Source organism: Ammospiza caudacuta, chromosome 18, assembly GCF_027887145.1.
Source record: "Ammospiza caudacuta isolate bAmmCau1 chromosome 18, bAmmCau1.pri, whole genome shotgun sequence".
In the NCBI taxonomy this organism is placed as follows: Eukaryota; Metazoa; Chordata; class Aves; order Passeriformes; family Passerellidae; genus Ammospiza; species Ammospiza caudacuta.
In genome coordinates, this window is record NC_080610.1 from 8,066,592 (window position 1) to 8,129,866 (window position 63,275).

At 41.0% G+C, this 63,275-nt stretch overlaps 5 protein-coding genes across 8 annotated transcripts; 2 read left to right on the top strand and 3 right to left on the bottom strand.

Moving 5' to 3' along the window:
- Positions 1-898: 898 nt before the first annotated feature.
- LOC131565622 (protein HIRA) lies at positions 899-33,046 on the bottom strand. Of its 3 annotated transcripts, none has more exons than XM_058816608.1 (25): positions 32,874-33,046; positions 26,146-26,208; positions 25,257-25,367; positions 24,373-24,463; positions 23,772-23,866; positions 22,847-22,942; positions 21,879-22,039; positions 20,810-20,977; positions 20,174-20,287; positions 18,589-18,659; positions 16,574-16,679; positions 15,802-16,020; positions 15,121-15,206; positions 14,472-14,666; positions 12,935-13,105; positions 10,930-11,134; positions 10,070-10,174; positions 9,116-9,264; positions 8,254-8,415; positions 7,486-7,544; positions 6,378-6,483; positions 5,099-5,221; positions 4,010-4,173; positions 2,248-2,336; positions 899-1,743 (listed from the first exon to the last, which is right to left on the bottom strand). In XM_058816608.1, exons 1-25 carry the CDS (start codon positions 32,908-32,910, stop codon positions 1,627-1,629), a joined length of 3,063 nt encoding a protein of 1,020 aa, XP_058672591.1. In that variant the 5' UTR covers positions 32,911-33,046; the 3' UTR covers positions 899-1,626. The 3 variants fall into 3 exon arrangements, with proteins under 3 accessions (XP_058672591.1, XP_058672590.1, XP_058672588.1); XM_058816607.1 differs by having other exon boundaries at positions 10,930-11,149; XM_058816605.1 differs by having other exon boundaries at positions 10,930-11,149; positions 32,805-32,910.
- A 281-nt stretch (positions 33,047-33,327) lies between these two features.
- Positions 33,328-36,356, top strand: MRPL40 (mitochondrial ribosomal protein L40). Its single transcript, XM_058816996.1, has 4 exons — positions 33,328-33,419; positions 33,968-34,051; positions 35,051-35,206; positions 35,555-36,356. The coding sequence occupies exons 1-4, from the start codon at positions 33,373-33,375 to the stop codon at positions 35,862-35,864; spliced, it is 597 nt and encodes a 198-aa protein (XP_058672979.1). The 5' UTR covers positions 33,328-33,372; the 3' UTR covers positions 35,865-36,356.
- Positions 35,104-38,209, bottom strand: C18H22orf39 (chromosome 18 C22orf39 homolog). Its single transcript, XM_058816995.1, has 3 exons — positions 37,692-38,209; positions 37,424-37,591; positions 35,104-36,839 (listed from the first exon to the last, which is right to left on the bottom strand). The coding sequence occupies exons 1-3, from the start codon at positions 38,202-38,204 to the stop codon at positions 36,714-36,716; spliced, it is 807 nt and encodes a 268-aa protein (XP_058672978.1). The 5' UTR covers positions 38,205-38,209; the 3' UTR covers positions 35,104-36,713.
- Positions 38,210-38,221: 12 nt separating this feature from the next.
- On the bottom strand, positions 38,222-44,166 carry UFD1 (ubiquitin recognition factor in ER associated degradation 1). 2 transcript variants are annotated; one of them, XM_058816993.1, is made up of 12 exons: positions 44,078-44,166; positions 43,821-43,953; positions 43,078-43,110; positions 42,568-42,689; positions 42,133-42,263; positions 41,657-41,729; positions 41,095-41,163; positions 40,501-40,566; positions 40,172-40,219; positions 39,730-39,818; positions 39,296-39,377; positions 38,222-38,888 (listed from the first exon to the last, which is right to left on the bottom strand). In XM_058816993.1, exons 1-12 carry the CDS (start codon positions 44,078-44,080, stop codon positions 38,814-38,816), a joined length of 924 nt encoding a protein of 307 aa, XP_058672976.1. In that variant the 5' UTR covers positions 44,081-44,166; the 3' UTR covers positions 38,222-38,813. The 2 variants fall into 2 exon arrangements, with proteins under 2 accessions (XP_058672976.1, XP_058672977.1); XM_058816994.1 differs by having other exon boundaries at positions 43,847-43,953; positions 44,078-44,165.
- Positions 44,167-44,662: 496 nt separating this feature from the next.
- On the top strand, positions 44,663-57,984 carry CDC45 (cell division cycle 45). Its single transcript, XM_058816686.1, has 19 exons — positions 44,663-44,720; positions 46,240-46,299; positions 46,611-46,703; positions 47,167-47,304; positions 47,891-48,040; positions 48,966-49,021; positions 49,614-49,662; positions 50,275-50,336; positions 50,730-50,780; positions 51,745-51,864; positions 52,197-52,328; positions 52,712-52,810; positions 53,050-53,211; positions 53,415-53,553; positions 53,919-54,002; positions 54,462-54,580; positions 55,013-55,089; positions 56,257-56,323; positions 56,972-57,984. The coding sequence occupies exons 1-18, from the start codon at positions 44,670-44,672 to the stop codon at positions 56,319-56,321; spliced, it is 1,707 nt and encodes a 568-aa protein (XP_058672669.1). The 5' UTR covers positions 44,663-44,669; the 3' UTR covers positions 56,322-56,323; positions 56,972-57,984.
- Positions 57,985-63,275: the final 5,291 nt, after the last annotated feature.

Genomic DNA, 63,275 nt, shown 5'->3' on the forward strand with positions numbered 1-63,275 from the left:
CATCAGCTGGTCCTTGGCTGAAGCCATGAGCACAAGGCGAGCACATCCTGCTCTGTTTGCAGGGGCTTATATAAATGATTTCTGAGAGTCCATGACTCCATGTTGTTATGGCGCTCCTCTGAGGAACAGAGTACTTGCTCCCACCAGTGTAGTCTAACTGGCAACAGCAAATGAATGATTTACAATACTACAACTGGTTCTCACTATCAGACTCTTTGGCCACAGCAGCACAGCTACTCCTTGTCCTGGCTGAGGGGGAAGGATGTTGTTTGTAAGATGTTTAGGGAAGAAACTGCCCTTTTACAAGGGTTTAAATACACTTAATCATTACAATTCTCTTACTCAAAAACATTTCAAAGCAAGGCACTCAGGTGCATCTAAACAGCAGGGCCTGCAAAGAACCAACACCTTCACTTGCTCCTGTCGCAGCACCAAGTACACTCTGGGAAAAGAAAACAACCTGATTTATTTTCAGTGGAATTCCAAAGGCACTCCACAAGGAACACAGCCATAACTGCAGAAAGCTCCCTCCTTGCTGCAGCGCAGGCACTCTGCTCAGTGTGAGGGAGCCTGCTGGCTCTGCCTGAGAGGATGAACATTCCCTGAGAGGATGAGCACTCCCACAGCTCCTGCTCCCTCAGCTGAGATGGGCTCCAGGGGCAAACACTGGAACTGTCCACAGACATCACCAGCACTTGTCTGATCGTGCTTTCTGAGGAAAGATCATCCAGACAAAATTATTTATTTCCAGACACATTACCGTGATTCAGCCTGTGTTGACATTTCTGGAGATGCCTGTGCTCTTTGCAATAATTCAAGACCATGCTTTTGATTTTTGTTTTTTTTTAAACCAATGCAATGTTCTTTTATTTTGTACTTACAAAAAGAGCCACCCCGTTGTATCCCTCCCCCTCCCCCCAAATGCCTTTTACAAACATTGAAAAATTAAAAACCTGATGATGACATGTTAATTTGGTAGAATTACTTTGAAACATAGCCTTTGTAATTAAACTCCTACAAGATGACTTTGTAGTGATAGCCTGATTATTGGCCAAATAAAATTCCATATTACAAGTTAGCAAATTCTAGTACAAAAATAGTCCATGTGTTAGAACAGCCTCTTATTATTATTATATTCACAGGAAAGAGTCTATTGGCTGCATAATACCTTAATATTTATCAAATTTCTTTTTACGTGGCTCATTCATCTAATTTAATATAGTGTTGAGCCTCAATAAATCCTCAGGCAAAAACCCCAAACAGGGTTAAATATGCTGTTCAGTGTACTCTGAAGTACTGTGCTTTTCACAGGACATCCAAGAAACCGCACAAACAGTTCTCAGCTAGTTTTAATATTAAATGAGATCCAGATCCAAAAGGATCCCCCTGAAGTACATATCCATGACTTTCCATAGAAACAGAGGTCACAGCTTCAATGGTCAAGTTTCACTGGGGAAACTGTCGAGCTCCTGCACTCATCATTTCCAGGTATCCTGGGGACCTCTGTGGCACAGCCCTTCTTCAGGAGTGTCCCCGCTGGCCGGGCTCTCGCTCCTCTCTTGTCTCCGTAACGCTGTTCAGCAGTTTCACTGGGACCAGGCCCCGCAGGGAAAATCTGGGGACATGCTACTTGTCTCTCAATATGTCCAGCTGCTCTTGATACTCTGTGAAAAGCCTCTGGAAGCGGAGGTTCTGTCCAATAACAGGAAGAAGCTCTTTCAATAGTTCTCTCTTTCGTAAACCCTGCACAGAAAACACAAAAGCATCCTCAGAATCCATTATTTGTTATTATTAACATGTTCCATGGAGCTCTCTAAGATTCATGCCCTTTTTCCTGCCTAGATAGAGCTGTGCATTTTATGTTCTCACTCTGCTTCCATGACTCCCAGAATAAAAGCTGTCTTTACATTTACACACTCATGAAGCTGGAGGAGCCTCTGCAGCTCCAGACTCCAGGCTGTGTTCTGAGAGGGAAGATGTCTTTGGCATGTGCCTGTTTCAAAGCTGCTGTCTCAACATGTGGAGAGCTGAACATGCAACTCCCCTTCATCTGTGTGATACTCAAGACAGCACCAGAGCTGGCACTGGGGCAACAAGCATTTGCCTGTGGTTTCACATGGAATAAATCTCAGTGCCATGGGAGAAAGCCTGCTTATGTGATCAGAGCAGAGTGTGGAAAGGATAATACTCTGTAATTTTTATGGGAAACTCTTCCTTTTTCTTCATTAAACCATTATCAGGACTTACCATAACTGTTGATTCCCACTGACTTCCAGCTGAGTAATGGACTGGACCCAGTAAATCCTTGCATAATTCTCGCAAACGATATTCAAACCCTGGAGATAGTCAGAAATAAAATCATATTTGACAGTGTTTCACTACATATAACCACTCCACAATGTAGCAGACAACATTCAGAAAAGAATTACAAGTATCTGGGATAAAATAAAGCTCAAAACATTGATTTCAGAAAGTTTACATTATTATTCTTATAGCAATTCTTTGGACATATAATTTTTAGAGCTCTGAAGGGTCTTATTTAAGGTTCTCAAAACCAAACCCACTACTAAAGGTGAATCTACAACAGGGAGAAAAACTGAAGTCTGAAGTAATTATTCCAGCTTGTTTTAAGAGGTGCCCTGATCTGAACCTCTCTCTCCCCTCCCGCACAAACATACCAGCTTTTTAAAAACCAAAACACCTTTAATACAACCACACACAGTTTCTGGGCCTCCTTTATTTACCCAAAAATCAGAGGGGGGAATTCCCTTGCAGGAAACAAAGTCTATTCAAGAGTAACTTGCCAATCAACATATCCTAGACCAAGTATTTTACTGGATTAGAATTCGGTAGATGTTGAAATAATCACAAGAATAAAGGGTCAATAATAGGATGTGCAATTTTCAAAGTTCAGCAGCTCTAGAAAATTAGTGAAGCAGCAATACACATCTGGCAAAGCACAGTTTTTGTGACATCCATCCATCCATCCATGGCAGCAACATCTGGAGGTGCCAGAGGAAGCCAGTGCATGCAGCAGAGATTCTCAGTGAAGGCTCTTAAAAGTACAACCATCTCTTTATTGTATGACCCAAGGTGAATATTTTAATTTCAACTGGGGAAGGACAGAGAGAATCACATGCAGTTCAACAAGCTCTCTTGTTAAATAAGGTAAAGGTGAAAAGGCAAGAATTAATGAGTTTGATTTTAATTCTGCCAACACCTATTAGGTGGCGTAACGTGAACCATTTCATTTCCCTCTGTGCAGAATGATTATGCAAGGTGAGGAGTAAGGCTGAATTAATACAAGGGGAACTACTAAATTATGAATGTAGACAGGCAGAGATGCAGCAGAGATCTTTAGAATCCAAAAAGTATAAAGTCAGTTGGTTAACCTTATTTAACATAATAGCATAGAGATAAAGTATATTCAAATATAAAACAGACACAAGGAACTTTTCTTGTGTATTTCTTTTCTCAGAGAATTTAACATGTGGAACTCACCAGTACAGTCAGTTGAAATTTTAGATTGTAAAAAAAAAAAAATTAAGTGCAAGCAATACAAGCAAATTCTCTGCAATTTTATGTGCCCAGGTACAAAGTGTCAGAGACTGAGCAACCCCTCCACCTCACATCAGGCAGCAATTGTTAGCTGGCTGAGGAGGGTTATGCATTTTACCAAGTGCTCCCTGAAACATCTGTAGCTGCTGCCAGACAATACCTAGGATGTGCCTACCAGACCACTGGGCTGTTTCACAATGCAATTGCCATTCCTGCAGTCTGCAGATGGCACTGCTTCCCCAGACAGTCTGTCCCCAGCCACTGTGTCCAAACAGGACTCCTGAGGACTCAGCACTGCAGCAGCAAATGCAATTTGTTTTGGTTTTAAGCAAACCCGAGTCCAGAAGCCAAGTGCTAAAAGGAAGGTGTTAAGGGCAATCACACACATACATGACATGAACAGAGTGTTTCTCAGAGCTGCAGAGAAGTACCAGAGCCTGGCAGGCCTCACCTTCATTAACTAGGTACCGTGCATAGATAAGGAGCCAGTGGTGATATTCGTGACTGGATTGTAAAATAAGTGCTGCTGCTATCTGGTTCTCCAGGTATGCAAGTGTTGTTTCTTGTTGCACTAAATGAGGCATGGAGAACAATCTTGCAGCTTGCCTTCCTGAACTGCAAAACCAAAAAGATTAATGTGCCATAAAATCAGATACAAGTTTAAGGATTATATCTTTTTGTAGCACTAGCTATACTGCACCAATCTTCCAGAGGCACACAAGACAAAAAAAATTTCTTGCATACAAACAGATTAGCTTTCATTAGAAAGCTAATCTGAAATTCTAATTCTAGTTATTAGATATATAATTCTAGTTATTAGAATTTTTTTCAAAAAGGGAATTTTTCATTCTGTTATTGTCTCTCTCTCTCTCAAAACCAGTATTGATTGTTTATATTTCAAATGCTTTTCACAATGAACTCCCCTTCCCCTCATGAGAACAGCAATAAAATCATACAACACTACACAGTTTCTCTCCAGAAAAAAATTAAACTTGGATGTGAAAGGCAGAAATAGCAAAGAAATCTGCCTGGGAAATCGAATTAAAATCCAAGGGAGGATGGGCTATAAAGCTACCTACAGGAATCTGCTCTGGCTCACACAATTCCTTGGTGATATTTTCACATGTTAAAAATACTCACTAGATGACTAATATCTCAACTTTCTCAAAGACTTCATTAAACAGATTCTTTGAGGCCAACTGAACTAACTCAAAAATTGCAGGCCTATTCCAGAAAGCTGGTAAACTAAAAATTAAAATGTAAAATGTAAAAAAGTGCAGCTTAGCTAATAAAAGTATAACAGAATTGTCCAATACCTTACCCATCCAATAAAGAGGAAACTTAAAATGATTATATTCAGAGCATGTTTTCCTGCCCCCCAAACAATCTCATAACATTAAGATACAGACTATAAGCATGCAAAGGATCACTGTGTGAATGACTGATCATTTCAGAGCCACTGGCATTTCAGAAATAACCCAGTGACCCAGGCAGGTGGATAAGAACCATGACAAAACCCAGCCACGCTGGCACGACGTACTTGGATGTGCGTCCCTGTATCACAGCCAAGGGCCCAGAACACTGCATGGCTTCTTGAGATGGCAAACTAGTCCTGAAGTCTGCACATTGTGCTAGAGAGTCCTGTTTGTCAGAAACAAGATTCCTGGAAAACAGCAAAAAAACAAAAAACAAGTCTGAGGAGTGCAAACAGCAAGGTCAGCAGACCCAGCTCTGTTATGCCTCAAAACTGGATTTGTTTTTTCACAGATAACCAAAAAAAACATCACTGAAGTGGCTCAGGAATTCCAGGGACCCTGATTATTCCCACTACATCTCCAAATTCTGCTTGAAGTGTGTCCCTCCTACTCCCAAAGAAAAAAATACTAATTACATAATATAATTTACCATTAGTTTGGAAGGAATTTTCTCCTTGCCATTTTACAATCTAATAAGAAGCCATGACCCAGATTGATGTGTGGAATGAACACAGGTAATGACTTTCTCATTAAGAAATCGATTTTACCTTAGGTCAGGTCTCCCCCCCACCAGACACACAAACATTGACAATCTTTTCCATAGTTACAGCTATCCCTTCATGAGGAGGGAGCTGACATTACAGCTGCCATTTCCACACCTAATTAAGGATATCATCTTCACTGGCTTGAGATGCCAGGAGAAAGAGTGGCTCAAACCAATGCTAAGTTTAGATTTTATACAGCACAAGGGTTAAATGGTACAAATATTTAAAATACCCTTTGCGGCTTTATCATGTTTAAATTTGTATGATGACTAAACACATTGCTCTTTTATATATTTTCCAAGCTGTGGTACAAACTAAGAAATAGCAGTAAATTCACAATTATGGCTGAGAGTCTGTCCCCTGCTCCTTACTCCCTTAATAAACAAATAGGGTATTTTTCCTTTTCCAGAGGATTCGCTTCGACTAGTTGAATAACAACAATTATTCTAAGGAGGAGTTAAAACAATAAGCCCTTTCATCCAGCAGGCTCATTACACTAATTACAACAATTATATTAGGATTACAACATGGTTTTTTTTTTTCTTCTTAGGAAACAACAAAGAACCTGTTTTGGAAAGATCCTGTAAATAATTTAGCCATGGAAATTTTTCACAGGAACTTTTGCCTTTCCATAGGGAAAGCCCATGTGATCCCCAACAAGACACAGACTCTTGTGTAGCCTTTCCTTGTGTTTAGCAATGACTCTTCCATGACTCTGAGGTGGAATGATTTCTTCCCAGTAAACCAGAACACGTCAGCTCCTGTGAGTTGCAAAATGAGGAAGTAATCCATGACTTACCATGTAGAAAGAGAAGGGTTAAAGCAGTATGCCTTCCCATCAGACATGCTCATGACAGGAATTCCATGCTGAGTCAGCAAGATCTGAGAGACAGTTGCATCACTTCCTGCAAGTCAAATCAGACCAAAGTGTTTCTTTTGGAGTCTTGCCTAAGACTCATAATTAAAAATGGTGAAAAAATGGTATCTAACATTTCTTATCAATTACAGCAACTAACAGAAAAAAGTTCAATGTTGTTCTCAAGCACTGATAGGAAAGTCAAGACACAAGCTAATGATGGCAAGCACCAGGCTCAGTGCAGTAGCATTAACATCAATTTTGCAAAATACATTATCAATCTTGATGCTGCAATTTATAAAGAAAATGGGCTAAATTAGGAACATTCTCCTTACTAGGGAAAATCTTCAGCAATTCTGCCACGTCTTTTGTAACCCAAAAAGCCTTTTGCTTTCTTTTCCCCATTAAGTTAAAATTATAATCCCCAGCATATTTAGAAAAGTGTGCTCTCTAAGAGCACAGAGTAAGTGGGATAGCTGGAGTCTCATTTCCCAGCATATTCCAAGCTCAGGGCTTGTACATGTAACTTCTAATGATGACATCTGCAAACTGCTAATACAACTGGTTTCTAGCTAGTTTGGATTAGTACTGGATGGATTAAAGCTAAAGCAGGAGCTAATGTACTCTGAGACACTGCTTTTCTGATGATTTGTGTTGTGCCAGATATTGAAGTGATTGAAACTCAAGATTTTTAAGTAATGAATCAGAAGATAATCAGTTGTTGTTCAGCACAGAGACAGTAAACATGCAAATTACAGAGAAATTGCTGTAATAGCATATTTACATTAAGTATTTATCTTGTGATCTTCACAACACTGAATTTCTACATTCAGAAGCAAGGCAGACTATAAGCTACAGAATCTCACACAAGTTTGCTACTCACTGATATTGTCATCACTGTTATTTCAAGAACTTCCCTTTACTACACAATAATGAAGGGAAATTATTTGTTTAGGTTTTTTAGGTTTCATAGAATTTCAGCATATTCATAAATGGCACTAAATAGTACAGGTGGGCTCAAAGGTTGGTAATTAAAGGACTTTTTTATTACCTGAAAATATTGTTTGCAAAGACTCGTCTCTGACAATGGCTGTCTGCTTGTGAACATCCCTGAAAAAGACAAAAGGACAAGTCTGCAGTTAACAAACAATTGAAAACTCAAAAATCTTGTAATAAATGCACTTTTTCACTATTCATGACAAAGTGCAGGATTGGGGAATGTGTTTAGTTTTTTTTTTGTTTTGGCATTTTCTTCATTGCTTTGACAAAATTATTTTGGCAAACTTAAACCCATTATGACAAGACAGAAGTTAATAGCAGAGAACAATTTTTATGGCTCTTTATCAGGAAACCTCATTACAACTAAGCAAACAGGATCTAAATAACTCTTTTAGGAGCTCTGACTTGCTGAGACATTAGATTGAATTCAACAACTGCAAACGAGTTACCAGTGTTTTTATCTTGGCATCTTGAAAATGGCTGGAGAACTTTAACTCTGAAACTCATGTGCTTCATTGGTTAAGTGGGATGGAAGATGGAAATATCCATACTTCTCTTCCCCACCCCCACTCTATTCCACATGCATCACAAGCATTTAAACTGATTAAATACAGCTGATTCTTTATCTTCATTCTAGAATGAAGTTCAATATTTTGCACTGTCAGAACAGAAACAGGATTTTGCTGAAACAGAACCAGCCCTGCCCAGTTAACTCTGCAGATTCTATTCAAAAGTGGACTTGTGCTCAGAGCTGATGTGGTTTGAGCTCCTGTCTCAACAACTGAAGGTACCCATGAACATGAGGCACCGTGGCCCTTACCAAACAGAGAGCGTAGCAGCAGTGGTGAGAGCCATGATGCAGGAGCCTGTGCAGTGCAGGGTGGAAATGGGTGTGTTCAATATTATAGGAGGAAGAAGGCGACGACCACAAGCTGAGAATACTGACAGCGTTCGTTTCTCACAGGCCACAGTTACAATCTCACTGGGAAAACAAATAAACAAGAAACATTTGTGTGTTGTCAAATGCAAGAAGCATAAAAACAGGCTGAACTCTTAAGCTATCATGCAACTTGGGTAAATTCCCTAAAAAATAACTATTGCAGCTTTAAGACAAAATTTTCGATACCAAGAGAAGTCATAAACTAAACAGACCAAGGGGCATAGCTGGAAATATCAGTAAAGCTTTTGGTTATACACAAGCTCTCCCTCAAGGCTGTACCTGTATTTAGCTTTAAAATCTCCTGCTTCTTTTTCAGACCTAGATAGGGCTCAGAAATACACTTTCAGTTGAAACTCTGAAGTTGGAACTAGGCAAAATTGAGAAAAATTAAGATAAAAAACAGCAAAATACTCAGGAAAATACTTTGACATGTATTTTCATATGCCATTTCAAATTTTTCATTCTTTAGTAGTTAGCACTTGAAAACCTGTCACTTACCATTTAGTCAACTTTAATGAAGAAATTTAAAGGAGAAATGTAAAAATACAGGAAAATAGTTCTAATGCAAATTAGATGTTTTAGGACTGCATAGAGTTAATTCTTGAAGCAAAACCTGAGACTAAGAGCAGTGCACACGTTTACCCATAAATATTATGAAAAATAACTGTAAACTGTACTTTTGTACACCTAAAAATGTCTTCTGGCCTTCAGGACCTCCTTCCTCCAAAAGATACTCTCTTACCAGCTTCCTGCTGCAGCGAGAATTCGACTGGTCAGGACTGTCTCCCATTCCTTCCCTTCTCTATTACACTTTAACCTGCTCAGCTTTGAGCCCCCCACTGTGGTCATTTCATTCTCCACTTCAAGGTACATTGACGGATCTGAACATATCTGAAATACAAAAAATAAAATAATTTTTGGAAGAGGAAAAAATTACTCAAAAGAGCAGCAACTACTATTAGAACCAAAACAATGCTGTCTTTGAGAACACTTTTAAGTATGGCATTCTCTGTTTAATGTGGGTTCAAAATATACCATGGCACTTCAAAAGAAGCAGACCTCTGAAAATGAGCCTTGCCTAAAACACGAGTAATTTCTTTGTATTTGAAGCACAAACAGAAGGAAAGGCTGTGCTAGTCTGTCTCTGCTTCCTAATTATGGGCACCAGATCAAGTCTGTATGTGCCCAGTCTCCCCACAGTCTTGCAATTGGAACCAGACTACCACAACCTGAACACACCTAAAAACTGCTTCATAAATACCTAAAACATTACTATTTGCCAGCCTGTTCAGATGCAGAGCACCTCCAGAGAGCTCTCAGAAAAGCCCTGGTTTTATTCCTCAGTGGTGTACTCCCAACCCCACTGTAGTAACAGTGCAGCAGCCACTCCTCACAGACTCTTATCTCCACCCCACACTTTGGCTAACCAGGGGGAGGGACTGATGAACCAGAGGTACTCACTCCTCTCTGGAGTTTAGCTGGGTCAGAAGTGACCCATTTTTAGCTGATTTGCCATTTTCTTTGCTCACACAGACATATTCTTAGAAGCTAAAGCTTTACCATCTTGCTTGCTTGAACAAATACATGCATTCAAACATTAACTCATCAAAGGATGTGAATAACCTGAGGATATTTAAAAGAAAGCAGAATTTTTTTTGTTTGTTTTTAAAGTATTTTTTCCTTATAGTCCACTTACTTGCAAAGTAAACGATTTCTGTGGGATTGGGGTTGGCAGTTTAAGTGCTAATGCTGGTGCAGAGATGCAAGCAGCATCCTTCTCAGAGGCCAGTGTAGCTGGGGACTGGAAAAAAATTGCAGAAATAGTTACATTTCTTTATTTAAAAAAGTGAAAACCAAATATATTCTACCAAATAGATTGATTTGAAAAAGAATTTTCTTAAAATTCCAAATAATGACAATTGCAAATGTTAGTCTTGTTCCAATTAGTTGTATGAATACAAGTTTTTTAATATAGCTTCTAAGAATCAAAGAAAAACAAAAAAACTTGAAGTGGTATCTTTTTGTTTTTTGAAAACGCCCCTATTTTCAGCTGCAACTAATTCCTGAAATTCTGCTGTATTACATGGGAAATCGAAGCTCTAGATACTGAAAACAAAGGTATCTATATGCCTGAAAATGATGGAAACTAATGCAACTACTTTAGGGTTCTGAGGAAATTTATAAACATTTAAATCACCATATACAAGTCACTTTCTTGTTCTTGGACCACTCTCCATCATACACCACCAAAAACTGTTGGCATTTCATTTTATTCTAGACAGTCTTTGGCAGGCTAGCATTACTTAGCATGCTGGGACCTTTAGTAAGTAGCTACATAGTTATATAAAAGATAAACACATTTGCCACACTACGTGCACCTGCTTTTTCTAAGCTTAAATTCTAAAACCAGCAAATTTAAAGGTATGGAAGAGGGATGGCTAAAAATTCTGAGGGACTGATACTACTCGTGTTTCCCTGAGTCAATGGAACAAGTCAACAGGGGACTGACTTTATTAAATGAACTTTGAAAGCCACAATGAATTTTATATATTTCACCTGAACAGTTAAAGTTACTGGTACAAGTCTGGAGTCTTTCCTAGGCCTTCCTTTTTTCTTCTTTTCTACTGTTTCTCCCTCAAGTTCCAGTTTCCGTTTGGGTACACTGAGTGGTTTGACAGCTGGAATCTTCTCTTCACTATCACTGCTGCTCTCCAGAATATCCTTGGGCTTATTGTCTTTAATTAAATTCTGATCCTTCAGTCTGTAAAAAAAAAGTCTGTAAAAAAAAGCTGATTCCAAAAGTTGCCATATATCCCACACATTGCCTTCTTGCAGATAAGATGACATTTCTGAGCCCTCTTGGGGTGTATTTCAAAGCACACAAAGGCAGGAGGAGGAAGCTGTAGAGGTATGGCAAACCCTTTCCAAAAGGACAGTGTGCAATATAGCTGTAAACCAAGCAGACATATTCTCCCCTTTAAAAAAAATTAATCAAACCAGCAGTTAGCCATGGGATAAAGCTGAAAATAGCAACTTTACTTAAGCATTCAGTTCCAATTACCATCAGATCTCTTTCCCTGAGCTGATACAAATAATTCAACACTCTAAGATGCAAGAGTAGTTAAAGTTTTCCCCTTCAGTGGACATTTGACTTTCTGCTTATTCATGTAGAACTTTTGTCATTCGGTTGTCTACCCCCAGAAGTTGTTCTGTTCAGTTCTGACTGCTGCAAAATGTGTCTCTGCAAACCACATACATGACTTCACTGCCCCAGCTTCCATTCTAGGAAATATAACTATGGAATCACAGAATGGCTGGAGTGGAAGGGACCCTGAAGACCATTCTGATTCCAACAACATGCCATGGGCAGGGACACCTTCCACCAGGCCAGGTTGCTCCAAGCTCCATCCCATCTGGCCTTGAACACTTCCAGGGATGAGACATCAACATTTTCTCTGGGCAACCTGTTCCAGTGTCTATCACCCTCCCAGTAAGGGATTTTTTACTAATATCTCATCCAAACCTGCTCTCTTTCAGTCTGAAGTCATTCTCCCTTGTCCTGTCACTATGTGTTTCACAACCTGTGAAAAGTCCCTGTCCAGGTCCTTGAGAACTCTCTTGTTAACCATTATATCCTAAAATAGGTAATTTAATCATACTCTTCCTTTCCCTCCAATAGCTGGTTATTAACTCACACTGTTTTGCCATTTATTCCTAAACTACTTGGCTTCAGAGAAATACCTTGCATAATCCAAACCTTTTTTCTCTGGCACCTGAATTATGCCAAACAATACACTTTTATCTATATTTCAATGACACATTAGAAGCATTTCTGAGAGTAATTTAAGACATCTTGCTTATGCATCACATGGTTAAGCTCTTTAACATAAAAATATTGTTATGGGTATGTTTGTAAAATATTGTTGTATAAAACCAAGTTTTACTGATAACTGGGGAACTACATACTTTTTTCTCAAGATTGTTATTTTTTTATCATTTGTTTTGGTGAAACAGGAATATTTATGCCATAACACTATGTCACTAACCAAAATGCTTTCCTTTTTTTTTTTTTAAATCACATGGATCCAGAGATAAAACCTTTTAAACTCAGAGAATCTTCTATGCATGCCTTCAAGGCATAAAGCTGAAATATAACTGTAGCTGTGGTGATGAGAGGTCATCTGCTGACATGTATGGTAATTTACCTTGAAGTAAATCTCTCTTGTACAGAGATGCAGGCTGGCTATTTTTGGCTGGGTTTGTCTTCTAAGGAGTCCAGCTGCACTCAGTGACACAGGCCTGTGCACACACAGCCTCTTACAACAATAATTTTAACTTGGAGTATCTTGGAGATTCTGTGTGATATCAAAATGGCAGGGACAAATGTACAAAGGGTAATAGCAGGACAGAATTCACCTATTTGTAGCTGCCCCCTTCCTTCCAATAGTGGAAGAAATCCAAGACAACTTCTAAAGTGTCAGCAGTGTGACATCTACACCACATAGAATTAATGTTTCAACTCTACCTGATTCCCTTCCTCCCTCCCCAGGCCATGTCCTACCTGTCCACAACAGTCTGGTTTGTGTTTGTTACAACAGCAGTCCCTGAGGTGGCTTTGGATCGTTCTGTGAATCGAGAATCAAATGCTTTCATGGGCTCAATCTTGGATGGAGTTGTCAACACAGAGGAAGACGATGCAGAAGGAGCAGCTGAGGCAGAGGTAGCATTTACACTGTCAAGAAAAAAGACAGCAAAATAAGGATTGAAAAATTTAGTACTGGTAAGCTGCATTGCTCATAACAACTAGCACTCATGATAGTGGCTAGAAACCATGTTGAAAACCTTTCACTCAAGTATATAATCAGTTATAATATTCTTTTTCCACTCTTTCATGCATCAGTGTTTTACAAGCTTTGCTTACTCTCAAAAGCTGTCTGTGGTACACCTCAGAGCTTCATGTGGCCACATATCTGGATTAAAAGACTCTAATTCATTTACTGGGTATTTTAAATTCAGGAAGGAAATTATACTTTCAGCTGGTACTTACTAAGAAAGGATCACTTTTTAAAATGATCACAGGGGTTCCTGCTTTTACCCCTTGTTCAGGTTACCAAATATTTCCATTACAATATTATATTTCACTGTTTATCAAGCAAACAATTGGGATGAAACAATTCCTGCCAGGTTTAGATTTTGTTGTTGAAAAATCCAACCTGATTATTAGGCCTTTCCAAGCATAACTCTAGGGCAAAGGAATGTGTTTTCCCCACACTAAAGCATTCCAGGGATCTACTATTTCAATAGCTGTTTACTTTAGAGATTTTTCAATTCATTCAGAGAATTAATTCAGAGAATGAATGGCTCTAAAATAACTGATGCTTGTACTAAAAAGCTGCTAGAAGTACAATTTACAAAGAAAAGGATACTTAATAGTTTCATCTGTCAATCATTTCTCATAGTCCACTAGCTCATTTTTTAATCTGTGGCCAATTTCAACCAAATTTGGTGGAGAAGTAGAGGTTTCAATGACACTATGCTGCTACAAATGCTATAAAAACACACTGAGAAAAGTCAGGTCAGTGCTACCACTGAGGGAAAAGCAAGTAAAATTCAGTTGTTCTGTAGTTAGTTTGAAAGACACGCTGGCCCATCAGCACATGTGCACTGACAAGCCAATGTCACTGTGCTCTGATGGGGCTGTTGGACAGGAAAAAAGGATCACCATGTCTGAAGAGAGGACTCAGGTCAGAATTGGATGTAAAGTAGGTTTCATTACTTACACTACTGCAACACCTTCTATTGTTTACTAATAGCAACCCACCAACAAGTCATTTTGCTAAAGCACTAACAATCAGCTGTACACTTCATTGCACTGAAGTTCACTGCCAGAACCATGCACATGGATTTATTAATTCCAAATTCATCAACATTTAAAGTAATCAAACACTAATAAAATCTCAATGTTTTCAGCATGATTAGATTCTTGGGGTTTTGCAATAAGGAAACTACTTTAATAATTTCTTCATTATAAAACTATAAATAAGAATTAAAAACTAAACAGATTCATGTCAGTGCAAAACAAAACAGCAAATACTGACCCATCTTTATTGGCTGCATCATCTGTTGGTTTTATACTGGCTGCTGTTGGCTCTACAGAAGGCTTTGAAGTATTAAGGGAATTTGCTGCGTTCGAATCTAGTGACATGAGCTGCTGGTTACTTTGAGAAGACATCATTGAGCCAGACAGAGTTCCAGATATTGGGATGCTATTGAAAAATGCTGTAGAAAAATCCCTAAACAAAAAGACAAACAACAAATACATTTCTCAAAACCACTTTAAAGATAATTCAAAAATAGTAATTTTAGCTAAAACATTTATTCCATTCTTCCTTTTTCCACATGTGGATACTCATATGCATCCTAAATAAATCCCCAGTACCTTTCCAGAATGATTTCTCATATCCAAAGGATATTAAAGCTGGTACTAATACAGATTTACAACAATACATTAGAGCATTGTTCACCTATAACAGTAAATGAGAATTTGCCTGATCTATTAGAAGTGAGATCTCATGGCCAAAGAACACTGGTTGAAACTGTATTTCTTAAGAATACACACTTATTTCCAGTAAGTGCTTTATGATGCCCTAAGATGGAATGCTAAGCCTGGAACAGGGAAACAAACAAACAAAGAAACAAAAAGATAAGAAGGCAAAGAAGGATTTTATGGATTACTTCCAAACATACCCAGTGTCCAGTTGAGCTATGCAGAGAGGTGTGATCCTTCTCCGGCCATCTGCCGTTCGTGTTTCCACTTGTTTTTTTAAGAGGTTCTGTTGGGAAATACATTTTATCATAATTTCTGATAAATGGGAAATGCTATTTTAATTTTTTTCCCCACAAAAATAGGTATATTAGAAGAGGTGCCTCAATTAAAAATCTGTTAGCAAAGACTTTCCCATAAACACAAACAATTTTTCAATTTTCAACCTATCCATCTGTAGAAAAGGCATTTGTGGAGAATGTAATCTGCTCTCCACTTTAGAATCAAGTCTAAAACATTATGCATATCAAATCTTTAATTAAAAATTGTGTTCTGTGTTTAGGACACAACTAAATAATGCTTTCAACCTCTGTAATTAAGAAACTGAAACACAGTTCAACAGCTCCTCTGTCATTAGTTACTCTTGATTTCCTTCCTGCACACCAAGAATTTTGCACCCATCACAGAAATATCCACATAGCCTGCTTTCTGCTTAAAAGCATTTAACTTTTCAACAAGTCCCAATAATGACCCACTAAGTTGATCAGTTGAGCCATACCCAGGCTGAAAGGTGCCATTAACAAAAGTAAGGGCACAGAAACTGTTCTTTACTAGGAGTTTGGTATTTAGTGACTCAGTACTTGACAGTGCCCACGAGCACCTACCTTTCTGATGTCCTCCAGACTCTCCCCATTAACCATGCTTGCCACTTTGGGAGCTGTGGAATTCCCAGAGCCTTCCCGAATTGAGGAATTCTTCTGATCCCCCTGCTGCTGCCTCTGCTGGTACTTGAGCATCTCTGGATTCTCAATAATGGTGGTGGACAACTGAGCTTCAGTCATGATAGCCAGGCTTTTGCCATAGGTGGACTGGTGAATGTTGCTCTGGGGGCATTAAAGATGTGAGTGACCATGACATCACTGATTGTAACACAAGGGAATCACACAAATCTAATAGAATCTATAAAATGCCCCCTGTAGCATTTATACACCAGATTTTTTTTCTTTGTGTTTTCAACTAACACTAAATCAATATGTAAAATAAATGAAATTCAAAGCTCTAGTTGCTAATAGCAATGAGAGGAAAAACAGCCAAGAGCAATCAGTTTAAAAAGACTTGCATATATGCAAGTGAAAGAGTAATTTTATAGTGCTTTGAAGCACTCACTTCTTGTTTCCTTGGCCAAATAATTACTTCAGATGTATAATGATGTGTAAGCAAGTGGATGCTTTCCAAATTCTTTTTTTCCAGAAGAGAAACTAATACCACACATTCACTTGACTACTCTTTTTTAATGATTTGTAAAGCAGACAAGAGCAACATATTTTCTATAATATGGAAATCAGTTACTACATACTTCTATAAACAGGCTAGTATTGTAATTGAATCAATACATCCCTGAAATATGATCAAAGGTTCTCTGAGTGCTTGCTGTACCTTTTCCTCCTCACTGAGTGGATCCCCAAGTTCATCCTGGGAAAAGTCCAAAAATGCCACTGATCCATCCATGGAACACACCAGGATACCAAGTCCATTAAGGGTCCTGAGGGAAATAAAGGTCCAACTTTGTTTTTAATCTGCTTCATTCAAGCAAAGATGATGGACTGCTCAATAAAATCTGATGGATTGTTCAATAAAAATATCAGCTTAAGATTTATTATCACAGCAATAACTCATGGAACCAGAGAAGTGGGACAGTGAGGACACAGGATGACAGGCAGCAGAGTCCCTGTGCCAATGCTCCCTTGCAGACTGCACAAGGATGGTGGCACTGGGACAATAACCTGCCCATGGCATGAGCAGCACCATGGAAACTTTCCTGAAGGGGTAAACCTGAATAGTGTTCACAATGAACAGGGAGAGAAAATTATAAATGTATTTCCTTCAACAGATGAGGAAAATTTTTGTGCTAATGGAAGTAGGTGAAGAGCTGACAAGCAGGCCAAAAAATCTTGGTACTAGGCAAGAACACAGGTTTGATTTTGCTACTGTTCAATTATTTGGGTTTTTAAGCAAACTGCACATGTGTTTATTTGTGGGGACACATAGTAACCCTATTCTGGAGGTCAGGTTTTCTTAGCAAAAAGAGAGAGGAGAAACTATCTATCTTAAGAGAAAGATAATCTTGCATATGTAACCTATTATTGCACATTTGAAAAAATACTTGGATTTTGACTTCTCCCTCAGACACTTTTAAGCACAGAACTCACAGAGACAGTGACACAGTGGCTTACAGATGAATTGTTACACAGAAGGGAAGAGGAAAGGAAAGCTGACCCAACTCCAAAGTCCTAACCAAGTTACTAAAAATCCATTACAAGTACCACAGCTACAGGCATTTGGCAACCCCTGTTTTTGTGGCATGGGTGCCCCGATAGCATCACAGTCAGAGAAATCAGCCTCAGCACCATGAAACAAGGTACACCACCAGTACTCCAAATTAGAAAACAGTAAACTCATGTTGAAGGTTTTCTGTTTGCTTTGCAGAGAAAATTGCTGTGCTCCTATTGACCTCTGGATCCAAGAAATTGTTCTGTGAAAACATAATCCCTCACAGATATTATATTGATGGATCCAAGTCTAAAATTCTAAACCAGAAATTATATAGCTATAACAATATAATAGTACCAGCTTTCTCAGAATTTACTACGTCTGTTTTCAGAATGGAGCACATTTCTGGGAACACTCCATGTTATTGACATTTTATCCATCTGTTTCAATTTGTAAACAGGATATAAAATACCAAGCTGCCTGATGATCCTTTGTCTCTCAAATACCCCACAATACCATTTCCTCACAAAACTACAAAATGTTAACCAGTTATTACTCCCAACGACTTCATGCCATGAAAAATGTGCAAATTGCAGATGGAGAAATAAAAAACACTACAGGAAAACCAAACTATTCAAAGCTATTGTTCTATAACAATAGCAGCATTTCTCATGAAATATTCCACTTTCTGGCTTTCTAGTCTTAATCTCTTAATGAAAGAAAAATGTTTTGGTTTTAAAGCTTTTTTTTTTTGTGGTTCACTGAGCTTCAAGGCAAAATCCACATGGCATATAGAAAGCACGAAGCTTTAAAATTCCCAGTATAAACCCACCAAGAGATTGTTGTAACTATTAAGGGAGAATTTCAGAAGTGAGGAAGTGATAGAATTAAGACAACCTATGTCAGAGAATTGTAACAAGTAGAAACTATTTACACAGATATTTTACTGTGTCTTGCTCTAAATGCATTACTGTTTGTTCAGTTAATAATCTCAAGTGACCATGTGCTATTTGCTCATATTACTATCAAGATGCTGCAGCAGAAAAAAACCTTCAGCAACCAATTACTTGTGTTCCAACAACCACAATCTGTATTGTTTTAAGGCATTTCCAGCTAATAAGTACACCTAAAATTGATAACAATTGTTTGGCTTCCATAACAAACAGGAGAAATCAACTTACCAAGAGATGTCCATGATTGACTTGTCAAACAGCTCATGGATGACAACTAAAGGTCGCTTCAGACACGTGAGCTTAAGAAAACAAGAAACAACACTCAGAAATGTAGAAGTTCCACACGACCACAGATAGTACCATATTAACATTCTCCCAGAGCCTCACAATATGCACCAAACAAGGTCTGCCCAGGAAACAGCTGCATGCCTGGTGCTGCATCTGAAGCACCAAGTCACCTGTTCCACTGCTGGGGCAGAAAATCCCTGCAGAATAACAGCTGACCTTCAATTCTCCTTTCTGAAACACAGACTGAATTTCTTAATCAACTTTACCTTCACACCACAGTCTTAAAAGACTCTCTGCCACCCCAAAAGCAATTCCACAGATGCAAAAGACAGCTTCTATTCTAAGCTGTACTGAGATAAGGATGCTGCAAACTGCCAGCACAAGAAGACAGAAAACAGATTAGGTTTCCATGTCCTCACTCAGCCTACTTGTCTGAGAAAGTGAAACCTACCAAGAGCAAAGGAAATTTGACTCACAATAACTCTTAAAGAGGATTCCTCTGCACTTAAGAATCAGCTTAGTAATAAAGAACTGAATACGAAAACTCCAATAACCTGCTCTAAATTAGACATTCTAAGCTCTTTAATGTCAAATCAATGGACTTATTATCTCTAAGTGTATAGTACAACTGAAATGAAGTAGAGGTTGATAAGGTCAAGGAAGTTTTATGCTCACAGGTTCACAGATGCAGTGTCACTGTCATCTTCAGTAGTTATTTATGCTTCCATAGGTCTGCACTCTATATATGTTTATTAAGCTCCTCAGGGCAAAGACAACCTATAACTGCATCTCTGTGCTACCTTCTGTAATTTCAACAGCCATTCCAAATGAAATCTTCATAATATAAATAGAAAGTAAAATATACCAAGTGATACTTTGACATGGGTAAGCACTGGTAGCATTACCAGAAACAGATTTAGTTATGCATCCAGAGATTGATGGATAAATATCACACTGGAAGCTAAAAATAGTAGATTGCAGTTAGCAATTGGTGGGTTCTGGCAAAGTTCTCATCAGAAAGCTTTACAAATCAGTTAAATTGATTCCCTGTATTTTCCAGTTGCATTTAAAAATGTGAAAATAGTTACTCTTCTCCCAGCCAGAATAAAAATTTTAGTGTAGATTTTAAAGTAAAACCCAAACTAGATATCAAAAACTTGAAAGAATACTTAAAAAGCTCATTCACTTTCACATCCCTTTCCTTTACAAGAACAGAAGACAAGTAAAAGGATGAAAATAAGGCTGCATTTATTAACTGCAGTAAAATGTTTTCTCCCTTAACAGCTGCTCCCCCTGACCAGGGCACACTCTGCCACTGGCTTCTAACTGCTCCTGCCTTTAGAGAAATGAACTAATACAAATCCACCTCCTTACCAATCAGCTAAACCTGCAACAACAGAGACAAAAAAAATCCCTAAACATGACACTAAATGTAAGACTTAATGCTGTACATGTGACTTTTGTGTTAAACCCCCAAGTTATCCAATGACCACATTAGTTCAAAGGCAGCAAAGAAATCACTTACCCAGACAGACAGAGATCGATCTTTGCTACCGACAGCACAACAGCAGTAGGGACAACTTGACTTGGTGGAGCTCCCATTCTTTTGTTTCTTTTTGAAGATTTTTGGATTGAATTTCTGAACAAATAAGATGCCCAAATTTTATCACAGTAATTACATTTCAACAGAAGATCTGCTTTCTAAGCAAATTTTCCACTTAAGAGTGAAAAAACATTTAATAGAAATAAAGTCCTGAACCAGACTCTGTAAGAGCACTGACAAAAGCTGCAGAGGCTTTCTTAAGGGGTTTTCTGAATGCCTTCACAGAAAAGGCAAACAATATTAATTTTACTAGGGATCAGAAATCCACCAGAAACCTAAATCATTTTAATCAAGTCACTGAACAGCCAACAAAGCTGATGTTTGACATTCCTAACGTGCTCCTGTATTCCCCTTTGTCTTGTTCATCTACATCCAGTTCTCCTATCACAACAGCCACCTGATTGCTTCCAACAAGTAAAGCTGACATTTTTTAATCACCACCATGCATTTCCTTTACTAATCTTGACACCCATCTTCACTTCTTGTCCCATTTATACATAAAATTATCAAAAAGCAACAAGTTTTAACTTCACGGATAAATTTCTATCAATCACTCACCACTACTGTAACTGCCTTCCGGTGCCCTACAAAATCCATGTTGGTTTTCCATCCATCCCTCTCAATGATCTGAGCAGTGGGTCCAGAATTATTCATGGCATGAGCAGAAACAAGATAGTGACCATCAGGTGACCAGCTAAGGCGCAGCACATGAGTTGTCCCTCCACACTGACAAAAAAAAAAACATACCAGAGCTTTAAAAGTGTTTGGCAAACAAAGGAGCTGTAATATAAACTATTTAAATTTCAGATTTAGGGAATACGATTACAAAGTAAGTATCCTGAGAGTATAAAAGAGTGACCTCACATATAATTCTCAGCATTTGGTCATGTTTACACAGGTGATGTGGTATAACTTAAGAAACCCTATCAAAAGGGGGGGAAAGGAACTCTGAGAACTTTTCTAAAGGAAAGACAAATGTTACATCTTTTTGGATACTGTTTCCTCAGTATTTATCACAGTCCTGGTTTGTAACAGGGCTGCAACACAGCAACCACTAATGATGAGACTTCAGCTTGCCACAGCAGCTCCCATGTGAGTGGAAGCAGACAAGGTCTACTACAAAGAGCAACTTCACTAATCACAATACCCTCAGATCACTGCAGAACACCAAGCAGCAGCTTCTGTCCCCAGGAACTTGATCTCTTCATAAAAGTCACCATGTAAGAGCTCTGTGATGCCAGGTCAAAGATCCCTCCAAGTACTTACCTCATTTCTGATAGTGGCCAACAGAAGATGCACAGGGAAGAATGTCAGACTATTGTGATCAGTGTGCAAACACTTCCCCAGAATAACCACTGTATTTTCAGAAGTTTACTTAATTGTTTACATAACCCATGTAAACTTTTGATATCCACAATAACAAATGACAATGACAGTCTCTAGTCAATCCTATTTTTATGAGAAAGTAATTCTTTTTTTGCCCTCTGTAGCTGTTATCTGAGAGCTTTATTTGATTCAGCACTGTTCAATTAATTAGTGTTCATACAAAATCCGAGTTATTTTTATTTTCATTCATTCTTTTTGGATACTGGGAATTCACTTGGAACAGTCACACATTGTGAAGTACCTCATCAAAGGGTTTTGTGATGCTGGTTTCCAGCTGCCAGTCCAGGGTCCGCCACACCTTCAAACTTCGATCATCAGCCTGAGAGGCAATGTATTTTCCAACAGGATCCCAGGTCAGCCCTTTCACCAAGCCAGAATGCCCCTTCAAAGTGGCAAGAATTTCTGTGCACACAAAAATTGAGAATAGAGAGTAGTTACTGCTAACTCCTTCCAGGCAGAGTGTTGAGAAAATTTACATATTTTTGAACAGCGTATTAATATAACCTCCTTTAGTGTAGAAACAACATACCAACCAAATTGGAGGCTGTACTTAAGAAAAAACTGATATAAAAGAAGTGGTAAATAGAGTTCTGGCCAGAGTAAGTGGTGCAAAACTCTTTAGAAGACAGGTCAGAGAGCAGAGTCCCAGTGCTTTAGAGTAGCACTTTGAAGCTGTGGAAAGCAGCACTTGAACTGGAATTTCAGTTAAACATTCACCCTTTCCTCCACACCCAAAGATTATCACAACTAATCCAGCTTTGTGCAGCAAGTGTGAACCAAGTCAAAGTTGTGACTCAACAGACACCCAAGGCTGGCAGACCTGGTAACCTACTTTCAGTCACACTCTTGCTTATCAGCCTGTGGGAGGAGAGGCTGAGAGGGTGCACAATTAGCTTCAAAGTCTAAAAACTCTGGTATCAGTATTGGAAGCCAGCTTGAAATAAATGGCATGTAAATAAACACAGGCAATCATGACTTCCATGTAAAATCAGCAGCACACCTGAATGCAGCTGTTGCCTGCAGCAGGGTGGAATCCCCTGCTCATTGCCATCCAAACCTGGAAGGACTGACCTGCCAGACTGCAGGTGTGTCACCCCAAAAGACAGACAACCAATCCCTCCTAGAGATCTGAAGAGTCAGAGAAATACACTGAGGAGGGAAGACTTAGTCACAAAGCTTTACATGCTGGCACCTCTTTAGAGCTCTCACCTGGGAATTTGACAGCGTTCCAGATGACAACAGTGTTATCAACACTACAAGATGCCAGCCAGGCATCGTGTGGAGACCATGCTACATCCATCACATCTGTTTGGGAAAAGGAAGTTTCCATTTAAGAGATTGATGGTAATCAGAAAATCAAAAAGTCTCTGCACAAAGAACTTGTGTTCTCTGTAGCAACATTTTGCTATCACTGAGAAATTATTATCACCTCACTAAAGTGGAAGGTAAGAAAGCAAAACTCACTGGGAGTGAAACTCCCCAACTTCCAATGTTCAGTAGGGGTCAAGAAAAAAAAAGCAAAAGGGAAAGAATGCAATGTTTAGTGATTGTAGGAAGTACTAATACCTGCACAAAGAACTTAGTCTTGTTTTGAATGAAGAAGTAACAGAAGCTATTACAATGTACTCACTTTGCTCCATGTGGAGTGATCAAAGTGCCATCTTGATTTTAATCACAGCTCATGTCAGCAGATGCAAAATGCATTTGAAATTATTTATTTATTCAAATTTTGCATTGCTCTTTAGATATTTTTCTTCTAAATAAACATTGTTATTCTTTGGATTACAAAAACATGGTCTTTTGCCAATCAGATTATTCACTGCTAGTGTGAACATTTAATTAAAGACACAATTTAGCTTACTTTATTCAGATTCCTTTTTAAGCTAGGAAATAGCAAAATGTAAGTTTCTTAGTTGTTAATTTTTCTCCTGCATACCATACTTGCCAGAAGTTACTTGTATGAAAATTGCATTTTATTAAAAATTTTATATTATAAATTTTCCTTGTTGCCCTTGAAATTAATTACTGACTTGCCACCAAATATATATATTTCAAACAAGAAAACGTGATGCTGAAAAGCTATTTTTTTTCCAAATACATGCAAATTATGTTCATTCAACACCTTGAAACTTACCCCCTGAATGGCTTCTTAGAATTGACACACACCTCCATTGCTCAACATTAGTAAGTTTGCTACTAGAACCAAACACAGTGCTAGGTCCAATGTACCTAATTAAAATAGAAACAGTTATAAGAAAAAAACACTTTTTAAAAAGAAAATCAGCTGCACAGTACACTTGTATTTTAGAGTCAGTTACTCCTACAATACAGAAGGGGAAAACCACATTTTTTTAGAGAGAGTAATTCAAGTTATTAAAAAATTAGCTTCAATAAAATGTAGAATTTCTACAGATAGCATAAAATGGTAACATTTAAGGTGACTCTTCAAATCTCACTAGGAAGTTTTCTTCAAGGAGAGAAGAAAATGTCTCAGCTCCTCCAGAGGAGAGAGACTGCCCAGACAGACACCCTCCAGCCCAAAGGAAATCAGGTCACATCCCCAGCACCACTGTGGTGCCCCAGCCTTCAGCTCCTTCCACACCAGGTGGAGCAGTGAGCTTGGCAAAGGGCAGGACAGGGAGGGAGCACTGAGATGTCACAGAGAAACCTCCTTGAAATGAAATAGAGCTGAAGGAAGAAGGATGAAATAGAGCTGAAGGAAGAAGGATGCTTACGCTGCTCGTTTCCACACCATAATCAGCTTGTCATCTCCCCCCGAGGCCAAGTAAACGCCATTGTTTGACCATCGCACACAGTTCACACAAGCTGAAAGGCACAAAAGAAAGTTTGCAAGATGAAATATGAGAATAAGTGGTTCTGGACTGCAGACAGGGTTTATATTACAAATAAGCAAAGGTTGTCAGGAGACATTTAGGATTTAAGTGGGTTTTCCCCACTCAAAGCAGTTACTCTGTATGCTTTAGATAAATGAATTGGTACTTATCTTTCAGTAGCAGTGAGGAATTTCTTACTTAGAAAACTCTATCCCTTATCTAAAAAAGCTTCACCAAAAGAGGCTTGAAGGAAGAAAAATTAATATTCCTCTAATGAAGGAAACTTATTCTAGTAAATAAAGTGGGATTAAGAGGGCAAAGAAGGAGAGGTATATTTTGAAGAAAAGAAAGGACAACTTGTCAGGTGACCCTACTAATTCCAAATGCAATGATTTATAATGTAATAAATGTTATAATTTATAACTACAACCAAAATATTTCATGTGATGTATCTTTTACACTTACTTCTTCTCCTGTCCTTTCCTTCAGAGCTCTACAGTTTCTCAGAATGGGCATTACCAAATACTTTATGGCCACAGCTGATAAAAGCTTATAGGGAGGAGATTTCCAAAGGTATCTATAGTGTCCTGCACATTCCCTCACATTTTAACAGCATTTTCTGCTGAATATCTTGAAAAGTATACAGCCAAAATATGAGACCACTGTGCTGTGTTTTATTGACTCTTCACCACTGGACGGGCATTATTTTTGCAATTACAGACATGTAAGTCTTAAGCTTTGGCAATAGTCAGCAATGAAAAAACCCAACCAACCAACTTTGTTACCTAAGTGATTGTCCATCTGACAAAGCATCTTGGGGATATTTTCATTCTTTTCATCTTCCTCTTTCAGGACAGGAGCCATATTCCAGATCACAACTTTGCCAGAATCCTGACCTGCAAGAGACCAAAAAGCTCCCCCTTCTAAATAAACCCAAAAAAGCTTTTCAAAATCAATCTCAGTTCCAGAACAGATGTGAAAATGTAGGCATTGCTGCAGTGGGGACTTTGGAAACATCTGAATACAGATGTTATTTTGATATAATTAGACCAAATCAGAAGTGCTTTATTTTTCTTGGAGCTATTAAAAATAAATTTATACAGCCTTGTACAAAAATCATACTGTACATAACTGATACCAACTGTAAGGACAACTACTTGTAAAAAAATTGTATTTTAAAAGAGAAAAGATACATATTCAAATACTAAATTGCAATTATTGTAGCCAACATAAAATTACTCACTATTGTGAACCAAATAATATTTTTGCATATATTTCTTAAGCTATTCTATTTATATAATTGGATTTTTCTGTTCCAATAGCTCTACTATTCAGCAACTGAAAAAGCTCAAAAGCACATCCAGTTCCTCTTCAAATTAAAAGGAAATTTGGCCCATATGGCCACGACTCAATCACTGATAGCAGCCACTATCTCAATGACATCCAAGGGGATGAGGACATCAGAACATGTAACCCTGCCTTCTGCAGGAGCAGCAGCACTTCCCAATACTTTGTCATAGCTTACATAATTATCTGTTTCTTAGAGATAAAATTGATGTCTTTTTAAAAGGGTGAAACCAATTCAAGTGCTGTGAAGGCACAAGATTGATGTTGTTGTTGTTGTTGTTGTTACCACCACCCAAAATTCTGCCTTCTACCAGTACACAGACTTACCCTGTCCTCCTGTTGCAAACTTGGTCCCATCTGGGTGAATGTCCACTGAAAATATTGGCTTTCCTGGAATTGGAGAACAGATAGCAACATAGTGAATTGTTTTACATTTAAGGGAATGCAGTAACACCAGAACCACCATAACTCTTCTGGTTGGCAAGTGACTTTCTTCTTCTAAAGGCTTGAGTTGTAAGAATTCCAGCTGACTACAAGAGCTGAGAGCAGCTTGCTGACAGAAATGGCAGCCTATTAAAAGCCTGTTTGGAAGTTATCATGCCACAAAAACCAGAGATAACCAGGGACACTTAATCCAGCAGGATATGCCAAATACCTCAAAGCAAAGTAATACCACAAAGCAAGCGCCAACAAAGCAAAACTGTATTTGAGAATGGAATTTCTTCCAGGTTTCTACAGTTCATTAGCTGATGACCTGAAGCAAGTCTTCTTTTGGTTTCCGTTTTTTTAAAATCCTTCCCAATCTCAGGCTGCATCTGTTGGTCACACAATTACCTGTCTCAAATTTCAATTCTCTTAATGAAACTCTTCTACCCAAAGACCAGTTTTGATTTTATGGCTTCCATATAGAAAGAGGAGGACTAACCAACAATAGTATTACTCTTAAATCCTTCAATTCTCCATATGCTACATCTTTCAGAAGCAAGCTAATAATTTTACTAGAATGTAAACTCTGTAATAGCACAGCTGGGGAACAGCTTTGGAAACCAGAAAGGCCTCACTTCCAACCTGCTCTGCTCCAACCATGGCTTATATTCACCCTCTGTACGTTCACAGTTGTCTCAACCTTTGCAGAGGAAAAGGGGAGCAGCAGCTTCCTGCCTTCCAGTGATGCTCAAAGAGCTGCCACTAAGGGTTATGTGAAAGAACACACAGGCAATTTCCACGTCCAAAGAATTTCTAGCAGCACTTCCAACCTGTTCAAACTGGAAAGCCTCTGCAAGCAAGGTCACATATATGCCACTGCAAAATAAGGCAATTTTTCAAACAGCCAAAAGTACCAGTACCCACACACCAAGATTACTTGATAAATTTCCCATGAGTGTCACTTGATAAATTTCCCATGAGTGTCAATCTTGTGCTGTATCTTCATGAGATGATTAGACATAAATGATAAAACCTGGAGATCTTATTCAACAGCAATGGTAGCAACTGAAACCTTGACACTAAACTCCTAATAAAATCCAAATACCCACTATTTCTTACTTTTTGGGGGATACCCATTTGGCTTCATTTTGAATTTTGTGTCCTTTATGTTGACTTGTTTTAAGGTTTGTTTTATTTGGATTTATTACTTGGATACATTGCAACTCTGACATGTGACTTCCCTTAAAATTTTCACAGGCAGCCAAGCAAAGACCTTAAGCACAGAAAGATGGCACTCAACTTACATTCCTTCCAAGTCCTCCAGACCACATAGCACACATGAGCTGAGACACACATGAGCTGTGGGTTTTCTTTAGCTTGATTCTTGTTTTTATTCTATTAACTCAAATGCAACATTCAGGGCTAAGCTGAATACTTAGAGGAGCACAAACTAGAAACAAACATTTATTTTACCTTTTCCAAAATGTGGAATTTTCCTTCTATTAAATCAGTGCATCATTTGAAATAGTTGAGCCCACTGAAAAGGCCAGTCTGGAGACCTTAGAGTTAAAAGAGGTGGCATTTTCAATTTGGATCAAATCTTGGGCAAGAAGAGCTCATCTACTCCGGTATTTGCCATTAGCTGTGTAGAGGAGAGTAGGAAGCCAGCCATCAAAGATCTTTGAATTCTAATAACCTGGCTCATTTTGCCTCTGTATCATTAGCACCAAGAGAAAACTTTCCCAGAAAATCAGAACAGCAACCTAGCCACCTCCACCACTACTATTCAGGCATATTCAGATATGCTACACATTCCAAAAAATTGCCATTGCACCCATTGCCTTGCAAAAATTACTGACATGATATAATTTTCCTTTCCTTTACTGTAAGTCTAAAACTACCATAGCCTCTCCAATTTCTGCCTTAAGAGCTCGACTCTACAGGAGCAGTAACATCAGCTCTCTCCCCTCTCTTGGGCAAAGATTTTTCACAGATCCACAAATGGGGTTGAAGAAACCCAGCAAATTACTTTGCTTAGAGAGCCCGAGGTAACTTAGCTACAAATTCTCCATAAATGCTTAAAATTAGCCACACCAGGGAAAATGTCCACCAAGCCCAGCACTGTGTTCAGAAGCCAGCACTAGCAAGTCCCTAAGGATCTGTGCAATGGTGAGCACACAATGCTTCTTCCTAAGATAATCTTCCAACTCAAAGAAATTACAGTTCTGACTTCTTGAATCAGGGGCCCTCAATGGACTTTCTTCCATAAATCCAATGAGCCATTTCTGAAATTCATTATTCAATAACCCCTACACAGAGATCCACTGCTCAGCCATGCACTCTGTGAGGAACCTCCTACTCCATGGATCTGTACCAGCTATTTGTTACTTTAACACAATTAATTCTTGTACACAAGGGTAGTGAACAAATTTCACTCAACACTGATCCCTTTTCTGCCACTCACAAGTGTTCATCATGTCCCCAGCCCAATGACCCCACTCCTTGCTCAGAGTCCTGTCCTACTCCTCTGCTCCTTGTACAAAGGGTGTCACACTTCTGATCATTCTGGTCACTCCAAGCCACTTTCAGCTCTCCTCTATTTTATTACATGAATGGGAATTGACATTGACGACCACATGTTCAAACACAAACTATCCATGTATTTACATAGCAGGATAACATTTTACTTTTAGGTTTTTCCTAGCATAAATTTGAGGTTCAACCAAATAAACATGAAGTAGCTTTTCATAAATGGTTATAATCCTAAAAATACAGACCTCAGTGAAAGCTGTCCGTCACAGGGCATTATTTTATACATGAAGTTTAAAGAGGGTATGGACTTTGCACCCAGGAAAGGCAGCAGTAATAAATGGAGCCCTGGACAACACAGTTTCCTACACAGCTCAACTGTGATCCAGGAAGGGATCTTATTCCACAGCTAAGTAATGATACACAATGATCTGCCCAGTACCTAAAGTTCAATTACTAATTTAAAAGAAATAAAATAAAAAAGTAAAGAACAGATGAAGTGGTCACAGGACAGAGAGCACAGGGTGCTCTTTCCCCCAGGGTACCACTGTCAAGAGAATGCCATCTACAGGGCTGGATAACTCTAACAGATTAAAGCTGTAAGAATTGTTCCATGCTACTTGTGGTTTACAAATTGAGCACAGATACTGGGTTTTTCTTCACTTCCTTCAGTTTCTCAAAATAATGCAGAAGAAGCCATTATTTGATAGCAATCACCTTCTTCCCTGGGTCCATGTCTTTATCAGATTATGTTGTTAGTTCCTGCTGAAACAAGCCAAAAGGCACAAGGGCCCTGCTTCAAAGTGACTGAAGCTTTCCCATGCTCCTAATTGGAGATGTGCTGAGTTTCCCAACAGCAATGATGCACCAAAACAAAATGTGATATTTAAGCAGCAACACTAAAATCTAACACAGTGTGTTTTAAGACATTCTGACCTCTTGCAATAATTTCTAAAAAAAGACAAGCTTAAATTATTGAAGCTCCCAGAATCACATTGCAGGAGGAGGCAAATCAGGTTCATTAAAAACAGAACACCTTATGATATACCAGATGTCCTGTGGGCTTATTTGTTTAAAGAACCCAAATATGCATTATGTACTTAAAGAAATACTGATAATGAAACAAGCCTGGAACAAAAAGATCTAAGTAAGATAATTGAAGCCCAAGGAGAAGGTCCCATTAAAAAAATACACCAGTGAAGAATAAAAGCAATTTTAAACATTGCATCATTTTTGTTTGTTGCTTAACTTTATACAATAATCAATTAAATATAAGAAGAGTCTTAGGTGAATTTCTACCTCAAAATGAATGAATTTCTATTCAATTTGCTTCCAGCCCATGTAATATAGAACATTCAACGTGACTCACAAATCAATTCAAATATTTACATTCCACCATTACAGCTTGGAGAGATAAACTCCATGCCTATATTTAAACAACAGCAGGCTCCAGTTTCGACAAGCTGTTATACATGAGCAGCACCTTGGGGCTTGCAAGGGTTTCTTGGAACAGCAAGGGACTTCCTTTCCCACAGGGACCAGTGTTTGCCTGCCTGAGCTGTCTTTAAGCACCTGGGCTCTCAAAGCCTGAGTGCTGAGTATGTTCAGGCAGCTGCTGGATGCATGATGCATCTCTACAGAGATAATGACAGCAACACTGGGAAAGAGAAGCCAATCCCAGCACTTGTATCTTACAGTCATCTGCTCTCACCCCCACCATTAGACTGCACTTCTGAATATTCCTCCTTGCTCTAAGTCAAAGACACATGGAAGAGAAGAATACAACAATAATGAGAATTTCATGCAAAATCTAATTAATCTACATTAAGGGCATGAAAAGCTTATGGAAAACGCATCTGAGCAAGAAATAATTCCAATAAGCACTCAGAAAAAGTGACATGAACAACTCCAAGGCAGAAACCTGTAGAACCAAAATGTGCTGAAGTGCTTTTACTGTAAGCACGTAGCATCTGGGCTGTGCAGCACACAATTCCCAGGTGTGCTGATTTCCTGGCTACAACACTCACTTCTAGTGTCTATTATCTCCTGGAGAATGTATGCCTGGAAGCATCATTCTAGTCCATTCAGTAAAACAAAACTCCCAAAACTGAGTGGGAAGAGGCTGAACTACAGCAGCTGGATCTGGAGTGTGGAAGAGGCAGCTCTGCTGCCAGGAGTCACAAACAAGAACAGTGAGGCAGCCCCGTGTGTCTGTGCAGAAATCAAAGGAATAGGAATCATCACAGAGTCTCCAGCACAGAGTGTGAATTCTGGAGAGGTTTCAGAGCCCAGAGGAAGGCCCAGGAGGGGTGATGGAGACTCCTGGCAGGCAGTGATGCCTGGAGGACCCGGAACCCGGGCTCGTCACAAGAGGCTGACTGAACTCACCGGTTTTTATCCTGCCCTCCCTGCCCCAAGGACAGCAATGTGTGACTGTCACACAGCCCTGCACACCTCTGCAGCCCTCAGAGCACCTCACAAATGGAGCTGGTGGCAAATGCCTGTTTTGCAGGTGGTGAAATGATGATGGAGTGCCTTGGCTAAACTCATCCCAAAAGGTCGATGGCAGAAATGGGAATAAAATTCAGGACCATCAAAGCCCTTTGTAGTGCATTATCCATCATCACATGGCTCTGTAAATGAAGCCCTGCTTGGCTGAAGCCTGTGCTCTGCAATGGTTGGATGTTTTCTAAACTGCTAACAGATTTCAAATACCCATAGCAAAAGCTGCACCCATTAAAAAACTAAGGAAAGAAGTTACAGAGATGAAGATGTAAATGCTACATTTGTTTAGAGTAGCCAAGCAGAAACATAAAAAACATCTCAAATAAAGCACTTCCACATTTTTTTCAGTTTTGTACAACCTTTGGTTACAAGGTTGAGTCCATCTGCTGCCTATAGAGTCCCTGGAGAGCAGGCCAAGTAAAGATGCACATGAATGACAACTCGAGGCATAAATTGTTATCAACATTTGCAGCATGAACACAAAGAACACAAAGCATGCAGAAAGGCAGCTGTAAAGTTCTGCCTGGGGTTTTAACTCAAAGCACACTTTTCCAGCTTAAATAACCTGGTCTTAGTTTTACTCTAGATACCAATCAGCTACATGAGCCCAGGTAATGACATTTATACACTGACAGAGTATAAAATCTGCAGCTGAAATAAAGTTGTACCCATGAATCTGAGGGCAAAACTTGCATAAACAGAAGTGAGCTCTTTGTGTCAGGTTTCTTGTCACTGGAAGTTCATCCTAAGCAGTGTAAACATGACATAAACTCTGGTGCTGTCCTGCATTTGCCACACAGGGAAAGTACAAAGCCTTCTGTCAATATCAACACCTCACTGTGAGCAGTTTTAGCTCACACACCACTTCAACATCACCAGAGGACTGGCAGACAGGACACTACATAAATTCAGGGAGTTGTTTTGAAAGAACTGCTGGAAGAAACTTTTCCCTCCGTGGAGAACGATAGCACAGCTCAGTGCATTGGAGGATTTTTAATGCTGTACTTGCGTCAGCAATGTGAGAGCCGGGCGGTCAGTGCAGTGCATGGATACCGACTCATCCTGCCGGGACACTCATCCCGAGGGGACCTCGACCCCTGCACGGGCTGTTCTCCATTCAAACTCCCCCTGCACTTCCACCAGCACGGAGCGGCCCCGAATCAGCTCAGCGTCCCCTCAGAGCCCGGGAGCGGCGGTGCCCGGCTGTCCCCATCGCACACTCCATGCCCGGCTGTCCCCAGCGCACACCGGGAGCCGTGCCGGGCGGGCCGGGTCCCCTCCGGCCCCCTCCCGGGGACCGAGCTGTCCCCACGCCGCCGTCGGGAACCCGCCCGGCTCCAGAGCTCCGGCTCCGCTCCCGTCCGCCGGCACGGACTTGTTGCTGCCGCTGCCCCCGCCCGCAGCGGCCGCTCCCGGGCCGGCGGAGCTCCGGCACCCGCGGCCGCCCCGGGAGCGCCGGCAGCGGCCCGAGGCTCCGCCCGCCCCGCGCCCCCCGCGTGTGCCGCCCGCCCGTTCCCCCGCCGCACCTGCCCGGCCGGCCCGCGGCACCTGCTGCCCCGCCGGCCCGCGGCACCTGCTGCCCGGCCGGCCCTCACCATTGTGGTTGACCCAGGTCGGCTTCAGCAGCTTCATTGTTCCCCGCCCGGGGCCCCCGCCGGCCTCCGCCCTCGGGACCCCAGGGCGGCTCCGCCCGGGCTGCGTCCGCGGCCGCGGCGCTCAGCGGCGGCCGGCCACCATGGGCCCGCGCCCGGCGCCGCAGTGCCCGCGCCCCCGGCCGGCCCGAGCCGCCTCAGCGCCGCTCCATGTCCCGGTGCCGCCGCCGCCCCGCCGCATCCCCCGCCCGGCGCCGCCGGCGATCCGGCACGGCCGGAACTCGGCGCCTGGCAACTGCCTAACCGGCCCGGCGGGAAACAGCGCCCCCGACCCCGCCGTTCCCCCGCCAGGCGCCGCCCGCCCTGCAGCGCGCACGGGCGCCCCCTGCCGGGCGGAGCGGGGCGGGCGCTCCGCCTAGGGCGCCCCCCGGAACGTTTGTGCTCCGGAACGGGGAACGCGGGGTCGGAGCGCGGCCGGCGGGGGCGCGGCGCACGCGGGGCCATGTGGGCGGCGGCGGCGGCGCGGGGGCTCCGCGGGGCCCGGCTCAGGTAGGGCTGGGACCGCGCTCCGGGACCGCGGGGAGGGAGCCGGGGAAGCGACCCTTAGCCGCAGTGCCTGCCCAGCCCGCTCCCGCCCATTCCTGGGGCTGGGCCCGGGCTGGGCCTGCACCTGCAGAAGTCGGTGCTTTGGCACCCGGGCCGGTTCGTCCTCCCGTGACAGCCGTAGAGATGCGACAGTCGGCATCGCCCTCCTGGTCTGAACGGCGGTGGTCTGACCTCTCCCGTACCAGCTCCTCAGAGGGGTCATTGTCAGAGCTTAAAACTAAAACCGCTTTAACCTATGCAAAACCTGCATCTCCGTCACCCCTCGGTACCCTGGCGGGCTCACACCGACCTGTCCGTATGTGGGATCGGTTACCCAGCTCAAGAGTTTGAGATCATCTCTAGGAAAACGCTGTGTCCTGCCATGAATGAAGTGGCCAGAGATGGTTCAAATCTCATCACTGTAAAATGTGAATAACAAGCAGCTCTTGTGCAAAATCAAGGACACCCGAGTCAGTTCCTCCTCAATTCTTGTGTTGCTTTTCCTCCTGCAGCTCCTGTCTGCCCCAGAGCGTCCCGCTCCGAGGGAGTCACTGGCAGAGCTCATTGCTGGGGTTCAGGACATCCCTCCCTGTGAGGTGAGTGCAGCTTTCTTGGAGTCACACAGAAGTGTTCTCATCAACACAAATTTTCCCAAGTCCACATTTAACCTTTAACTGTACGTGTTTAAGTCTCTATATGCCAGAGCAGTTGGAAACTGTTGGCCTCTGTGGAGAGTTCAGAGGTGATACAAGTTACCACTTTGTGCTTGTGGGTAGCACAACCACAGCTGGAAATGTTGGGATTTCTGCAGTGCTCCAGAATTCCCTGCTGGGCAACACCAGGGAAAGCCTGGCTGAACCAGAAACACTTGGCTGTGAAGGCAGAGGTGGCCCATGTGTCTTTCTGTGCCACATTTCAGTGCCTGTGTTTTGTTTTGACGCAGCTTGATTTAAAATACCCAGGTAGCCCTTAGGAGCGGGGCTGTTTCACACCATAAATGTTGTTTATTTAGTCTGCCAGGCAGGAATGAGGGTCAGTTTGTGTTTGTGGAGTGTGCCATGATATCTCAGATCTGCATGAAGATGTAATATCTACAGCCTGAACTTGGCTCCAAATGCAGGAATTTCAGAAGCATGTATAAAACCACTTGAGGTCTTCTTTAATGTGAAATAAGAGGAATATTTGTTCAAGGCCAGGTTGGATAAGGCTTGGAGCAACCTGGTCTAGTGAAAGGTTTCCCTGCCCATGGCAGGAGATGAGAACCATGTGAGGTTTAAGATCCTTTCTGGCACAACCCACTTGTATGATAAACCTGCAATGCTGCACTCTAAGCCAGTTAAAACAATTCTAATTCAATTTTTTGTGGAACTTCCCCAGGTCATTCTGATGTTCAGCACAAAATTGCTTTTCCCAGGCAGTTACAGTTCTCTCTGCAGAAAATCTCAGCAGAAATGTCACTGGAAATTACATTACTTGAATAAAGCTAATGGCTGGAACTTGTGTCAAGACAAATTAAACAATGGGAAAAAAAAGTGAAAGTTGCTGGTGTTGAATGAAAGGACAAAATCTCTTTTCATTTACTATTTCCCTTGCAGAGCACAACCAAAGAAGAAAAAGAAAGTGGATGTGAAGAAAGAGCAAGCACAGAAGGAGCGTATGAAGAAAAAGCTTAAAAAGTTGGAAAAAGCTGCCCCAGAACTGATTCCAATTGAGGATTTTATAACCCCACTGAAGTACACAGAGAACAACAGGTCTGTAGGTCTGCCTTTCACCTGCACTCACAGTGAATTTTTCCTTCTGCACAACTGCAACACAGTGCTAGCCTTGGTACAAAACCTTGCCCACCTCCATCAGGACAAAATGTGCAAAGGAAATATTTGTTCTTGCTAAAAATAATGAAGAACAGTGCATTTCCTGTTAGAGTGACTGGGAGACCTCATAGACTGACTAAATTATTAGTGAATTCAGTGTATTCTCTGGCTTTGGTGGGGGGTTTTTGCCTGGTGGTGGGATTTTTGGTTTTGGCATTTTGTTTTTCTTAGTCTGGTCTTTGGAGTCAGGCTGTTTCTCCATTACAGTGTCACCCTTCTCTTCATCAGGGTGCGCAGTCTTCCCACTCTGTCTCCTGAAGAGTCTGAAAGAAGAGTTTTACTTCTGAAGAAGTGGTGTTTGTTTAAGCAGAAACAAGATGAGGCAGAAAAGAAAGCAATTCAAGCCCTGGTAGAATCTCAGCAGGAGGCTCTGAGGGAGCTGCAGCTGGAATCTGAGGAGCTGTACCAGGCAGCGATCCTGAGGGACGAGGGGCTCTTCCCCTTCGAGAGGGAGGGACCCAGTTACACCCCTCCCCTTCCTGGCTACGATCCCCCCGAGGGGAAGTGTGTGGACATCACCAAGGTGTACACACAGTGACAGGGGAGCTCCTGCTTCAGTGCCAGGAGGTGCTCAGTGACTGGAGGAAGAATGGAGTAATAAACAATTTTTCCTGCAGGTTACAACACTGCAGGACGTGACTGTAAAATAATAAATGAAGTACCTCTGTGTTTTAATGATGATCCACCTAGCAAAGCTACTCGACCTTACATAGTAGCAAAACCATTTTTTTTTTTTCTCATATTGCCATGTAACTGTTGTAACTACGTTTCTGTGAGTTTGCCCCAATACAAACCAGATCTCTCACTACATTCGTTTAAACCTTTATTTTTGAGTAGTTCTGAGTAGTCCCACAGCACACAGCACCACTGGAGAGCAGTTCCAGGGTGTGCAGCCCACAGGTGAGAAGCTCTTCAACCACCACAACCCTGATTCTGGGAAATGTCCTTTAAATGCCAGGGTTTGGGATTGTCCTGAGCCAGCAAGGAAGAGTCCTAGCTAGTTTGTTTTTTTGTTTTTTTTTTTTTTTTTTTCCCCATTTGGCAGGTCTGGGGGGGGGGTACCTTGTTCCAGAAGTGCTCAATGCCAGCTGGTAGGGCAAGAGGCCCTCATAGCTAGAGCATGTATGCATTAATTTGAAAGATGCCTGCTGAAATGAAATCCTGCTATGTAAATCAATAGTAAAAGACCACAACCAAATTAAGCCCCTCAAATCTCCTTTTAAAAATATTCAGTGTTTAAATAAAATTTCAGAATTTTTGAGTGAGTGCTAAAGTATTGTAGAGCAGAGGTACAGCTGAATAACTTCAAGATGATGCAGAAGGGAAAAAAAATGCATAATTCTGAATTGTGTATTATGTTACTGACCAAACACAGAAAACAGTCTTGTTAATTTGATTTGTCGTGGTCAAGTGGTAGATACCAGTCAGATGGTGGGCTCTTCCTGAGCTTCCACACTGGAGCATATTTCTGTTTTTCCATAACTCGAGTTCTTTCACTCTTGCACAAAGCTTCCTGAAATACAGGAAAAAAAATATTTCAGTAATAGTGTTGGATGTTCCAGTCATACAGAGCTGATTTCCTGCCGTGAACATCTGAGCTAAAAGAATAAATATTTATCATGCTTAAGCAGACGTGCTAAATGTTATCTAAGTAAGCCAGAATACAAGTTTTTAACTAAATAATATTTATATTTTGCCTCTGGCTCCTAAGTTAGAAAGGAAACTCGCCAGAAGCTGTCCTGGCTGGCGGGAGGGAGGAGCTGGGCTGGAGCCCGCGCTGCAGGGCTGGGGGTGTCCCGTGTCCGGGGCTGGAGCCGGGGGCATTTCCAGACACACCAGCAATGCCTTTGCTCTGTAAGGTGGCGGATTTTTCTTTTAGGAAGGAAATGTCAGCGTAACAGAAATCAAGAGCTTTCACAGCTGAAAATTCTCCCTGGGTCCTTCACTGGATTTTAAGATAACCCGACCCACCTCCGGCATTTCCAAACCCTCCCCAACCGCCGCGGCTGCGGGGCTTCAGTGCCAGCAGCCCCGGCCTAGAGAGCCCCGGGAGGCCGGGAGCGGGACCAGGAGCGGGGCCGGGAGCGGGGCCGGTACCTGCGCGGCGGGGGAGCGGTCCCTCTCCCAGGCTCGGCAGGCCTCGTAGTCCTCCCGCCAGCGGCCGCACTCCGGCAGCTCCCCGTGCGCGTAGTAGTGGTGGAAGGCGTGGCGCAGCCCGCGGCAATGCTTCCACTCCCCCCAGTAATCCTCGCACGAGCGCGGCGGCTGCGGACGGACATGGCCGGGCTGAACCGAGTCCCGCCGGGCTGAACCGAGTCCCGCCACCCGCCCGACCCCGATGCTCCCCGGCCCCGCTCCCGCTCACCCTCCAGGAGCTGCCCGTGCCCTCCATGCCGCCGCCGCCGCCAGTGGCCACCGCGCCTACGGCGGCACCCGCAGCCAATGGGGAGAAGCGGCATAGAACCGCCCCGGCCCGGCAGCCAATGGCGAAGGGCGGCACAGAGCGGCCCCGGCCTGGCAGCCAATGGTGAGGGGCGGCTCTGTCCCGGCAGCCAATGGCGAGGGGCGGCACAGAGCGGCCCCGGCCTGGCAGCCAATGGCTGCGCGGCTGGCGCACGGGACCAGCGCCGGCCGCAAGCTCGGGCGCTGTCCGGGGAGGCGCTGGGGTCGCCCCGCAGCCCCCGGCCCTCGGCCGGTCCGAAAACCCCCCGGCCCTCGGCCGGTCCGAAAATCCCCCGGCCCTCGGCCGGTCCCAAATCACCACACGGGCACGCAGCTGGGAACGAGGAACTTTACTCGGGCTCGCAGGAGAGCGCAGGGTTGCACCCCGGTACGCTCGCCGGCAGACGAGAGGGCGCACAGGATCCGCTCGCACCATTCCAAAGCGGCACCGGGCAGTGCAGATGGGTCCCTCCTCTCCCTACATGTGCCAAGAGATTGCTACGCTACGTTATAGTATCTGAACTATTAAAAGGCATGTTATTAATTATAAATATAAAAAGCAGTTACAGGGGGTTTGCTTAGAATGATTAATAACCCAACACCTGAAGCTAAGCTCAAAGAGACTCCCTGCACTAAAATCCTAAACACCAAAGTCACCCTTCATTTGCACCACACCAAAAAGCTGATCTGAAATTGTGGCAAAATACATATAAAGGGAGGAAAATACCAAGCACAGAGCAACATGAGATCATCATCACTCAGGAGATGTGGGGAAGATGTAGTCTAAGAACCAGACCCTTAGTAAGGTAGAGCTTGTTAGTTTTGCTTCTCAGGTTTACCAGAGATCTGTGTTCCCCTCTCTACAATGCATACAAAAAGCTTCTTCCAAATTCCCAGAACTGACAGCTCCAGCTCTAAACATGAAGCCAAAACACCTATTAACTGCTCCTGTGTTGTAAAACGATCTCTCAACTGCAATTATTAAGATCCAAGATGCTGCAACTGTTATTTTATTTTCCCCCTAACTAGCTGAAGGTACCACAGCTTAGGGCTTTCTTCCTTTCTTGCGCAGGGACTGCCCCTCTCCTGAAAAGGCAATAAAGCGGCTTCCAGACTCATCCTGGGAAAAGAAAGGGAAAAAAGGTTTTACCTCTTGGCTCACTGCTTGTGTGTGATGAAAGCTGAACAATTGTTAGCAAGAATACTCCATCAGAGCAGCCACTGACTGTAGACATTTCACATCCCTAATGTAGATAAAAATAACTTTCTTCCTGAAAATAAAGTAGCAGCATTTTGGTGACCTTTCAGCCAACTGGCTGAATAAACTGACACCAGGCCAATCTCCTTCCATCAGTAACAAGGACATCAGAGGCTGCTTCATGTGACTCAAACCATTCTAAACAGCTACTTTCCAAAGGAAGCATGCTGTACAAAAAACAAGGGGAAAGAGAGAGGCACCACAAACTTGGATCTTAGTTCTAATGTCCTGATTCTGTGCAAAACTGGGGAGGATTCAACCTTATTTACCTCTTCCACCTTCTTGACCAGTGGACGTGAATTCCTAATGAATGTGATTCTACCGATCTTGAAGTCATAGTTGGGAATTCCTCTGGAAAAGAAGCATAAAAATATTATGTTTATATACTGTTAAATTTGACACAGAGAGAGCTCCTCTGTGTCTGTCAGTGTAATACCAACACTGACTGCACATTTTCATTTCTAAATAGCTCCAGAGTTAAACCACTGAATTGTTTTCTGAAGAAGCAAATAATCAAATACTGGAGTTGTTGTGGAAGGTTGGCCACAGGCATGTTTCCATTAGCCTGTGGATAAGAAAGTCTATTTTCTAAGGCAAACTCATGACAAAATGAGTTTCTTTATATTGAAGGAGCAGGGAAAAAACCAAACTCTGCTCAAACACTGATCCTGCACTGGTTTACAAGTGAATGATGCAGACATACCTTCGGATGTCCCCTGGTTTAATTGGTGAGGGACTGGGCTCCACACCTTTCTTCTTGCCATCCAATCTGTTCCCAGATCCAGAGAATGCCTGTGGATACAAAATCAGTTTTAATTGAACTGGCATTTGAAAGCCCACTGCACAAGGATGTTTTATCTGTAAAATCTTACAGCAATTTTTATTTAGTTTTTCAATTCATCATCTTTTTGGTATATAGAAGCTGATGAATTGTGGGTCTAGGGGTCTATCTCAGTCTCCCATCTGCCCTTTGCAGACAGCAAGTCATGCTGCACCTGGCTGTGATCACACAGAACAGTCCTAGGCACTTGCCAGTTAAATAACAAGCATCTCTAAGAACAGATACCATTATTTTGCAGTTGTTCAGCACAACTTTCCCTCACCATTTTACAGCATTCAGAAACCAGCAGAAACAGGGCACTTACACGAAATCCTATATCGCTCACATATCCACTGTGGTCTGTCTCCACATCCTGAGAGGGAAAAAACAAATTCATTTTGTCTCTGTTCTCACATGCACATGACGTGAAAACAGTTCCAAGTATTTCTGACCAAACAAAACTTCAGAACAATCACTCTCCCAAAACATCAGCTGGTAAACAGCAGTCCCCTAAATAACACATGCAAAAGCTTCTGGTAAGTAAAATTTCCCCCTAAGAACTTGTTTAAATAAAAAAATGTATGTTGGCACTCCTCCCACAATCAATAGTGACTTCTAGGGAATGCATTTTGGAAGAACAAAAGTTTAACATACTGCAGACTCTTCATGTTGTGCAGTTCTTTCTGGTTCTTTGTATCCCAAAGGAGCATCAAAATCCACCTATTTACACAAGAAGCATGAAAAAAACCTATGATTAATATTTTTCTTTAAATCATAAGCTTTATACTACTATTCCTCAAAACTCCATGAACAGTTATCACTACATTTGATCTAAAAAGAACTAAGGTTTGGTTGTTAAACATTTTAACTCAGAAGTAAAAAAGGCCAAGCCTCCTAGGAATGAACCTTAGCATGAAATGGAAACAGAGCAGTAGAACATCTCCACAATATCACTGGAGTGTGAGTAAAGACAAGGCTATTAAATAAAACTCAGATGAAACATGCCAAAGCTAAACATTCAATTCTGAGCTCTGCAGTCACCTGAAGTACATGAAGTGCCAATCAGGATCACAGATGGGGTTACCAAGGCACATGAGCACTCCCAAGTGAGTCACCTTCCCTGCCCCAGGGATTGCACCTTTCTTGCAGCACCAGCTGGGCTGGGTGTGCAGAGCTGTCACTGCTCAGGTGCCCTCTCCTCTTGGGGGACACAGCTAGGGCAGACTTTCCCCATCAGCTTTGACTTACATTCATGTCACACTCTATGATGGACACAGCCTTATCTGGTTTGGTCTCCATCACCCGAAGCTCATAGATCTGAAACAGACAGAGGCATTTGAAGATTGCATTGTGTGTAAGGAGAGCACATCAAACCTTTCCCTCCAGACCTGAAGGAAGTATTCTTTAGGTTGAGGACTCAATACTGCAGGGTCTCTAGAGAATTGAAAAGCAAAAGTTTTTAACTTAGAAGCCTCTCTGGCTTCTGTACACATTACTGAACCTTGCTGCACTCTTACTGTACTTTAACCTGTAGTTCTGAAAACAAATTCTGAATTTAGGATAAATTCTTTCCTTTGACTTGTAAAACCTTCAACAGCACAAACATTTATTTTCTTGTGAGTCCAAAGAAACTTAAACAGCAGCTCAGAAAAAGACTTAGCTGACTCCATTTTCACTCCAATAGAAAGCCAACTGTGAAATCTGCCATGTGGGATTATTTGTCCAAACACTGCACAGCTCTGGGTCGATTGTTTTAGTACCAACATCCAACAACTGAACTTAGCCTACAGCCCTCAACCCTACACTGTACCTTTTCATTGTAGTTGATGGCAATCACATCCCCAGTAGTTAGACAGGCAAAGTTCCTCAATGCATTTTCCAGTCTTTGGAGTATGTTAAGATGAAATATTTGTTTTCAGTAAAACATCAAAGCCTTAAAGTCACCATACTGTAGACCTCTAATCCTTAGTTTCTCAAACATGGTTTAAAAGTCATCAGTACTGCAGACAGGATTTTAGGAAATGTTAGGATGTATAAGTTCTTCAAAGGGACACTCAAAACTCATTGGATTTTAAGACAACACTCCTTCTTCAGAGCACATCACCAGCCTCTCCCTGGTTTAACAGCCTGTACATCAGCTCCCCATCCCTTCTGTTTGCAGGAGCAGCAGCAGTGGCCATGGACTACAGCAAGTGTATGAGCACACATGAAAAGCTCGCTCTGTTTCATCATTCCAATTTGGAAGACATTTTTTCCCCTTATTCCATAACTGAATAGGAAGGATACACAGCTTTGGGATTGGTGATGTCAAGAAAATCTGGGCTTTGTGGCTGGAATTTTGAATAAGTAGCAACTTGCAGATTCACACTCTCCACTTGCACCAGGCCTCCTTCTTCCAGCAGCAAATTCTGCATCATCTGCAAGAATGGAAACAAACACACAAAGCCCAATCAATGTGTCTGATGTTTTCAAATCTCTCTCCTGTACATATCAGCTCTGGTGTATATTCAATTTCAGGAAGAACAGTCAGGTGCACATTAAAAGCAGTCTGCTTTGCTAAGTTAAACTTCTGCAGAAGAGAGCCTGAGCCAGAACTGAAGGCTGTTGTAGAACATGACCAGCAGAGACAGGCACAGGAAATATTCCACCTCCTTAATATTAACTTGGTAACTTGCTAATCCTACTTTTCAGGTTCTGACAGTCCAGCATGAGGCAGCTCACCCAGTGTGGAAGGTAACAGATGCCCTCATCAGCCACAAACTCCAGCACTCCACAGTGAGTCATTCTGTCTGAGTTCTTGTTGGTCAGCTTGAACAGCATGGGGTAAGTGATATTAAGGCGGCCTAGTGAGAAAGGAGAAAAGAGTTTTGTTTGTTAAAAGCCCCTAGCACATTTTGAAGCTTTCAGAGATCAAACATCACCAAGAGAATGGGCCAGACCATAGGAGACCCCTCACCCCATTATCCCAACTGCTCAAAGCTACACAGAAAGCAGACACACAGATCCAGTGTGGCACTGAACTCAGAACCTTAAATGCTCAGGGAGCCCCACACTTCAGATGGCTGTACCTGAAGGTAAACAAGCCCCATGAATTCTGACAGAGAAAATACCTTTAAAATACATTTTTAAACTGATTATTCTCAGTGTCTATTTAAGACTTAAATAGATAACTAAAATACACATTTGTTCCTATTTCTAATGTTGTTATTCCAGAATAAAGTATTCACTTACTGAGTTGATCCAAAGCTGATGGTGGCATAATTACTGCAGAAATGAATAAGAATGTAAAATTAGGAAAAGTACATCCATACAAGAGTACATAACACACAATTTTATCCCTCCTTTCTCTAAAATCTCTTTTAAAAAAAGGGCAGATCCTAAAATATAAAAATTCAGTTTTAGACAGTTCAGTAGAAGCAGTCATGACAAATATCTTGCTACGTGGAGATTTCAGGATTATAATCAGGGAAAAATAAAAGAGAAGACAAGGTTTTACATTACTTTTACTTAAGAAAATTTTTCCCAAAGCTAACTTTATTTGTTAGGGCTCACAGGTGATCTTCAATCGATACCAACTCAAACAACATAGCATCATTCTGACAGCCTGAAAATTAAAGTTGGCCAGTCTTTTACTTTCTTTATACAAATTAAATGAAGTGCAACACGGTGGGGAGGAGAAACTCCTTAACCATAAACTTCCGTGGCTCACACTAGATACAAGATTGTAACAGGAAACTATAGATGAAGTCTCTCTCCTTCTAATACTCATAAACCCCGACTCACTTGATAAACACTTTTAATTACCGAGCAATGCAAGGGAACATGACCCATCCTACTTCCTCAAAGCCCGACCCAGGCTGCTCTGTCACCGTGTTTTCAATATTCCCGCTGCCTCGGCCAAAAGCTGCGACACTCGACACTATTCACAAACACTCTGCCAACAGTTTATTAGTCAAAATAAAACATGCACATACTCTTCCCGCCTTTCTCCACATCTGACCTGTCATTAGGTCCGGCAAGCATGGACACCGAGAAGCAGCGGTACTGGGTTGAAAAACGGTTCTGGAACACCCGGGGGATGGGGTGGTCAAACATATTAAAGGAGAACTAGAGAGGAAAAACAACACAGAGAAGAACGCGACCATCAGTATCTACAGCACACCGACTGTCACCGCACCCACTGAGGGCTCCTGAAGTGACGCGGCCCCTCCCCGGCGCCCCCCGCTCTCACCATGGCTGCGGCGGCGGCGGGCGCTCGCTCGGGGCGGCCGGGCCGGGCCGGGCCAGCGCCGCTCGTTCGCCTCACGGGCTGGGCCGGGCCCCACCCACGGGCCCGCCCCTCCCAGCGTGCCGCGCGCGCCGCCCGCCCGCCCGGCCATTGCGGGTGAGGGCGGAAGCCCGGCCTTCGCGCCCTCCGAGGCGGCCATCGCCGGGAGCCCCTTCTGCCCGTTCGGCTTCTCTTCGGTCCCCGGGTGCTGACGCGACCCTGCCGCTTCTTCTTTGACCTCCGTTTATTGGGAAAACCAGCAACGCGCCCTTAGCAAAGATGGCGGACACGGCGACAATACCCAGCAGGGTGCTTCCGGCCGGAGCCCTCTCGGGATTGGTCAGCAGCGCGTATCGTCACCGCCTTCTCCCCATCCTATTGGCGAAGCCCCGGAAAGGATTGGCCAGATCGCCCTGCAGAGGCGGGGTGAGCGCGTTCCTATTGGCCAGCGCCTTCTGAGGCGCGGACCAATGAGACGCGGCGCTGCTTTGGCGCCCAGTTTGAGCGGGCGCGGCCTGCGGCTGCCGCCCGTTCCCGCCGTGCGCCCGTTCCCGCCATGTTCGTGTCCGACTGCCGCCGGGAGTTCTACGATGTGATCGTCACCCAGGTGCGGGCAGCGCGCCGTGATCGGCCCGGGCCGGCCCCCGATCGGCCTCCCCTAGGGCTCTCCCCGCTCTGGGCTGCCGCGGTTCCCGCCGCCTCACGGCGTAGGGTCGGTGTGGGGCGTCCCCGCTCTGCCCGCGGCGGCTGAGGCGAACCGGCCGAGGCGAAGCGGCTGAAGGGCTGCGGTGCTCTGGGGCGGTGCCGGCCCCGCTCCGTGGGCTGCGGGGCGGGGGTCGGCGGCGGGGAGCACCGGCCGGGCGGCCGCGCTGAGGGCGGGGTCCGGCGGTCACCCGGGTGGTCAAAAATCCCTTTCCCGGATGGCAAAGATCCCTTTTCCGGGTGGTCAAAAATCCCTTTCCCGGGTGGTAAAGATCCCTTTTCCGGGTGGTCAAAAATCCCTTTCCCGGATGGCAAAGATCCCTTTTCCGGGTGGTCAAAAATCCCTTTCCCGGGTGGTAAAGATCCCTTTTCCGGGTGGTCAAAAATCCCTTTCCCGGATGGCAAAGATCCCTTTTCCGGGTGGTCAAAAATCCCTTTCCCGGGTGGTAAAGATCCCTTTTCCGGGTGGTCAAAAATCCCTTTCCCGGGTGTTTTCCCCTTCCCTACCCTTGGGAACCGGGACAAAGCAGCGTCAGCGCCGTGAGGTCTCGACAGGGATTTCACTGACGGTTCGCCTCCTTCTGCAAAAGTGTTTTTGTGTGTTCTGGATCTCATGCTTAACAATGTCGTCTCTGAACTTTAGTTTAGTTTAATATCTTTCTAGCCGTTTTGGTGTTATTTGCCCAGACACTCAATACTGTTTTCTGCGATCTTTGATGGTTTTCCTGCAATCTTGTAGCACATCTGTTTGCTACTTGTATTTTGAACCCAGGGTTTGCTTAGCTCCGTTCGCTGTGGTAAGGTGGTGAAGCTTTTGTTGGACAGTCTTTTGGCATTTCTACCAATGAAATGGTATTATGGACTGTGCAAATGAAAGCATTTATCTTAATTTCTCCAGCTGTGAGCAAAATCTCAAAACACCCTTCCCCTAAGACCTAAAACAACACTCGCAAAACAAACAAAATCCGAGCCAACCAACCTCTCACTGTCCCCTCCCCACCAAAAATAGCAGCCAGCTTTGATTTAGGTGAAAGAATTTATTTCTTGAGTTGCCTTGCTTTTGCTACATATTTTTTTTAGTCAAAATTGGAGATCTGTGCTGAAAACAAAAGCCGTTCTAAACACGATGAAAATAATTGTAGGGCTTGACTAGGTGTGAAACTTCAAAAATATGTGAGGTTCAGAGGAGTTTGTGTAATAACATATCCCTAAAGGAGCTGACCCATTTTGAGTATGTGGAGTTGCTTGTTTTTAATATAGACAGTTATCCAAACTGGTTAATTTTGGTTGCAGTGTCCACTCAGAAGCAATCTTGTTTTATGCTTGTGATGATCTCTATGTGATGTCAGTGTTCTATGCATTTCATGTACCACCATGCTTTATTTGGCACCTCTATTAATGCTATTATTTTGTTGTTTTTACAGCGTGTTCTTCTTCTTGTTGCTTCAGATGTTGATGCATTATGTGCTTGTAAAATACTCCAAGTAAGTCTGGGTTCATTGTCACTGCAGGCTGACAGCACGAGAAAATATGGATGCCCTGGGATGCTGTACATGGGTGTGAGCTGGGGAGAGGGGGAAGCTTTAATCTGCTTCTGCAAGATTTGTTTCCATGAGTTATGACACTGCAAACTGGTAATTCCCAGTCTCAGAGATCACATAGATTTGTCATTTGGGATGAGATGTCTTTATTTTAAGGGTTTGTGTGGAACAGAGTCACAGCCTGGTGTAGAATTGCAGAGAGGCTGTTTCCCTGCTTCCCCTCCCCTCTGCTCACAGCTGTTCCTTCCTTGCAGGCTTTGTTTCAGTGTGACCATGTGCAATACACACTCGTGCCAGTGGCTGGGTGGCAAGAGCTTGAAACTGCCTTTCTGGAGCATAAAGATCAGGTGAAAAATACTAGAAAATTTTTGAGCTGTAGCTCATCTTTTGTTAAGATAAACTGCTTCCCTCCCCCAGTTTAAAATATCAACACTTAAGCTCATTATTATTATTGGTTTCTTCAAACTGTGGTTACAATTTAACCCACCAGTAATAAACTTTTCAAGTTTTTAACATCACCTCCAAAAAATGTGCTATAATGTTGATAGAGTCAAATGAAGTTTGCACAAATTATGAGATATAAAGGTCCTGGTATTGAATATCCAACATCCCTGAATTTTGGGATTTTTGAATTTTGTGTACTTTGCCTTAAAAAAATTTCTGCCTCAGAGACATCAAATATCAGAGAGTAAACACAAGTTTTGGCAATGATGAGTGCTCTGTAGGTTTTGTAAATGTATTTTCAGTTTTCCATGTCTCCTGGCAATTTAAGTAATGAGCTGCTTCCTTTTTTTCTGCTTTTCATTACAGTTCAAATACTTTGTTCTTATTAATTGTGGTGCCAATGTAGACCTCCTGGAAATCTTGCAGCCTGAAGAAGACACTTTTTTTTTTGTATGTGACAGTCACAGACCCATCAATGTAGTGAATGTTTACAATGACACACAGGTAAAACTTCCCTTTCATAATAAAAACCTCCCCACAGTGGTGGTGAGCAGAGTAGTGCTTTTCTGTGTTTGCAAAGCTGGTTAGAATGTTAGCTTGTAGGTCAGAAAGCAGCATTAATAAATAAATATTTGAAGTAATAATGTACATGACCAGAAAAAATCCTTTTTCCAGCAGTGAAATCTCTAATGTCAGCAATGTGGTAGTTGTCAGTAGTAAGCACCTGTTAATCTTTTTGCTGTAAATCAAACTGCCATAAATCAGAGGATAAACATCCCTTCAGAATCTGACATGTATTATTTCTCAACATCTAGCAGCACCCAGAATTTAAAGTATTAAGCACAAATTATGTTATTTTAACAAGCATTAAAATGATAATGTTTTCAATAATGCTCTAACAAAGGAACATGAATTTTTACTCTTATTTTCAGTAAATCAGTGTGGTATTTGTGTTAAAAACCAATGTTATGTTTTGTTATGCCAGGAATTAATACAGCCTGAATGAATTTTTAGTTTCTTTTCTAAGTAGGAGTGCATTTTGCTCACTAAATAAGATACTTACTCTAAAGTACAGCTTTCTCCTTGCTAGATTAAGCTGTTGGTCAAGCAAGAGGATGATCTCGATGTTCCTGCTTACGATGACATCTTCAGAGATGAGGAGGAGGAGGAGGAGGAAGAGGACTCAGAGAATGAAAGTGGTGGCTCAGAGCCCCTGGAGAAGCGCAGACGGTTTGAGGAGGTTTGTTCACTGCTCTCTTCTGAAAGGAAGAAAGAACTCTGCTATTACATATATTTTACATCATAGGAATATTTGAGTTTAAAAATTGTGTTCCCTTAGGTCACAAATCCAAGTGCAAGATTTAAAAATAATCTACAACAACATGTAGTTTCACATTAACAAAATATTTATTTATCTGAATTACACAAATATTTTCTCTAAAACAAATTTTTGAACTGTTTGAACTTACTTATGCATAATTCTTTGTATAATCAGTGAACTGGAGAGATCCATCTCCTAATATGTGGGCTTGGCAGTGTAGCAGTAGAATTTGTTTAGATATTAACTCCTTTTACAAAAAACCTGTTTGAGAAGATACAAACTCACAAATAGTTTAGCAATGCATTTTATCTGTGCTTGTAGCAGTAAACTCACAAAAGTTTATTAAATGTGCACATGAAATTTAATTTGCCATGTTACTTGTAGCATATTTCCTATTTATATTACAAAAGCAAAAAAAGGCATGGGACCAGCAACATTAAGGGACAACTAAATATGAAGACAACCTTAGATTTACTATATATTTCATGTTATCTTTGTTATCTTCCAATTAGCATTGTGCTTTTTTTTTCCTAGTAATTTGAAAAGGCACTACCTTAGCCAAAGGGGCTATCCAATTCAAAAGAAAATTACAGATACACAAAAGCTTTTCTCAGATCTGTTAAATATTTCACAAAAATCTTATGTGTGCTCCTTGGCAATATTTTTGGTAATGCTTTTCTCATTACATATTATTAATGGCAAATTTTTTAAAAGTAGGAGAAATATTTTTAATGGAAATTTTAATTACATTTTTAAAATTAAAGTTTAATAATTGAGGTATCTAGATGCTAATCTATTAGAATATTTTTTCTAGCTTTTTAACATCCTGGAAATTAATTTACAGGAGGTAATAGAGAGGACAATGAAAAGGAGACAAAGGAGAGAATGGGAAGCCCGCAGGTGTGTGAATGGGTTTATTTTATGTTGCTTCTTTTTCTTTCATTTGTTATTAAAATCGTGTTAAGAATACAAACACAAGATAACAAACTGTGATTTGCAAGATGCTTTGGTTATAATTTTGTTTAGAAAGTTGAGAGAGATTTAGTATATAAAGATAAACTTTAAATGGAGGAAATTGTGAATAGTAATTTAAAATTTGAGTACCAATAGGTGCATTGGCTCACTTCAAACAGCTGTAATATTCTTATCTTGTCTGTCCTGGGTTGAAATTTGTCCTTCTGTTTTCTACTTTTTACAATCCCACTGTAGTCAATAGGAATGAGCAGGAACAAATCAGATAAAATGGGATTTGAGGAATAGTGATGTAATTATTTTTCTTTTTTGCTTTATGAGTACATTTCAGTGTGGTTTCCATATTATTACTAAAGTCTAATGGCCTTGCAGATAAACAATTTCTGGCCCAAGTTTAATATTTTTAATTGCTTAAATTAAATTTAAATATTAATCACCATTTCTGGATTTTTTTTTTAATTAATTTGTTGCAATGACCAGTTCCCCACTTAGTCAAATCTGTTTTTTTTTTCCATTTTAGACGAGAAATTCTTTTTGATTATGAGCAATATGAATACCATGGAACCTCGGTAAGTATAAACTCTGTTTGCCATAAAACTTTAAGGTGACAGTGTAAAAGTAATTGGGCAATATCCAATGTTATAATTATCTATTACAATTATATAATTGTCTAATAATACTATTCAATATAATAATATTATTGTATCTTGCATTTTTATATATTAGTGTTGTGTATATATATAATGCAGTTTATATATATATATATATATGTAGTTGAACTTAGTCTAATGTTTTATGGCTTCTTTTAAATCTTTGCAAGGGTATCTATTTCAAAAATACTGTCACAAAAAGGCTTGAGCATGTAGGGAGGTTGTTTTTTTGTCTTTCAGAGTGTCAGGATATCCCAAACACAGCACTTAGGGCATCAAACTGTTCTTTCTGTCATTTGGCCTCTCTGATTATTTATATTTAATTTTTTGCTTTCTGTATAATGCAGGTTTACAGAGCTCTCTAGAATATTTTTCTACTTAAGATCTTGGGAAGGAGCTGGCAGATTGTCAGACTGCAGGGTGATTTCTTGGGCTTTAGGAACGTGCTAGGACTGGGCAGATTGAGCTGTTCTGTTTGTTAACTGAACTGTGTCTTGTGTTCATTTGTCTTTTTGCTCCTCTCTTTTGCAGTCTGCAATGGTGATGTTTGATCTGGCATGGATAATGTCTAAGGATTTGAATGACATGTTGTGGTAGGTTCCCATCATCATTTTCTGTTGAGATTGGAAGCTTAAACTTGCCACAAAGGCAGGCATGGTTCCCAAAATTATTTTGTTTTTCTATGAGATTCCAGTTTCTTTTGGGGGAGGATACTTGTCTTCAACTAGAGGATGCATCTGTGTAAATTAATTAAAAGCAACAACAGATTTTGCATGGAAAAAAAGAGATTGGTAATATTGTGTATGTCTGCAAAAGAGGGAATAGTAGTAGTAGATAACTTTGTTATTAACTTTTCTGTATTGCTGGTAAACAATGTTTCTGATTTGTTCTATTACATAGTTAGAGGGTTAAATATAATATATCCTATTGGAATACTTGTTGGTTTAACCTTTTTTTCTATTTCTTTTTTTCCAAAAAAAATTTAGGTGGGCTATTGTTGGCTTAACAGATCAGTGGGTCCAAGATAAAATCACTCAGTAAGAAAGTTTTTTTTTATAAGTTTATTCTTTTATTATTAATCTTTCATATTTATTTGTCTACCTTACAAAATTTTATTTTTGGGAGTAACTAGCAGCAATTAGTAGAGATCAGGAAACATAAGGGTATTATTCTAACAGAAAGAAGTAATTAACAGTGATATTAAATATATTAATTCCTTAATGTGATCTGTTGCCTTCCAAAGATAGGAATGTATTTATTTAAAAGATTATTTTCTATTACTTAGATTTTTAAGCTAACTTTTTTTTTCTCACAAAATTATAAATCAATCACTTCTAATCTGGGAGGAAATTGTGATTAATGGTAGTTTACCTGAGCATGAACTTGATACGTATTTATTAAAGGAAGAAACTTTTGTATGTTCTGTATCTTCCAGGTTTCTTTACAGTTTTAGATAAGAAGTTTCAAATATTTTTGTCTCTTTTTATTTCCTACTAGATATGATCAGAATTCTAGTATTACATGTGTAGACTTTAATTCTGGTGTTATATTTTCACTAATACATGAACATTTTCAAATAGATAAGTGTAATAGTATATTACACTTATCTTGTAATTTGCTACAAGATATTTCTGATTTCTTTGGTCTGTCTATTGCTTGGTTTCGTAGTATTGTTTTGTTTTGGGTTTTTTGTGGTTTTCTTTTTGTTTTGGTTGTGGCTTTTTGGTGGGCTGTTTTTGTTTGGTTGGGGGTTTTGGTTCTTTAATTGCCTGGGTAAAAAGATGAATATTGAAAAAATATTCAATTTTTCAATAATTGGTGAATTATTGAAATAATGTTTCAATATTTCAATAATTATTTAACGAGTTGGGAGGGTTTAAAAATGTATCTACAGTTTTCACGTTTTCATGCTGTAGACTTTAGGAAGGATTATTATTTTCTTGTAATCAAGAAGAAAACTTGCCAGGCAGCAGGGGAAGTGGCAGACTGTTTGTGTTGCAGGATGAAGTACGTGACTGACATCGGGGTCCTGCAGCGCCACGTGTCGCGCCACAACCACCGCAACGAGGACGAGGAGAACTCCCTGTCCATTGACTGCATGAGAATTGCATTTGAGTATGAGTATCCTTAAAGAAGCTCTGGGCTGAACCCTCTGGGGTTTTTATCTAGGAAAAAAAAAATGCCAGCACCATCTCTGCTTCGAGTGGAAATAAAATAAGGGGAAATGTTTTATAGTGGATGAATCTCTGTTCCAGCTGCTTGTGGGGCTTCAGTTCAGCTTAACCTTTCTGAACTGCTTACAAGTCACCATTGCTACTCTTGGGTTACATCACCTGAGCTTCTCACTGCATTTTATGCAATATGTAAGGGCAGCTGAATCCTTTCCTGCTGGTGGAGTTTGTAGGGTCAGAGGATATTTGTGTTTGCAGTTATTTGCCTTAACTCCTGCTCAGCCTGCGCCTGGCACTGTACCAGCACTGGTCTCTCTATGAAAGTCTCTGCAACACCTGCTACACCTCTGCCAGCCTCAAGCTTTGGTCTGTGCAAGGGCAGAAGAGGCTCCAGGAGTTTTTGGCTGACATGGGGTGAGTTATAGAAATTTGGATCATTTTTTTTTAAATGAGTTACAGGAAAATATTCAGAATATAGCTGGCAAGTACTCAAGCTGTCAGCTTTTAAATATGATTGTGGGGTTCTGAATAGGTGGCAGTGTCTCTGAGTTACACAACTTGTGTATTGGTTTACAAGGAACATTTGCTGTATGCTTTTATGGAATGGCAGCTCAGTAAAGCAACCTCTACTTCCTTGTATTCACTTTTCAATGACTGAAAAAACAAATGCATACAAGTTTAGCCAGACTTAACCTTGTTAAATCATCTAATAATTTTAAAAATCCTATGAGAAAAAGGCAAAATACTTGTTTCTTCTGGCATACCTGTCAATGAATTTTTTTTCCTCCTGTTCTTAGTTTGCCCTTGAAACAAGTGAAACAGAAGTTTAATTCCATGGACATGTCTTTAAAAGAAAATCTTCGGGAGATGATTGAAGAATCTGCAAACAAATTTGGGTAAATTGCTTTAAATACAAATGTTTTATCTGAAAATACTTTTCAATTAAGTTCAAATATTTTTGTATGAAGATGATCTAATATGTTGTTTTTAAAAATATGATTCTTAGATTGACAAAGTAAGGCTGGATTTGTTGCAAATGTTAGTATAAGGTTTGTCATCATGTACTTAAGATTAACAAACTGGGGAGACTGTTGATCATGTAAATAAGTTTTCCTGGGTCTATTTCATTTTGCAGAATGAAAGATTTGCGAGTTCAGACTTTCAGTATTCACTTTGGCTTTAAGAACAAGTTCTCAGCAAGTGACATAGTTTATGCAACAACTTCTCTCATGGAGAACATAGAGAAAGAGGGGCCTGAAACAACTAATTTCATTAAGGCTTTGGACAGTCTTTCCAGGTACTGAAAATATTCTTCTTCAGTATTTGCAATTTTATTTAGGCAAATGTATTGGGATTATGGATCTAAAATATGAATTGTTGCTTCATAAGCTATTGAATAAAAACCCCAGAATATCCCTGTGAATAGTATTTTGATATAATTTTTATGTGAAAAACTTTTTTGCACTATGGAAGTGTCTATTTTTATTCTTTTTGTTGCAGAGGTAACCTGGACAAGCTGCACCAAGGACTGGACCTGGCCAAAAAGCAGCTACGTGCCATTCAGCAGACAGTGGCCAGCTGTATTTGCACCAACCTTGTCATTTCCCAGGGGCCATTTCTTTATTGCTCCCTCATGGAGGTCAGAATTGTGTGTTTGGCCTCTCATTTGGCTCTCCTTTTTGGCTGTATCATCCTTGAATAACAGTTGCCCTAAGTGCTTGGCCCAGCAAGAATTACTCTGTAAGAAAGAACCAATATCTCTGTGCAGTGCTGTCCTCTGATGGGTCAATATTGACATTGCTCTGAACTCCCAAAGGCAGAATCACCCCTCATAAAGGGGAGAGGGCTTTGCTGCAAAGCTGGGTGAGCTCAACCTGTATTGAAATGGTTCTTGTTAGTGTTCTTTGAGCCACACACAGCTTCTAGACTTGTTAGTAGACAATAAAACTAAGTAAGAGTAAGAATCATCTTGGGCTGTAATTAAAATAATTCTTCTTTTCCTAGGGCACACCAGATGTGAAACTGTTTTCCAAACCAGTGTCTCTATGTCTGCTTAGTAAATACTTACTGAAATCTTTTGTTTGCTCTGTAAGTAAATCAAAAGCATTTGACTCACAAACTTCTGGCTGGTGTAGTTCTAATTGTGCTGTCAGATACTTGCAGTTGATTATTAAAAGCATTAGAGGAAACTATTAACAATTTTCTCCTAATTGGATGATTTTAGCATATTTGTGAATACTGCTGTAGGGAAGGTACCTATCTGGAGACTTCATAGCATTGAGTTTTCATTACCAAGATAATAACAATCTAAACATTTGTGTAATTTTGTAAGTTTTGAGGGAGTGCATCACTGAAATTTCTATTAGTCCTTAAAGTAACTTTTACTGTAAGGAACAGTGAATTAAGATATCCTGTAAAGAAACCACCTTCTTTGAACTGCAGAATATGTGTATCCTTAGGTGGCTATTTGTAATGCTATCTCACATGGAGAGCTGATATTAAATTGCTTTCTGACCTTGTGTAACACAGAGATTTTCTGACTTCCAGACAAAAAACAAGCGCTGCAAGCTGCTGCCCCTGGTCATGGCTGCACCCATGGATGTGGAACAGGGAACTGTGATCATGGTGGGGATTCCTCCAGAGACAGAAAGCTCAGACAAAAAGAAGTAAGAAAAGTGTTTACAAGTTCTAAACCTGTCTCTGAAGCAAATATACCTTTCCTGTACTATTTAACACTGATTATGTTTACTTGAATGGTATCCTTCTCAAAAACACACCTTCTGCATACTGTGTGCATGGGATACTTTGAGAGAGGATACAGATCTTCAAGCAGGATCTTGCAATCCTTGCAAGGTTTTTCTTTTCCTTCCCTCTTAAAAGAGGGAAACAGTTCACTATATGGCCCATGACTTCATTTCTAAAAGCCTCCAATGTAAAAATTTTTGCAAGCGAATAAGTGAGGTGTGTGTTGAATACACAGCACCTGCAAAAACATCCGGAATCCATTTCCTCCTCTCAGCCAGGAGAAAGTTCCTTGCTTCTACCTCAGTAAACATCCTTTCCCGTGACACTCATCCGTATTTCTGCTCCTGCCTCAGCTTTTTTGGAAGAGCCTTCGAGAAGGCTGCAGAGAGCACGAGCTCCCGGACGCTGCACAACCACTTCCAGATGTCCAGTGAGTAGCGGGGCCCGCAGGGGGCGGTGCTGGCACGGCCCGCGGGAGGCTCGGCCGTGCTCAGGGCCTGCCTTCCTCTGCACAGAGCACGGGGCACCGAGCCGGGGCACAGAGCACGGGGCACCCAGCTGGTGCACAGAGCACGGGGCACCCAGCTGGTGCACAGAGCACGGGGCACCCAGCCCTGGCACAGAGCACGGGGCACCCAGCCCTGGCACAGAGCATGGGGCACCCAGCCCTGGCACAGAGCACGGGGCACAGAGCACGGGGCACCCAGCCTGGCACAGAGCACGGGGCACCCAGCCTGGCACAGAGCACGGGGCACCCAGCCTGGCTTTCTCAGTCTGTGTTCTGCATGCCCTGATGGTTTGCACATTGTGCCCTTCACAGTCCTTGATGTTGTCTGTGAAGGCTTTAAATTTAGCAGTGTGCTATTGATGGGATACTTTAGCAGTGAAATCAGCCTATCTTGCCCATGCTTAAAAAAAAGAGGCTTTTTAAACAATATCTATCTATGCATGTTGAACATAATCAGAAATATTCTTATATTTAAGAAGTGCCTGCACTGTTGTGGAGTGAGCACCTGTGGTGGTGCTCATTCCCAGGACGAGGGAAGAGATGAGAATCTTGACTCAATGTTTCAGAAGGCTGATTTATTATTTTATTATTTATATTATATTAAAAGAAAATTATATACTAAAACTATACTAAAAGAATAGAAGAAAGGATTTCATCAGAGGGCTGGCAAGGAATAGAAATGGAATGATAACAAAAGCTCGTGCCACTCAGAGTCTGAGCCAGCTGGACTGTGATTGGCCATTAATTAAAAACCACATGAGACTAATCAAAGATGCACCTGTTGCATTCCACAGCAGCAGAGAATGATTGTTTTTCTTCTCCTCTGAGGCTTCTCAGCTTCTCAGGAGAAAAATCCTGACAAAGGGATTTTTCAGAAAATATGGCAACAAGCACCTGTGGATTAGTTTGCTAATATTTAAACACAAAATAAACAATGTCCTTTGCATTTTGTTCAAATTGCTTCTCCTTCTTAAAGATGGGTAAAAATATAAATTGGTATACTCAGGCTTATTGTTCTTCAAGAGAAGATACCTGGTATATCTTCTGGTGATATCTGGTATATCTGTAATAAAATATTTCATATTTTAGTAATTGAATTGAAAACAGAAGATCGGAGCAAGTTTCTGGATGCACTCATTTCTCTCTTGTCTTAAAGGTAAGACACTAAGGATTGCTTTAAAAATTATTATAAATCAAGTAACCTGCCACTGTCTGTAGAATATTTTTTTAAAATATGGCAACTTTTAGTGAAAATATAAATTGAAGCTAAGAGTTTCTTACAAAGACAACTGTTTTCCTTTGGAGGAGGAGGCAGACAATGTGAAAGCAAGATTTTTTCATCCTTAAGACATTTATTTAAAAGTTTCATCATCCCTGAGCTTCTCTGTCATTGTTCCTAACTTTTTGTGCCTTTTTAACTCATGGTGGAAAAGGAGTTTGTGTTGTGAGAGAAATATTGGTTAATTGTAGCTGTTCCTCTGTTACTGACATTTAATTCTGATGGCTTCTTTGAGCTCAGGATGGAATTTTGGCCACAGCAGTGCCACTGGCTTTGATGTTAATGCAGAATTTGCATTTTTCTTTCCCAGTGTTAGGGTTGTAGCCTAGGTTGGTGTGCAGTTTCTACCTGGAACAGAGATGGGGATGTAAGAATTTATTTGTAGTTGTCAAGTAGCTGCACACTGGTCCAAAGCAGCTTGTTAGACAGCAGAGGCATGCATGGCTCACAGGATTTCTACATCCATTTGTTCCTTTCTTTACCCTCTGACTACTGATTGTTTTGTCTTCTGCTCTTGTTGTGCAGTGGTGCCTTTTGGCTCCTTGTGCTGGAAGCTGAGGATGAGACCCTCTGAAATGATTTTGGATGTTCCAAAGTTCATGGTGCTGCAGTTTTGGTGTGTCTTAGGTACTGGTGCAAGCCTGGACTGGTGTTTTTATGCCTTTTAGGAGGTCAAAGGGATTTTGATCTCAGCACAGAGGTATTGAACACATCTTTGTCTAAACATCCTACCCTGGTAATGGCAAAGGCTGTCACCTGGTATTTGTACATTGGATTTCTATTTATCAAGCTTGCTTTTATTAGTAGATGTACTATTGTGATGTTCAGTTGTTGACTGACCACAAAAAATAGGTTTTGAAGTTCCATATTTATATTGCTGTTCAATTGTACTTTTAAAATTGTCTTGAATGCTTTTTATTTTTTAAATCAAACTATTTGAAACTCTCCTTGAAGTTCTAGAATGCTGAAAATGCTTTTTAGTATTATCAGATTGAAGTCTTGTAGTTTAATTGAAAGACTTGTTTTGTGAGAGGAGTTTTTAGATTTCAGGGTTTTTAAAATCCAAATACTGAGCAACTGCCAAATACCAAATGAAAAATCCAGGGAATGCCAGCATCAATAAAGCCTTTTTAGTCATGCATTGTGACACTGTATTGTCACTTGTAGCTTGACTCTGGGAATAGTTTTCCTGGAAGGAGGCTGAAGCACTATGATAACTCTGTGTAGAGTGTAGCACTATAAATATTGACAGAGTAGCTTATCCTGTTCCATTGCAGATTTCATTTTACTTTGGTCATGAAATGGCTCCTTGGCCTCACCCTGCTGTGTATATGTGTACATGTGGAATGCTCTTCTGCTGGAATTGTTTGTCTGAATTCACTGTGACTTCAATGTTTTCATGTATTGTAACAAATACATAGAGGTTATGTATCATTACATCATTCTTTGTACATATTTTAATACAGATTAATTTAATATTAAATGTGATTTAAATGTAGCCAACAACAACCTAATTAAACTATCTATTTTTATTCAAAGAAGTTGGTTTGGGTTTTTAAGAATTTTTTATATGTTGTCACCTTATCTGAATAAAATCCCTGTGCCAAGCTGGAATGGCCAAAAATTGTGCTTCCTAAGATAAAGCAAAGCTGCCTTTTGATTTTAAATGCTTACTAGGTAGTTTTGACAATAAATTGTATTGCCCCTTAGCAGCTCATTTTGGGTTTTGCAGCATACAGAAATTCTGTCACTTTGCTGGGCTTTAGGTCTCTGGAAATGGAAACACAGAAGTTTCTGCTGTCCTTTGAACAAGTAGTGCCAGGCCAATTAATATGTAAAAGGTACAAGTCTCTGTGACAGAGAAGTGCACTTTTAAATATTCTCACTTTATCTTTCAGCTGCAAACTGCTGGGTGAATTAAATTAGATAAATGTAGGAAATTAATTTATTTATCCCAAAAGAATCACTGCCATTTCTGCAGTGTTAAATGACTAACTAGTTTAGCCCTATCATATATTTAAGACTTCTTTTACTAGGTGATTGTAGTGTTTTGAAAAATGGACAGATTTTCAGGCACAAGCACCCTTGAGCTTCAGCATGTTGTGTCGTACTGGGAGGATGAGAAGTGGGAGCTAATTTTTATGTTGGGATGTGTTGGTGATTTGCCAGGTTCTTCAACCAAACATGTGTAACATAAAACATAAACTTTCCTTGTCCCTCCTTTAGTGGTTTTCTTGGTTGGTTGTTTGGTTTTTGTTGGTTTATAAGGTTCAATTTTTCCCAAGATCTGCTGGAAGTGCCCAGAATGCTTTTGCAAATTTTAGAATTGATCAGCTGTTGAACTGATTCCCAGGTCATCCAAATGTGGCCCTAAATCAGTCAGGAGTGTGGAATGCTGTGTAAAAAGGAAGTTATTAAATCTACATGGACACCTGAAGGAGTTTCTGCCAATAGAGAAAAATTTTGCGTGTCAGCATTTTACAACGTAGGCAATAGAATCCAAGGCTCCTTATGTAGTTTATTTTAGGCTACAGAATGTGTTGAGTAATATGTTAATGCTACCTGGAGATTGTGGAGCAGTTTCATTCAGCAGCAATAACTTTGTGGTTTGAGTGGCCCATTGAAACTTGTGTAGATTGGGTAAAATGGTCACTTGACATCTCTGCCTGAGGAGATAATTATGCTTTTGATTGATTATCCCAAATTGTGGCTCTAATGACTCATTTTCAAATAGAGCACTGAGAAATCAGCTTAGCCTCTGAAATGTAGTCATATTCCACCTAGCCATGTCTGAATGCAAATAGAAACATTCCCTAAGGATTACACTGAAGCTGCAGTAACTCTTCCAGTGTTTGCTTGCTGTAATAGCAGCCTCCTAATCAGTTCTTTAAATATTTCTGCTGCTGCTAATCTGAGAACAATAGCAGTATAAAACAAATCCTTTAAAATGTTTTAGTTTTCCTTTAACAAAATAAAATGTTGAAAATCCTTAAATACCAAAGTACTGAAGCAGCTGAACAAGCTGATTTATGCCATTCCTGCTCAGTGATTCATGGCTGGGCTTTTTATGGGGTTATAGATTTAAACATAATTGAAATTGCACAGTAAAGATCTGATTTGATTTGAATTGAAGTGAATCCTCTTTTATGAAAGAATTCTGGTGACTTAATAGACTTGTACTTACCAGTGTCAAGGTTGCATGGTGGATAAAATTTCTTACCTCCTTTCATATTTCTCTTTAGGAAAAAAAAATAAAATTAATGAATGTTACAGCTTCCTTGGATGAAAAACCAACAGAGTCTGTGCCAGTTTGACTGTGGCAGTAGCAGCCACAGGGGGAGGCCAGTGGGCTTTGCTCAGTTCTTGGCCTCTAATGTCAGAAGCAGGTGCTGGGGAAGGACAGAGAAACCAAGCACTGCATCTGATGCTTCCTTCCAGACACAAAGTGCTGTCCCAGTCCTTGTGCCCAAGGCCATCCTGAGCCAGGTGTGGTTTCTGTGTTTGGTCACTGTCAGTGTTTATCTGGGATTCTGCATTCACTTCCTCCTGGGTCTTTGCAAAATTCTAGCCTGTGCAGTGTTTGTGGTGAGTAGATCTGCAGCACAGCTAAGTATTGTGTGAAAAGCTAAACACTATGGAACAGTATAATAATGCTGGTTGCTCTTATTAATGGAAGTTAAAATCCCTACAATGATTTCTAAGCAAATTATTTTGCAAATATTCATTCTTTTTACTTGCTATTGTAAAACAATTTGTGATAAAGGACAGAAAATATTCCTGGCTTGAATATTAGAAGATATTAGGGGATTATGCCTTGATCTACAGGAGTATGTATGTTTATCATCAGACTTTTATGCTTTGGTACTTGGATGAAAATACAGTTGGTCCTACATCAGTAGGAGCTCTAGTTCATGAGCCACATCAAATTTAGCTGCAGTATTGGCTCTTTCTTCCCACTCTTCCCTGTGACTACTCCCTTAGAGCCAACTGCTCTGCTGCCGTGGCAGAAGCAATAAATCAGAGGTATTTCAGAATCTGATGGTTTTAGCTGCTCTATCAGCTATTTGAGTTTATATTGGTAAGTAGCAATCATCACTTGTAAACCTGACAGGATCTGAGGCAGCCATTGCAGCCTTAAAATGCTGAATGGTTTGCAGGAGAGCTGTTTGACTGTTCAGTTAAATCCCATGTACTCTAGAGAACTCAGGCAGGAGAAGTACTTCTGAATTGTCATATTTGACTGTCTTTAATGCTTCAGTTTTCACTTTTTCCACTCCTGTTTTCAGGACAACATTTCCAGTGCTCACCTGTTCAGAAATACAAGAGAAATAAAACTTTACATCACTCCAATCACTAGTCTGGAGCACCCCAGTTGTAAAGTCCAGAAGAAGAAGTTTTAAAATCAGTCTCTTTTTTACAGGAGCTCTTTGAAGATGGTTTTGTTGTGTTGAATTGACCTCTCAGGGTGTGCTGACTTGTAAAGAGGGGAGCAGTACAGAGCAGTATTTATTAAAAGGGAGATGTAGTAATCACAAGTGAGGAGGAATCAAAGCATAAAACACCAGAACTGTTCTCACGGCAATAAACAGCATCATTTCTTGATTTTATGTGTACATCTGTCAATCGGTGGTTTTGATTCCCTCATAGAAGGAATATTCTTGAAAATGTTCCTCTGAAATTTCCTTTGTGAGTAAGTCTGGCTTGAGGGAAAGAAAGCAGTGAAATGTTTGTTTCTTTAAAGGGAAAAATTGAAATCCCTCTTGGCACTCATGTACCATTGTTGGCTTCAAGGTGGTACTAAAAGTTCCCTTGGAGCAGATTCAAGAGCTGAAAAATATGCTGCCCAGGGTGGAGCTCAAAAATGCCACCTTTATGTACAAGCATTTGGGTTATAAACACAGACTTAGCAGGAAATATTGCAGAACATTCACTAGGGAAAGAAAATTGTGGGAGCTTTTTATTTCAGACTGGATGCCATTCTTTTAAAGCATTTGAGTGTTGATTTTTGGCATTCAGAAGGTGGCAGAATTAGAGAAGAAACACAAAGGTCAAACATGTTGAAAATAGGCCAGAAATCCCTAATTTCATGGTACCCAAGCTGATGCCATCCCTGGGTCTGACAGAGCTGAGAATGGGGGTTTCCCAATCACTGCTGCTGGGTGAGAGAATCATTTTGGCTTCCTCTGCCCCCTCAAGGCATTTGTGGCTGCTGGTTCTTATCCTGGCGTTTGTTACCTTGACATCCTGTCTGCTCCATGGTGTGCATGTGGGCAATGCACTAAAATCTCAATATCCAGAGATAAAGACTTGTCTGGTAATTTGATATCACAACAAGCACTCAGCAGAGTTGCTGATGCAGGATATTCTCAATGAGCTGAAGGCTCACAAGTCATTCTGAAATCAGAATTAAGACCAATCCTGTAGGAATTTATGGGCAAGCCTAATCATATGTTATGAACTAAACTAAGGTAAAATGTATACACAAGCTGTATCACAGCATAGTTCCTTCCAGTGCTCGATCTCAGGTTATTTTATTAAGAGAACAGGGGATTTTTTTAATCCTTGGTTCAACAGCATCCTTCTCTGAAGTCTTTGCCACTTGCTTAAGGACTGTAGATGACTTCTCTGGGTATTCCTTCATGTTAATGCCTGGGATGCCTGTGTTAGACAAGAACCATGACATTCTGGGTCCTTTGTTTTCTTCTCAAAACCAGTTTTAATTTAGATGATTCCTTTCTGATCCTTGCAAAAGAGATAATACTCCCTTACAACAAAAGTGTGCTGTCTTTTATAGCACTTAGAGTCACCTCTTATTGCTGCAGCTTGTCTGTTTGCAGCCCCTTTGGTGTTAGTGTCTCTTTCCACTGTTTGGCTCAGTGGAATTTACTTTCATTTAATCATTCATTTGCAGCATGTCAGTGGAAAATTGGAGGTACCTGCCATTGAATTGGAAACAATTCACAGGGACAGTCAGCTCTTAGTATGTTTTTATTTGCTGAAAGGAGTCACCAAAGGGCTCTCAAAATAAATATGCCATTAATAATGATCTACTGTCTGATCTGAAAGTCTGACTGGATCAGTAGCCTAGAAGGAAGGGGCACGTAAAATGGTGTTTTCTTTAAAAACTGCTGTGGTCAGTGAAGTAATTCAGGACTCAAATAGCAAGAATACAGCATGCCCTGGATCAAGCATGGTCTGAGCTCTGAGATTACCTTCTTGGGCCTTGGCTAAGTTCCTCATTTGAGACCATGCACTGACCAAAATGTCCCCATGCCTATGTACAGGATGACATTCATCTTTTAAGAAATTAGCATTATAAATTTTTTTCCTGAGGCTGCCGTGCTTCCTTCAGGGAAGTTTCTTTTAACTGGAAAGGGCTTTGCTACATTGTATGGAAGATGTTAAAATTAATAAATAAAATTTAAAAAAAAAGTTCTCTCCAAACGGTTCAGGGCTTTTCCAGTGGTAACTGTTAAGTTCAGGGAAGCTCAAAAGAATCTTTGGCCATATCACTTGTGAGGGGGCAGACTGTCTTGGGAGATTTTTTTTCACAGGATCTCAAATTTGAAAAGCTGTTGCCCTACCAATGGAAATAATATCTCAACAGCTGCAGAACTAGTGCTGTAATATAATTCTGCAACCTGATCCTTTAGCTGAGAACTGTGGTGTTTCATGGTACCATTTGGTTTGTGTCACACTGCTCAAATAATTGCCTTCCAAACAGAGCCAGGGCTTGTTGAGTGTTTCATTTTCACTGTCCATGTTTGCCTCAATTACACAGTCATTGCTTACTAGGTTAAATCAATATCCAGTTTTCAGATACATCCAG

Coding starts and splice junctions, on each gene's coding strand:
- LOC131565622 (XM_058816605.1), bottom strand. CDS start 32,910: ATGAAGCTGCTGAAGCCGACCTGGGTCAACCACAATGGTGAGGGCCGG. Junction 24,464..25,256: donor TCAGATGGACAATCACTTAG/GTAACAAAGTTG, acceptor TGTGCCTTTCAG/CTTGTGTGAACTGTGTGCGA. Junction 15,207..15,801: donor GTCTGGAGGACATCAGAAAG/GTAGGTGCTCGT, acceptor ATTTCCCAACAG/AACCTCTTAAAAAAACAAGT.
- MRPL40 (XM_058816996.1), top strand. CDS start 33,373: ATGTGGGCGGCGGCGGCGGCGCGGGGGCTCCGCGGGGCCCGGCTCAG. Junction 34,052..35,050: donor AGGACATCCCTCCCTGTGAG/GTGAGTGCAGCT, acceptor TTTCCCTTGCAG/AGCACAACCAAAGAAGAAAA. Junction 35,207..35,554: donor AAGTACACAGAGAACAACAG/GTCTGTAGGTCT, acceptor TCTCTTCATCAG/GGTGCGCAGTCTTCCCACTC.
- C18H22orf39 (XM_058816995.1), bottom strand. CDS start 38,204: ATGGTGCGAGCGGATCCTGTGCGCCCTCTCGTCTGCCGGCGAGCGTAC. Junction 37,592..37,691: donor GCACGGGCAGCTCCTGGAGG/GTGAGCGGGAGC, acceptor GTCCGTCCGCAG/CCGCCGCGCTCGTGCGAGGA. Junction 36,840..37,423: donor ACCGCTCCCCCGCCGCGCAG/GTACCGGCCCCG, acceptor CCTGTATTTCAG/GAAGCTTTGTGCAAGAGTGA.
- UFD1 (XM_058816993.1), bottom strand. Junction 41,164..41,656: donor CCATCAACTACAATGAAAAG/GTACAGTGTAGG, acceptor TGTCTGTTTCAG/ATCTATGAGCTTCGGGTGAT. Junction 39,819..40,171: donor TGAGCGATATAGGATTTCGT/GTAAGTGCCCTG, acceptor TTGTATCCACAG/GCATTCTCTGGATCTGGGAA.
- CDC45 (XM_058816686.1), top strand. CDS start 44,670: ATGTTCGTGTCCGACTGCCGCCGGGAGTTCTACGATGTGATCGTCACC. Junction 47,305..47,890: donor ATGTTTACAATGACACACAG/GTAAAACTTCCC, acceptor TCTCCTTGCTAG/ATTAAGCTGTTGGTCAAGCA. Junction 53,554..53,918: donor TTTATTGCTCCCTCATGGAG/GTCAGAATTGTG, acceptor TTCTTTTCCTAG/GGCACACCAGATGTGAAACT.